Source organism: Olea europaea, chromosome 3 (assembly GCF_002742605.1).
Source record: "Olea europaea var. sylvestris chromosome 3, O_europaea_v1, whole genome shotgun sequence".
Taxonomy (NCBI): Eukaryota; Viridiplantae; Streptophyta; class Magnoliopsida; order Lamiales; family Oleaceae; genus Olea; species Olea europaea.
This window is the reverse complement of record NC_036239.1, coordinates 10848086-10898967: the sequence shown is the minus strand read 5'-3', so window position 1 is coordinate 10898967 and position 50882 is coordinate 10848086. Positions and strand designations below refer to the sequence as shown.

The 50882-nt window shown below is 32.0% G+C and overlaps 6 protein-coding genes across 9 annotated transcripts in view; 3 read left to right on the top strand and 3 right to left on the bottom strand.

Moving 5' to 3' along the window:
* The window catches only part of LOC111385989, a 2465-nt gene extending 1075 nt beyond the window's left edge, over positions 1–1390 (top strand). Inside the window, exon 2 of one of the 2 annotated variants that reach the window (XM_023010424.1) lies at positions 338–1390. In XM_023010424.1, coding sequence (XP_022866192.1) covers positions 338–1018 — 681 coding nt within the window. In that variant the 3' untranslated portion in view covers positions 1019–1390. The remainder of the gene's footprint in view (positions 1–337) is intronic. The other variant, XM_023010415.1, reaches the window with a different exon arrangement.
* A 775-nt stretch (positions 1391–2165) lies between these two features.
* LOC111385980 (protein SDE2 homolog) lies at positions 2166–4645 on the bottom strand. Its single transcript, XM_023010404.1, has 3 exons — positions 3771–4645; positions 2680–3235; positions 2166–2558 (listed from the first exon to the last, which is right to left on the bottom strand). Exons 1-3 carry the CDS (start codon positions 4550–4552, stop codon positions 2412–2414), a joined length of 1485 nt encoding a protein of 494 aa, XP_022866172.1. The 5' UTR covers positions 4553–4645; the 3' UTR covers positions 2166–2411.
* A 24918-nt stretch (positions 4646–29563) lies between these two features.
* Positions 29564–30295, top strand: LOC111385972 (non-specific lipid-transfer protein A-like). The gene is made up of 2 exons (XM_023010397.1): positions 29564–29967; positions 30040–30295. The coding sequence occupies exons 1-2, from the start codon at positions 29624–29626 to the stop codon at positions 30059–30061; spliced, it is 366 nt and encodes a 121-aa protein (XP_022866165.1). The 5' UTR covers positions 29564–29623; the 3' UTR covers positions 30062–30295.
* Positions 30296–30508: 213 nt separating this feature from the next.
* Positions 30509–35211, bottom strand: LOC111385962. 2 transcript variants are annotated; one of them, XM_023010393.1, is made up of 8 exons: positions 34857–35211; positions 34566–34688; positions 34355–34460; positions 34005–34187; positions 32859–33030; positions 31990–32312; positions 31751–31840; positions 30509–30911 (listed from the first exon to the last, which is right to left on the bottom strand). In XM_023010393.1, the coding sequence occupies exons 1-8, from the start codon at positions 34899–34901 to the stop codon at positions 30790–30792; spliced, it is 1164 nt and encodes a 387-aa protein (XP_022866161.1). In that variant the 5' UTR covers positions 34902–35211; the 3' UTR covers positions 30509–30789. The 2 variants fall into 2 exon arrangements, with proteins under 2 accessions (XP_022866161.1, XP_022866157.1); XM_023010389.1 differs by having other exon boundaries at positions 34566–34727; positions 34857–35020.
* Positions 35212–37177: 1966 nt separating this feature from the next.
* LOC111385956 (non-specific lipid-transfer protein A-like) lies at positions 37178–37909 on the top strand. The gene is made up of 2 exons (XM_023010384.1): positions 37178–37581; positions 37654–37909. Exons 1-2 carry the CDS (start codon positions 37238–37240, stop codon positions 37673–37675), a joined length of 366 nt encoding a protein of 121 aa, XP_022866152.1. The 5' UTR covers positions 37178–37237; the 3' UTR covers positions 37676–37909.
* Positions 37910–38122: 213 nt separating this feature from the next.
* On the bottom strand, positions 38123–42915 carry LOC111385943. 2 transcript variants are annotated; one of them, XM_023010369.1, is made up of 8 exons: positions 42752–42915; positions 42461–42622; positions 42250–42355; positions 41900–42082; positions 40473–40644; positions 39604–39926; positions 39365–39454; positions 38123–38525 (listed from the first exon to the last, which is right to left on the bottom strand). In XM_023010369.1, exons 1-8 carry the CDS (start codon positions 42794–42796, stop codon positions 38404–38406), a joined length of 1203 nt encoding a protein of 400 aa, XP_022866137.1. In that variant the 5' UTR covers positions 42797–42915; the 3' UTR covers positions 38123–38403. The 2 variants fall into 2 exon arrangements, with proteins under 2 accessions (XP_022866137.1, XP_022866143.1); XM_023010375.1 differs by having other exon boundaries at positions 42461–42583.
* Between the last annotated feature and the right edge of the window lie 7967 nt (positions 42916–50882).

The following is a 50882-nucleotide window of genomic DNA, read 5'->3' as shown; positions in this document are numbered from 1 at the left end:
TGGGCTCGCCATGTTCGTGACGCGCAACAAATGCCTTATTCCTATTCCTCGAGAAATGTTAGGAATATATAATTTTTGGTACATAGGAGTGTCCACCCTCTCATATGGGTGGGACTAGCTTGAATAAAATATTCGAGTGGACCCCATGCAATGTGAGAGGGTGGATATCCTTCTGTATAAAAAATTATGTTCAAGAATCTTTATCCTATTCCCATTATGTATAGAAAAGAAATTGCAGATAGATGTTGGATCAATTTCTCTAAAGAAAATTTTAACAGCAAATGCCTTGTTTCTAATTCCTGTAATGTATGACTATTATTACTGCCCTCCCTTGCAGTGTAGAGAAAGCAAGAAAGAATGCAATTCCTGTGAAGAAACATGGAAGCTCGAAAGTAATGAATTCATATCAGCCTTAGCAGCAGGCTTGAATTCGAAACTAATTGTAGAAGTCACTTCCGAGGCCTCTTCATCGACAGTCGCCTTAGCAGCAGCTGCTCGACAAACCAGAGGAAAGCTCCTGTGCATTCTTCCTGATCCAAGAACTCTAGACAAATCTCTAAAGGTGATTCAAGACTTGGGCCTAAATGAAATGGTCGAATTTAGAACCGGAGATCCTATCGAGGTATTGCCAAATTATGAGAACATTGATTTCTCCCTGGTAGACTGTAACACTGATAAATACGGAAGATTGGTCGAAAAGCTAGATGTGAACTGCAAAAGGTCAATTGTGGTGGCGAATAACTTGGTCGAGGGGAGAAAAGGGGCGGAAGGTCTTTTGAAAGGAGTCGAAACTATGTTTAAAGTGCAGTCTACAAAGCGTCCTATTGGTAAAGGTATGGAGATCACAATGATCGGGAAGAGCAATGAGTTCGGTAAAAGAGAACGAAGCAGACGAAGCCGTAGTCAAGCAGAGCGAAAGGGACAATTCGTGAAGAAGACAAATAAGAGCAAATGGGTTTTTGCAATTGATGAGAAGAATGGAGAGGAACATATTTATAGGATGCCTAAATCTCTGTAAGCAAGGATGAAAAGACTCTGGAAAAAGATGTGATTTCCACATTTTCCCCTTCCTGCCTAGCAGCACAAAAAAGGGTCCATGAGAACATCAAGTTGACAATCAATCCAACATCTTATATAAGCTTGAGGAGTTGGGATCGGAACTTGTGAAAACATGTTGGTTTTGCTTGTGTAAAAAATTGTGTGACAAAGGAAGAAATTGGCGTGTATATTCATGTATTTACTTATTTTTTGAAGTGTTAGAAAATTTGTCTAGGGAAAATGTGTTTACGTTGTCGCTCTCTTCGAACTACATTCTAAAATACAATGAAATTCAACCCCGGTTGTTTATGTGGTTTCATCTTTAATGACTGAACCAGAAATGATAGAAGTAATTTATTTTAAGAAAATTCAACTTCAATTTTACTATGTTGACTTACACTATGTAGAATCAATGAAATCCTTATTATTGTATTTTCACGTTAGTTAAATTTATTGTACGTTGTAAAATCCAAATTTTATTTTAATTTGATTTTAACAATGAAATATACAATAAATTTGAATTTTCCAAATGATAAAAATAGCTTAATATCCTACCAAAATATGTTAAAATTATGTTTTAACTATTGTATAATTGAGTAATTATTTCTCGTGGAATCGATAATCCGAAATCGTTTGTCCACTTGATTACTTTTATGCGACTCCTTCATTTACGTTATGTGTTTTTTGATGAACAATAGGCCAACATCATTTTTATAAGTTTAGTAACCAAAATTCAACCACCTAAATTTTCAATCGGAGATGTTTTCAAAGTTTAGTGAACAATTAAAAACGTTTTAAATTTTTAGTGGCCATAATTCTATTACCTCAATCTTTAGTGAGCAATCGAAAATGTTTTTCAAAATTTAGTGAATAACTAAAGACGCAACAATTTGTTAATGGTGTAACAAGAAGATACCACATATACATTCCGTTAGTCATGTCATTAATTTCGTTAAAAGTTTGTAACGGATGTTATGCGAGTGAATAACATACAACATTTGAATAAATTTATTGGCCAAAACTCAACATTTTAAATTTCAATGAGACACAAGTTCAGTAAGCATTGGAACAATATCACATCACCAATGACAAGAAAAGTGAAACGAAGAATGAAACTAACAATCAAGTAGAAACGAGAAATAACTTAATCTAAAACATAATACTTGATATTTGAATGCATAACATTTGTCCAAAACTAGATTAATAGCAAACAGCGTTTCAGTATTTCAAGTGGCAGTTTGATCAACTGGCAAGACGAGGAAGTTCATTATTACACTACACAGAACTTGACTATTACATAGAGAACGGCTTCATATCAAGCTCAAACACAGTTCAATTAACTCCAAACTGGAACTACGTGCATACAAGGTTTATCATTTCTTTGCGAACAGCTTCTTTGGAAGCATCTCCAAAGGCGTAGTTTTGAGCAGAAAAAGCCTTCCAGCACGTTCTTGCAAAGTACCACCACATTTCAATCCACGTGCTTGAAGCTCCAATTTTAACCTCTCCAAGCCAAGAACCTGTAATATATTGTAGTTACGTAATGAGTGGTCGCATGCCCACAACTATGAAGAGCATTTCTTAAAATGAAATTAACTCACTAAAAAAGGTAGAACAGGAAATAGAAAAGTTGCAACATACCTCCAACTCTGCTGCTGAATTAAATCCATTAAAGTTCAGTGGCTCATCCGAATCTTTTACACTTCTAGAAACTGATTCTTTGTGAACTGGTTCAGAATCAGTCCTCTTGCTCCCTTCTTTAGCAGCAGCTCCTTCTTCCTCAGAGCTGGAGACACCTGGAAGCTGACAGGCTAGTTCTTCCACTTTGAGGGAGTGAGATTCTTGAGACACTTCTTTTTCAACAGCATTTAGATCTGCACTTTCCTCAAGAATCTCAACTTCAGGTTCATTCTTATGTTCCCCATCGCTGTTATTTGTAAAAACATCCAGACCTCTACCAGATTTCGCGGACTCTTCCACAGCTGTATCCTCTTCCTCAGAGCCAATGCCAGAAGAACCTTTATCAACATCAGGTTTCCCTCCAGTAATTGAATCTGAACTTCTCTCTGCTTCCTTACTGGAATCTGAATGATTTCCATTATCTATAACAATGGATTTCTCATTCTCCTCTTCTTCGCTGTCATAATCATCATCCATGTCCTCACTGTCACTGTCCTCCAATGTCTTCTTTCCCAGCCTAATAAATACCATGTAGAAAAGTTCCTTAGTTTATGGAACTTCAAAAAAATAAAAAATAAAAACCAAAGCTTTTATATTCCTGATTCACTGTGATATTGTCATCACATATTTTCTAAGTCACAATCGGCTATAACTTTACCTAGTAAGACAACCTAGATGTATAAATTAGAATACCCGTTTGGGAGATATTCTTTAAACAAACAAAATTGCAAAAGACAAGCTTCCATGTACAATAACCATTCGTAGCACATTCTTTAAAGATACAAAAGAACAACATTTCCCACAGTTTTCCAAGAAAGCAATGAGCTCCTTACTATTGTTTCATATTTCAACACTCACCAAGATATCATGGATTTATCATACCCACATCTCCCAACCCAACTAAATATTAGTTGACATGATATATAGACTCTGAATATTCTCCCTTATTCTAAGCATCTTGGAATATAAATTTACTATTTAGATATCATATAGTTATACACTGTGTCAGAATTCTAACATAAAATTACAAGAAAGAAAGCAAAACGCCATACCATATCTTCAACCGCTTGGAATCTAATTCACTTGCCTCCACCGCGTTCTTTCTCTTCAGGCTCACCAACCCTTTAATTGACTCCCTGACGGATCTCTCAACTTCCTCCATACACTTAGCCGAATCCTCCCTATACTTTGCCACATACTTCTCCGAGCTCTCTCCCTTGCTATTTTTACCCTTTTTCTCCACCTCTTTGACCTTCTTCTTTATATAATCCTCAGCCATTTTCTCCAGCTTCCTCTCCTCTGCCTCCGCCCTCCACTCTTCCAGCTTCTTCTCCGCATTCACATGTCTCAGTCTCCGCCCACTCATATCCCTGCAAGCATCAAAATTGTTCGTCTTCTTCTGTCCTGCCTTTGTCGCCGCTCCTCTAAGCAATGAACCAAATCCTCCTTTCCCACCCCTGAGCCGCAACAACAAATGCACCACAACCGGAAAATTCCGAGACCCATCCAAAGACTTTTCAGTCAAAACCGTATCATGGGACCCACTAAAATTTCGATATTGAGGCAATTGGGAATTGGAATCAAAATCTAGGGTTTTAGGGAATTGGGTATTCTTGAAAGAACCCAAATTGAGATTTAGGGTTTGATGGCCATGGAGGACGCGAGAGTTTTGGGATAGGAGAAGTTGAAGATAGGAGGGAATAGAGGTAATCCTCTGAATCTGGTGCTTCAGGGTTGGGATGGAGATTGAAGGGGTATCGAAATTTAAGAATTTGTGCTTACCATCAACAAATTTGACAAGAACTTGATGGATTTCAGATTCAACCACCGCCATTCGCTTGATATATATGGCCTTGATCGTCTTTTTGATCAAAGGTATTAGTCTTTCCTGCGTAATGTGTAATAGCGAGCGCGCGAGGGAGAATGTTCTATCGTTTTGTATGTATATATCGACAGAAGAAACGAACGAATGGGCCGGATGTCCTGATCTAAAAGAAACCCAATTTTGGACCGGTCCAATAATCAATAACTAGACCTTGTTGGGTTCAACGACAAAATAGAGTGAAAAAAATTTAAGATTAAGTTCCCATTCTCATTTTTTTAAAATATATTTTTAAAAAATATTTTGACATCATTTCAATCACATATTTTTCAATGAAATAATATTACACAAATTTAAAAAAATTTCTAATTTTTTAACCATATATTTCCCATCAATACACTATTCAAAAATTCATTCTTATAAAAAAAATGGAGCCCAAACAAGAGCTAAGAGGTTAAGTATCATTTATTTCAAAATTAAGAAAAAATGTTTCAAATTTCAAAAGTAAGATATTCATTAAAATTAATTTATGATTTAATTAATTAATTATATATTTTATTAATTAAATATATTAAAGTCACAGATCTATACAATTTGATCACAAATTAACTATTTAGTTAGTCACATATTATTTTTCGATCATAAATCAAAATTTTTATATGTTACAATTATTTTTCACAATTCAAAAATTTTATAGGTCACAAATAAAGAAGTATAAGTCACAATCTATTTATCGATTTCAAATCACAAATATTATAAATCACAAGTTATTATACAATCACAAATTATCAAATTATCGGTCACAAATTAAAAACTTTTAGGTCACTATTATTTTTTGGTCAAATTTATCTTTTTCATTAGTCACATATTATTTATTGGTCATAAATTGACTAATTTATTGATCATCATCAACAAAATAATTTATGATCACTACAACACTAACAACCACCACCGTCGTTGCCAAAACTACCACCACCTCAAACAAGTCAACACATTGAATAAAAAAACCACCATGTCATTAGGCTAGATACACCATTACCCCAACAAACCCATCGCCACCAACATCTCACCATTATCACCGCGACCACTAACAAGACCACCACCGCCGCCTATATCAACAAAAACCACCACTGTCCATATCAACAAAATCACTACCACTGCCACCGCAACCTCTAGATCCAACAATGCAATCATCCACATTCGATCCAACAACACTTACCTCCACCGCTAGATCCACCACAACCATGAGATCTACCACCATCACCAGCAACTACCACCACAAAACTCACCTCCACCGCCAGATCCACCATCACCATTAAATCCATCGCCATCGTCAACAACCACCACCCCCAATTTCAAGTCGTGCACTGCAACAGTCATAAGGCTGCTCCGTGTATTTGGTGAAGAGGGATAGCAACGGCCAGGTGATGGAGGAAAGAGAGCATAAGCAAGTGTAGGCTGCATCTCGTGGTAGTGGTGCAAGGCTGCGCCACTAACAGAGAGGAAAGAGAGGAGCCGTCACAAACTACTGATGACTCCATCGACAAGTACAGAATAAGAGAGAGATAGAAACATGAGGGGAGAGGTGATGGGGCTGAGTTACGATGGACGGCAACTACAAAGGAAAGGTAAGGAGTTCGTGATTGTTGGAGGCGATGGGTTAGTATAGAGAGGGAGAATAGAGGGAGGTGATGAGTGACATAGAGAGAGAGTGTGTGTGAACAAATGTAAATAGAGATAAGAGAGTGAGAAATAATTATAGGTTGTGATGCATGTGTTAAGTATATATATTTAGTAAAAATAATTATTTTATAAAAATATTAATTAAAATAAAACATCTAATTTTTGAATTGTGAAACTTCCTACCTGATTTTAGAATATCGATATTCAAATATAAGGTGGGGTGTAATTTCCACATAATTTATTCTATTTGACAAGGGTAAGTTGTGACAATTTCATTTATAGCACTTATTTGGTTTTAGATAAAAATTAAGTTTTTAATATTAGATAATAGCTGATGAAATAAGTAGTTGAAATATTGAGAAAAGTTATAGATTCCATGAGATGTATAGTTAAAATTTATTATTGACTTTAATTTAAATTTTAACAAAAAAATGCATGAGAAAGAGACGAAACCAACATAAAGAAAGAGGCTACTATAGCTAGCAATGAGTCTAAATTATTCTTGAACATACGAAGATAAATCTTCCTTTATTTATTTAGCGTTTGTTTGAGGGGTAATTGGCACAAAAACTTCCATATCTTTCAAGTTTATTGTGGAAAAACATTTCATTTTTTGGCATTTTCGCGCTTACCTTCTAGCTTTCTTTGCGTTGAACGTCATTTTCATCTATTATAACAATTTTACCCTCCTCTACAAATAAAAAAAAATTAAAAAAAGAGAAATTACAAATTGCAACCATGCAACTACTTTCGTACCAGCTTCAGCACAACCTACGGTGCTTATTGCTATCGCAGAACACTCGGCTCTAACATAACTCACCCTAGTATGGCCTAGTTCAATTGCACCTCAAAGGAAAGCCTCTCATGCCGGTACAATAACATTATTTGTTCATCCCCAAACCTTTTCAAGATCACTGCTCTATATATATAATAGTTCCGAATTCAAATTCTAAGTTCTTTGGTGTCGTTTTGGCCTTTTTCGGTTCAACGGTTTGGGTCTTTCACTATTCATCCAGATTCAATGAATCTTTGAGTAAGACTATTCATTGATTGTCAAAAGTAGATTTGAGCTCCTCTGGGTTTCTGGTTCATTTGTTTTGCTATATTCCAGCTCCATCTTTGGAGTTTTTTATTTGACCAACAGTTTAATTTTCTTTGTTGGAGATTCATAAGTTCAAATCTGTTGAGATTTCTTTGGTTTAGTTTGGCCATAACATAATAGGTTCCTGTTTTTCCCTTGCAATTTCGTCCAGGTTCAAGGCTGATTTTAGGTGTTGTCTTTAATTTGAACTCAGCTTGGTGGTCTTGGCATTCCTCCATTAAAGTTTGTTCTTTGTTTGGTGATTTTGTTCATTGTTGGTGATTTTCATATTGCTGGTTTTGCAGAAAGTTAAACAAGTCTGTAACTCATTTGTAATTTTTTTTTTTAAATTTGAGACCATGATTACAATTATTTCTATATTTTTTCTTTTCTTTTCTTTTTGTTTTATTTGTTTAATAGGGTAAAATTGTCAAAATGAATGAAAATGACGTTCAGCGCAAAGAAAACTAGAAAGTAAAGGCGAAAATACTATAAAATGAAAAATATGGATGTTTTCTATAATAAACTTGAAAGGTAGGAACATTTTGTGTCAATTACCCTTTGTTTGAGCCTCATTTTTTGGGGTTAATAAATTTTGATATAATGATTTTTTTGAAAATTGTGTAGTTGAGAAGTATGGAAAAAAAATTTTATTTATGTAAACGTATGGTTGAAAATACATTCAAAAAAAAAAAGAGTTTTTAAATAGCAAAAATATGAACAATTTGATCTGTAGTATTATGGAGCCACGCCAGGTTGATACTAATGACAGAATTCTAAAACTTCATTCAAACAAAATCAAAGACATCTCATGTCATATAAAATATCTAACTAGAAATAAGTGGAAATTGATTACCATAACAATTTTCAAAAGGTAAAAAAGTAAAATAATACCCAAGACAGGACAGGCGAAGACAGTGAATGACCAAATTTTGACTCATACTTATAATTGATAGTTCATTATACAAATCACATTATTTTACAACAATCTAAAGTCGTGAGAGTGGTTTGTGTAATAATAATTCATGGATTATTATTTACTTGTTTGCTAAGTTTACTTGAATTTTATTTGTTAATATCACAAATATTTTAAATCGTAGACACACAAGTTACAATTCTGAAAACGCTATGAATAATCATTTTGTTATCTAAAGTGCGCACTGCTAATGTAATATTATGATTATTGTATTCGAAACTTCAATATTCATTCAATCTCTTATATTATTATTTGAAATATTTATTGTTAGAGAATTAGTATAGTTAAGCTTTAAATATTCGACTTAATTTGAAATTTTCCGATTTAATACTATTAGTATCATCACGAGATGCTATTCTATATCTATTTTTTCCATCAAAGTTTTCCGATTTAATACTATTAGTATCATCACGAGATGCTATTCTATATCTATTTTTTCCATCAAAGTTTTCCGATTTAATACTATTAGTATCATCACGAGATGCTATTCTATATCTATTTTTTCCATCAAAGTTTTCCGATTTAATACTATTAGTATCATCACGAGATGCTATTCTATATCTATTTTTTCCATCAAAGTTTTCCGATTTAATACTATTAGTATCATCACGAGATGCTATTCTATATCTATTTTTTCCATCAAAGTTTTCCGATTTAATACTATTAGTATCATCACGAGATGCTATTCTATATCTATTTTTTCCATCAAAGTTTTCCGATTTAATACTATTAGTATCATCACGAGATGCTATTCTATATCTATTTTTTCCATCAAAGTTTTCCGATTTAATACTATTAGTATCATCACGAGATGCTATTCTATATCTATTTTTTCCATCAAAGTTTTCCGATTTAATACTATTAGTATCATCACGAGATGCTATTCTATATCTATTTTTTCCATCAAAGTTTTCCGATTTAATACTATTAGTATCATCACGAGATGCTATTCTATATCTATTTTTTCCATCAAAGTTTTCCGATTTAATACTATTAGTATCATCACGAGATGCTATTCTTACACTATATATATATATATATATATTTATTTATTTATTCTTGCTTCTCCTTTCAAAAAGATATCTGAAGAACGACCTGATGAATCTCAAATTGTTGTTAAAGATATCAAAAATATTTAAGTTCAAAATAACTACACCAATGTAGGTTTTCAATCTGTCTGTTCTCAACTTAATAGAATTGAAATAAATTTTGAAATTGAGACATCATCTTTAGGTTGTAGTAGTTTATCACTATAGACACTGTTCAAATAGGAGAACCTGATTTGATTCCGGAATATCTACTGAATAGACGTTGGTTAGCCCGTTGTTAGCCGGGAAATGCGTGTTAGGATGGTCCGTTTGTAGGCTTGGTAAGAATCGGTCCATCTCATTTAGCTATTTTTACAGTGGTAAATTATTATAATTTCATTGAATTTAATTATATCCTCTTTTTCAAATTGGTTTTAGAGGTCTAGAAATAGATCTGAAAATATTTCAAATGTTTTTTAAAATGAAGAAGAAATTAATCAAACATCTGCATCGAATGATTTCAAAAGTCATGAACTTCAAATTGTTCAAATTGAACAAAGATTGCATAACTGGACAATTCCAAAAGTAGAAAAGAATTCTATCTATGAAATTGAAAAGTTTGATTTTACTCAAAATTATGTTATTAAAACTTTTGAACAAACATTATCTATCAAAAATTAAAATGCCCACATCAATTTATTTTCAAAAGAATCAATTGAATCACACAGGAAGAAATTTAAATATCTTAATGTTGAATTAGTTCAAATTGCTATCAAACCTTTGTTTAGACTTAGGTCAGACATTCCAATTCTCTTAACTCTTCGAGATAAGAGACTTCTCAAATTCAAAAATTCATTATTATCCATTCTAGAGTCTAATCTAGAAAGTGATCCAATTTATTCAAATTGTTATCCCAATTTTTCAGTTAATCTCAATGATGGAATTACTCTTAATGCTCTAAATCTTCATATTCAAACAAAAAATCTCGATTTTGATGATCGTTCAAATGTTGTTGCTATAATATATAAGATATACTACAAACTCATGAATACTTAGCTCAATATTGGTGATTTACCTTCATCTCCTAAAGATGAAAATCTTTTGATTGAACGTAATCCTGTTCATTCAAATACCATGATTCTCGAGATAATTTTTTGGAATCTTTAAACTCGTAGACTAGAATGAAATTTTGAAAATGTTCAAAATCCTATTCCTTCTCCTGTTCAAATAATTCCTAATCAAATTCTTACTTTTCCCGATGGAAACGTCAAAATGATTTTTAAAGGATCTTCCTCTAGGTTTCAAATATCTTATTCTTCTAGATCTGAAGATAAACCTAAAACTGCCTTTCAATCTGCTAGATTTTCAACATCTTCTCTTACAGGTGTTGATTTTACTCCAAATATTCTGAAACCTCAATATACTAAAAAAAGAAGCAGAAAAAGAAGAATCAAAACAACTTGAATCTCCAATTTTTTCTGACATGTTTTCTTCTCAAAATGAAAGACTTGATCATCAAACAAATGTTATTTCTTCTAGATTTAATAGAAGAAATGAATTCAAAACTGATCAAACTCCTGATATTAAAACTTTTCAAAAAATATTCCGTCAAAATTTTTCAAAAGAAGAACGATAATCTTATTGGGAAGATTTTTATGAAATCCCTGAAGATTTAAGTTTTTATAAATTGGTGTATTTCAAAGTTTTTAACAAAAAACCTATTTTTTCAAAGAAAGAAAAAATTCTTCAAAATCTAAGAAAGAAAAAACTATTCAAACAACAAATATTCCACAAAAGACTTGGAAAACTCTTTCTCGAAAGAATATTCAATCTTCTTATCCTCTTTTGTAATAGATAGTAGTTCCACATAGAAGTATTGAAATTCTTGCTTCTCCTTCAAATATATATCTGAAGAACGACATGATGAATCTCAAGTTGTTGTTAAAGTTATCAAAAATATTCAAGCTCAAAATAAATATACCAATGTAGTTCTTCAATCTGTCTGCTCCCAGCTTAATAGAATTTGAATAAATTTTGAAATTGAGACATCATCTTTCTCAAAATGTATTAAACCAATAAAGCCAATTTTAATAAACAGGCATGAGGCTAAACCAAAAAATGGTCTCAAAATTGAGATTAATGTTCTAAAGGAACTTATAACTCAGTTATCAAAAATATCATTTTCCTCTACTTCAAATAACATCAATACTATTGGCGATATTGAATCTCAATTTATTAATGATGAAATTCCTCAAATCAATAAACTTCAAGGAAAAAAATTTCAATTTTCAAAAATTCCTCCTTACTATAAAAAAAAACTCCTCCAGATTTACTTTTTGAACAAAAGGCTAAAATGCCTACAACATTCTTTGAAAGCGGTATAACTATTTGGAATATTGATGGTTTGACCGAATATCAAATTTTTGAAATTCTTGAAAGCATGGGTGCTTGTTATAATGCCTATATTCAAGAAGGACTTTTTGCAATTGAAGCTGCAAACAATAATATTGAAGGTTTTGCTGGTCAATTAAATAATAGTGGTTCAATTATATTTCTGAACAAGAAAAATTTCAAATTGCTCAATTTCTCAAACTTGATGGTTCAAATGATAGTTTTAATACAAAAATTTATTGTATTATCAAACATTTTGTTGAATCTCCAACAGTCGTTTTAGAAAAAATTTCAAGTATTTTATTAACTTTAAGTTATTCAAGTTTACAAGATTTTCGTTGATTTAAAGACATGTTTTTAACGCGTGTATTTTTGCGAAAAAATTGTAATCAAGCTAATTGAAAAGAAATATTTTTATCTGGACTTCCAAAATTATTTCCTGAAAGAGTCAAAAATTCTATCAAAAAGGAATTTCCAATAATATTCCATATGATGTTTTTTCGTGTAGAAAATTGATTTGTTTCATTAATAGATAAGGATTAGCACTCTGTAATGAACTCAAATTTAAATCCAAATTGCAAACAGAAAGATTAGATAGTTGAAAAGAACTTGGATCATTCTGTAAACAATATGGATTTGAAAAAATTATTCCTCCATAAAAAATAAAAACCAAAAATTTTTCAAAAAGAAAAGTTTATTCAAAAGAAAAGTATTTTCAAAAACCTTCTTATTCAAAAACTTATTCTAAAAAGAAATTTCAAAAGAAAAGATTTTCAAGAAAAAATAATGTTACTTGATGGAAATGTCAACAATCTGGGCATTATTCTAATAAGTGTCCTCTTAAAGGCAAAATTAATAATTTTCAAATTGATGAAGATATTAAGCTTCAACTTTACAATCTTATTGATTCAAATTCCAGTTCTGATAATGAGTCTAATTCAGAGTTAGAACATGTTTATCAATATCAAGAAGATCCAGATGCTGAATCCAGTTCAAATTCTCAATCATCTTCAAGTCAAAGTAAAGAACTTTGTGACTGTAAAACTATAAATGTTCTTACAAAACAAGAAGAACTTATTAAAGAGATTGTTGATCAAATTGATGATCCACAAATCAAAAATAAGTTTAATTTCTTTCTTCCTTCAAAATCAAAAGCTGAACCTTTCAATAAACAAAATGTTTTAAATCATTTTGAAACTTTAAAATCTCTCAATTCTAATTTAAAATCAGAAGTCAATTCTATGAAATCTTAAATTTCTGTTTTTGAACGTCAAATAAAAGATATTAGAATGTAAGTTTCTCTTCTCAAAACTCAAGAAAAGAAACAAAAGTCAAACACTCTTTCTTATTCATCCTCTTTCAGTTCTTCTGGTGAAGAATTCAATCCTCTTATTCTTTCAAATATTCAATCTACAGAAGAAATGATTAATATTATTAATCGTGTTCAACTTAAAAAATGGTACTGTAATATGACTAGTGTAGTCAACAAAAAATTCAAATTTATATCTAGAGTCCTTATTGATTTTGAAGCTGATGAAAAATTGTATTCGTGAAGGATTGATACCTACAAAATATTTTGAAAAAACTACTGAGCCTCTTTATGGTGCTAGTGATAAGAAACTTAATGTTCAATATAAATTTTTAAAAGCTCATGTTTGTAATTCAAATATTTGTTTCAAAAATATTTTTTATCTTGTAAAAGATTTGGATCAAGAAGTAATTCTTTGTACTCATTTTATTGTTCAAATTTATCATTTTTAAGCTACTTCAAAAGGTCTAACTACAAAGATTTTTTTTCAAGAAATTTGTCTCAAATTTACAAACCCTCCTTCTTATGATGATGTTAATTCTTTAAAATAGGCATCAATTTCAAAATTAGTCGATAATATCAATTTCAAGAAAAATCATATTCGATTTCTCAAAGAAGAAATTAAATTTCAAAGAATTGAAAAATAATTATAAAATCCTTCAATTTAAGAAAAAATTTCAAATCTTCAAAACAAATGGTTATACTATTCCAAATGCTTTTTGGGATCATAAGAAACATGTGCTTTCTCTTCCATATAATTCTAATTTTCAAGAATCAAATATTTCTACAAAATCTCATCTTATTCAAATAAACAAAGAATTGTTAGACTTTTGTATCAAGAAAATCAATGATTTACTTGACAAAGGTTTAATTCGTCCAAACAAATTTTCTTGGAGTTGCTCAGCTTTCTATGTCAATAATTCGACTGAAATTGAACGAGGTGCTTCGCGTCTTATTATCAATTATAAGCCTCTCAATACTACTCTTCAATGGATTCGATATCCACTTCCTCAAAAGAAAGTCTTTTAAATAGATTATTCAAAACCGTTATCTTCTCAAAATTTGATATGAAGTTAGGTTTCTGGCAAATTCAAATTAACGAAAAAGATAAGCACAAAGCTGCATTTAATGTTCCTTTTGGTCAATATGAATGGAATGTTATGCCATTTGGTTTCAAAAATGCTCATTCTAAATTTCAAAAAATCATGAATGATGTTTTCAATCCATTTTCAAAATTTATTATTGTTTACATTGATGATGTTTTTATATTTTTTGAAAGTATAGAACAGATGTTTTTATATTTTTTGAAAGTAAAGAACAACATTTCAAAGACATCAATACTTTTAAGCATGTTATCAAGAAAAAATGGTTTAGCAATTTCTGCTAAAAAGATTGTTTTATGTCTCAAAATGGTTCAATTATTCCGATTTAGAGAAGTCTAGATTTTATTGAAAAATTTTCTGATGAAATCTTAGACAAATCTTCTCTTCAAAAATTCGTTGGTTTTTTTAATTATGTTGGAGACTTTATCAAAGATAAGGTTGATTTGTGTTTCTTTTTTCAAAAGACTACAAAAGAAGGGACCCACGGAGTCACGAGTGCACATTAGCTATCCAAAAAGTCAAAAAAGCTAACAAAAATATTCCATACTTATCAATTCTTGACCCTATTGTTTCAATTATTGAAAAAAAAAACTAGTCCTTAAAAGAATTTTTCAATTTTTCAAAACTTCACGTATTTCAAAATAAAAATTTTCTTTATGACAAGATATTTTGTCTTATTTTTGTCTCAAAACACTATTTATTCAAAGAGAATCAAACTATTTTGCATAACTTATCTATTGAAAAATATATTATGGAAAGAAAGATGAATACAAAAAATTAATCAAATATTGTTTCGGAATCTTCTTTAAAACCATTTGAAGACAAAAATCTCTCAAGATACAGACATTTCTCAATCAAAGAATCAAATTATTTGAATAAAAGTAAGTTTTCTTAATCAGATTCTTATTTAGGAACTGAACCAAAATTCTATGAGTTTAAAACTCATACAAAACTTTTCAAATTTCAAAAAGATAATTTTGATGATATTCTTACTACTTATTCTGAAAAAAGTAATAAGAGTATTATAAAATGTCTCAAACTTACTACTGGAATTTTTGACAATAGTAATAAATTAATCAAAAAAATTCAGAAAAATACTCAAAAAGATGACAGACTTATTCTTCAACATCCTTCAAAAGAATTTTCTTTTCAGCATATATTCCTATTAAAAAGGAATAGAAGAAAGTCTTACAACTTTCTGTTGATATTTATCAAAATATTATCAATAGAGATCCTACTTGTGCTCAAACATTCAAAAATATTATTTTCAGAATATATGATAACTTTTATTTCAATGGTTTTGAAATTTGTGAAAGTTATCATAATTTTCATTTCACCCTCAAAGGTAGTTCAATCATTAATGTCATTAATGAAGAAATTTGTCAAATGATTGAATGAAGATTTTTTTCCTCAATATTTATTGATTCAAAAATAGATATTTCTCTTTTTAATAACAGTCTTAAAAGAGTTATTAATCATCTCTTTGAATTCAAAGTCAAAATTCTTAATATTGAATTCTCAACCATTCTTCTTGAATGGATTGCTGAAGAAGAAAAATTCAATGATACTCTTTTTACTAAAGAGTATTTTTCAGCCAAACAAATCATTACTATCTGGAGTATTTTGTCAAGTAATCTTTTAATGTCAGATTTAAATATCTCTTCAAAAGTTTATGGTCCTGAAGAAAAAGAGATCATATTCAAGAATCATGTAAGGGAAATTATTAAAAAATCAGATCAAAATATATTCTTGCTGCAAAGAAAGAGCTCGAAGCAAATATTGATTGTTCAAGATTGCAACTAATGTTTTATGATGAATATTATGTTATTTTTACTAATGAAAAAAAATGGACTCAAACTCAAGTTTCTCTAATTCAAAAAATATTTGATAATAAAATATCAATGTCTCAACAATGCTTTGATAATTTAATCTATCAAAGTGAGGAACCTATTCAAGGACCCGACTTCAATTATGATGATGATGATGAATTATTCAGCTTCAATAATATGTTTGAAGGATAAAATTTCTTTCATCTTCAAAAGGTTCAAAAAGTGATATTCAATCAAGGAGGCAAATTCGTCCACCAAAAGGACAAAATAAAAAATGAAGACTAAAGTTGAGGTTAACTTTTCAAAATGGGAGACAAAGAAAAGCTAATTGAAGACTTCATCATAATTGAAGTTGAGTCCTTCAATGAGTTCTCATTTTGATAGATTAAGTTATCAAAGCATTGTTGAGACGTTGATATTTCATTATCAAATATTTTTTGAATTAGAGAAACTTGAGTTTGAGTCCATTTTTCTTCATTAGTAAAAATAACATAATGTTCATCATAAAACATTAGTTGCAATCTTGAACAATCAATATTTGCTCCGAGCTTTTTCTTTGCAGCAAGAATATATTTTGATCTGATTTTTGTAAGAATTTCTCTTACATGATTCTTGAATACGATCTCTTTTTCTTCAGGACCATAAACTTTTGAAGAGATATTTAAATCTGACATTAAAAGATTACTTGACAAAGTACTCCAGATAGTAATGATTTGTTTGGCTGGTAAATACTCTTCAGTAAAAAGAGTATTATTGTATTTTTCTTCTTCAGCAATCCATTCAGGAAGAATTGTTGAGAATTCAATTTTGAGAATTTTGACTTTGAATTCAAATAGATGATTAATAACTCTTTTGAGAGAGCTATTAAAGAGGAAAATATCTATTTTTGAATCAATATATATTGAGGAAATAAATCTTCATTCAATCATTTAACGAATTTTTTCATTAATGACATTAATGATTGAACTACCTTTGAGGGTAAAATGAAGATTATGATAACTTTCACATGTTTCAAAATCATTGAAATAAAAGTAATCAAATATTTTGAAAATAATATTTTTGAATGTTTGAGCACAAGTAGGATTTCTATTGATAACATTTTGATAAATATCAACAGGAAGTTGTAAGACTTTCTTCATAAAATTTCTTCTATTCCTTTTTAATAGGAATATATGCTGAAAAGAAAATTCTTTTGAAGGATGTTGAAGAATAAGTCTTTCATTTTTCTGAGTATTTTCTGAAATTTTTTGATTAATTTATTACTATTGTAAAAAATTTCTGTAGTAATTTTGAGACATTTTATAATACCCTTATTACTTCTTTCAAAATAAGTAGTAAGAATATTTTCGAGATTATCTTTTTAAAATTTGAAAAGTCTTGTATGAGTTTTGAACTCATAGAATTTTGATTCAGTTCCTAAATATGAATCTGATTGAGAAAATTTACCTTTATTCAAAGAATTTGATTCTTTAATTGAGAAATGTCTGTATCTTGAGAGAGTTTTGTCTTCAAAGGATTTTGAAGAAGATCCTGAAACAATATTTGAATAATCTTTTGTATTCATCTTTCTTTTCCTAATATTCTTTTCAGAAGATAAGTTACGCAAAATAGTTTGATTCTCTTTGAATAAATAGTGTTTTGAGATAAAGATAAGACAAAATATCTTGTCATAAAGAAAATTTTTATTTTGAAATATGTGAAGTTTTGAAAAATTGAAAGATTCTTTTGAGGACCAGTTTTTGTCAATAATTGAAGCAGTAGGGTCAAGAATTGATAAGCATTGACAGTTTTTTTGACTTTTTGGATAGCTAATGTGCACTTGTGACCCCATGGGTCCGGGTTCTCTTGTAATCTTTTGAAAAGAGGAGCACAAATTAACCTTATCTTTTTGATAAAGTCGCCAACATAATTGACGCAACCAAGAAATCTTTGAAAAGAAGATTTGTCTAAGATTTCATCAGAAAAATTTTCAGTAAAATTTAGACTTTTCTGAATTGGAATAACTGAACCATTTTGATTATTATGACCTAAAAATCTTATCTTTGTTGGATATAAAATAATCTTTTTAGCAGAAACTGGTAAACCATTTTTCTTAATTACATGCATGAATAAATTGATGTGTCTGAAATGTTGTTCTATACTTTCAAAAACTATAAGAATATCATCGATGTAAACAATAATGAAATTTGAAAATGGATTGAAAATATCATTCATGATTCTTTTAAAATTCAGAATGAGCATTTTTTTGGACCAAATAGCATAACATTCCATTTGTATTGACGAAAAGGAACATTAAATGCAGTTTTGTACTTATCTTCTTCTTTAATTTGAATCTGCCAGAAACCTGACTTCATATCAAATTTTGAGAAGATAACAGTTTTGAATAATCTATTTAAAAGATCTTTCTTTTGAGGAAGTGGATATCGAATTCATTGCAGAGTAGTATTGAGAGGCTTATAATTGAAAATAAGATGCGGAGCACCTCGTTCAATTTCAACCGAATTATTGACATAGAAAGCTGAGCAACTCCAAGAAGATTTGCTGGGACGAATTAAACATTTGTCAAGTAAATTATTGATTTCCTTAACACAAAATTCTAACAATTCTTTGTTCATTTGAATAAGACGAGATGTTTTAAGAATATTTGATTCATGAAAATCAGAATTGTATGGAAGATAAACCACATGTTTCTTACGATCCCAAAAAGCATTTGGAATAGTAGATCGAATTTCTTTTTTCCATTCATTTTTTAAGATTTGAAATTTTTTCTTGAATTGAAGGATTTCATAATTCTTCAATTCTTTGAAATTTAATTTCTTCTTTGAGAAACATAATATGATTTTTCTTGAAATTGATATTATTAACTATTTTTTAAATTGATGCGTCTTGATCAAAACTCTTTGTAGTTAAACATTTAGAAATAGTTTGAAAATGATAAATTTGAACAATAAAAGGAGTATCAAGAATTACTTCCAAACCCAAATATTTTACAAGATAAAAAATATTTTTGAAATAAATATTTGAATTACAAACATGAACTTTTGAAAGTTTATATTGAATATTGTGTTTCTTATCACCAGCACCATAAAGATGTTCATTAGTTTTTTCAAAATATTTTGTAGGTATCAATCCTTCACGTATACAATTTTGATCAGCTCCAGAATCAATAAGGACTCTAGATGTAAATTTGAATTCTTTGTTGACTACAATAGTGATATTGCAGTATCATTTTTGAAGTTGAGCACGATTAATAACATTAATCATTTCTTCTTCAGATTGAATATTTGAAGGAATAAGAGGATTGAATTATTCACCAAAAGAACTGGAAGATGATGAATAAGAACGAGTTTTTGAGTTTTGTTTCTTGTCTTGAGTTTTGAGAAGAGAATCTTTCATTCTAACATCTTTTATTTGATGTTCAAGAATAGAAATTTGAGATTTCATGACTTCTGATTTTAAATCAGAGCTGGAAGATTTTGATGTTTCAAAACGATTTAAAACATTTTGCATATTGAAAGGTTCAGCTTTTGATTTTGAAGGAAGAATGGAATTAAACTTAGTTTTGAGTTGTGGATCATCAATTTAATCAACAATCTATTTAATAACTTCTTCTGGTTTAGTAAGAACATTTATAATTTTACAACCACAAAATTCTTTACTGTGACTTGTAGAGGATTGAGAATTTGAACTAGATTCAGCATCTGAATCTTCTTGATGTTGATAAACATGTTCTAACTCTGAGTTAGACTCATTATTAGAACTGAAATTTGAATCAATAAGATTGAGAAGTTGAAGCTTAATGTCTTCATCAATTTGAAGATTATTAATCCGTCTTTGAGAGGACACTTATCAGAATAATGCCCAAATTTTTTACATTTCCAGCAAGTAACATTACTTTTTCTTGAAAATCTTTTCTTTTGAAATTTTTTTTAGAATAATTTTTAGAATAAGAAGGTCTTTGAAAATACTTTTCTTTTGAATAAATTTTTCTTTTTGAAAAAATTTTGATTTTTGTTTTTTATGGAGGAATAACTTTCTCAAATCCATATTGTTTACAGAATGATCCAAGTTCTTTTCGACTATCTAATCTTTCTGTTTGCAATTTGGATTTAAGTTAGAGTTCATTACAGAGTGCTAATCTTTCTCTGTTAATGAAACAAATCAATTCTCCATATGAAAGAATATCATATGGAATATTATTGGAATATTTCTTTTTGTTAGAATTTTTGACTCTTTAAGAAAATAATTTTGGAAGTCTAGATAAAAATATTTCTTTTGAATAAGCTTGTTTACAATCTTTTTTGTAAAAATACACGTGTTAAAAATATGTCTTTATACTAGCGAAAATCTAGTAAACTTGAACAACTTAAAGTTAATAAAATACATGAAATTTTTTCTAAAATGTCTGTTGGAGATTTAACAAAATGTTTGATAATACAATAAATTATTGTATTAAAACTATCATTTGAACCATCAGTTTTGAGAGCTTCGATAATTTGAATTTATTCTTGTTCAGAAATATAATTGAATCACAAATTATTTAATTGACCAGCAAAACTTTGAATAATATTGTTTGTAGCTTCAATTGTAGAAAGTCCTTCTTGAATATAGGCATTATAACAAGCACCCATACTATCAAGAATTTCAAAATTTTGATATTTGGTTAAACTATCAATATTTCAAATAGTTATACCGCTTCCAGAGAATGTTGTAGGCATTTTAGCATTTTGTTCGAAAAGTAAATCTGGAAGAGTATTTTTTGGATAATAAGGAGGAATTTTTGAAAATTTTACTTTTTTTCTTGAAGTGTATTGATTTGAAAAATTTCATCATTAATAAATTGAGATTTAATATCGTCAATAATATTGATGTTATTTGAAGTAGAGGAAGATGATATTTTTGATAACTGAGTTGCAAGTTCCTTTAGAACATTAATCTCAGTTTTGAGAGCATTTTTTGGTTTAGCCTCATGCTTGTTTATTAAAACTGGCTCTATTGGCTTGATACCTTTTGAGGAAGATGATATCTCAGTTTCAGAATTTATTTTAATTCTGTTAAGCCGAGAACAGACAGGTTGAAGAACTACATTGGTGTGATTATTTTGAGCTTAAATATTTTTGATATCTTTAACAACAACTTGAGATTCATCAGGTCGTTTTTCAAATATCTTTTTGAAAGGAGAAGCAAGAATTTTAGTACTTCCATGTAGAACCACTATCTCTTGCAAATGAGGATAAGAAGATTGAATATTCTCTCCAAAAGGAATTTTCCAAGTCTTTTGTGGAATATTTGTTGTTTGAATAATTTTTTCTTTCTTAGATCTTGAAGAAATCTTTTCTTTCTTTGAAAAAATAAGTTTTTTGTTAAAAACTTTGAAATATGCCCATTCATAAAAACTTAAATTTTTAGGGAATTCATAAAATTCTTTCCAATGAGATTATCGTTCTTCTTTTGAAAAACTTTGATGAAATATTTTTCGAAAAGTTTTAACATCAGGAGTTAGATCAGTTTTGAATTCATTTCTTCTATTAATTCTAGAAAAAATAACATTTGTTAGATGATCAAGTCTTTCAGTTTGAGAAGAAAACATATCAGAAAAAGTTGGAGATTCAGGTTGTTCTTATTCTTCTTCTTTTTCTGCTTCTTTTTCAGTATATTGAGGTTACGGAATATTTGGAATAAAATCAACACCGGTAAGAGAAGATGTTGAAAATATAGCAGATTGAAAGGAAGTTCTGGGTTTATCTTCATATCTAGAAGAATAAGATCTTCGAAACCTAGAGGAAGATCATTTAAAAATCATTTTGACGTTTCCATCAGGAAAAGTAAGAATTTGATTAGGAATTTTTTGAACAGGAGCAAGAATAGGATTTTGAAAATTTTCAAAATTTCATTCTAGTCCACGAGTTTGAAGATTTCAAGGAATCTTCTTGGGAATCATGGTGTTTGAATGAAAATGATTACATTTAACCAAAAGACTTTCATCTTTAGGAGATGAACGTAAATCACCAATATTGAGTTGAGTATTTACGAGCTTGTAATATATCATGTATATTACAGCAAAAGCATTTGAACGATCATCGAAATCGAGATGTTTTGTTTGAATATGAAGATTTAGAGCATTTAGAATAGCTCCATCATTGAGATTAATTAAAAATTGGGATAACAATTTGAATAAATTAGACAACTTTCTAGATTAGACTCTAGAACGGATAATAATGAATTTTCGAATTTGAGAAGTCTCTTATCTTGAAGAGTTAAGAGAATTGGAATGTCTAACCCAAGTCTAAACAAATGTTTGACAGCAATTTGAACTAATCCAACATGAAGATATTTAAAATTCTTCCTGTGGGATTCAATTGATTCTTTTGAAAATAAATTGATGTATGCATTTTGAGTTTTGATAGATAATGTTTGTTCAAAAGTTTTGATAACATAATTTTGAGTAAAATCAAACTTTTCAATTTCATAGATAGAATTCTTTTCTACCTTTGGAGTTGTCCAGTTATGCAATATTTATTCAATTTGAGCAAGTTGAAGTTCATAACTGTTGAAATCATTTGATGCATATAATGTAGATGTTTGATCAATTTCTTCTTCATTTTGAAAAATATTTGAAATATTTTCAGATCTATTTCTAGACCTCTGAAATCAATTTGAAAAAGAGGACATAATTAAATTCAATAAAATTATAACATTGTAAAAATAGTTAAATAAGATAGACTGATTCTTACCAAACTACAAATAGGACCACCCTAACACGCCTTCCCCGGCTAACAATGGGCTGCCCAACGTCTATTCAGCAGACATCTTGGAATCAAATCAGGTTATCCTATTTGGACAGTGCCTATAGCGATAAACTACTACAACCTCACCTCACTCTCTTATGGCTCTAATACCAAAATGGGCCCAGGTGGAGAAAAGTAGAAGTAAAAATAGATCCAAATTTTGAAAATGAAGATAATTTTATTGATATATGAAAATTGAAATACAAATTTTGAAATAAACTTTGAATTAAACGATTGAAAGATAAAGATAGTAAAAGAATACAAAGATTTCCCAAACTATCAGAGTTGATTTATCGGGAGATAAATCATTCTCAAGATAGTTTGAGAAATCCTTGTATTTTTTTTACCATCTTTATCTTTCAAACGTGTAAATCAAAGTTCATTTCAATATTTGTAATTCAATTTTCATATATCAATAAAATTATCTTCATTTTCAAACATTTGAATCTATTTCCACTTCTATATATATATATATATAGAAGAAGATAATGAAGGTATAGAATCTACCTCATGGTATATCCCAGAACAAATTGAATTCCATTGTCATAATTGAATTTTAAGTGTTATTTTCGATAGACTTTATGATATTTATCAAAAATATCACGAGTGCTAAATAGCTTTGGAAAACTTTAGAGGAAGAATATGGAATTGATGATGCTAGAGTCGATAGATTTAACGCGTTAACCTTTAACAAATATGTTATGGTGGATGAAAAATCTATGATGAACAAATCCATCAATTTCAAGATTTACTACGACATAGAGAAGGAAAAGGGGTCAAGTTTAAGTAAGGACTATAAGGTTTCATGCCTTATAGATAAACTTCCACCTTCTTGGTCAAACTTTGCTAAAAGTCTTAGACATAAACAAGGGATTTTAACATTGAACCAAATATTCAATTCTTTGAGAATAAAAAAAATATCATAAAAATCGTATCGACAAAGTTGATGAATCGCATGCTAATATGAACTTGGTAGAAAATTCAAAACCCTACTAACTCCTCAAAGCAATTTAAGTCTCGAGGTAATAAGTTTAAGAAAACTTTCACTGTCATAAAAAAATTCCCAATCTAAGAATAACTACACTAAGGATAACAAAGGCTAAGAGAAGAAGTAGCAAGGGCCATGTTATGTATGTGGAAGAACCAACCATCTTTCTCGAGATTGCTACTACAAAAGGACTAAGAAGTACAACCATAAGGACAAATTCTAAAAGGATCAAGCAAACATGTTGAGGGAAGTTGGACATTCCATTAGGTGTGAATCATCAACATCTTTAGTCAATGGTGGTTAGATTCTGGAGCAAATGTTCATGTCTGTTTTGATAAGAGTTTGTTTAAATCTTATTAGATTTCAAGCGGAGGAAGTGTAACTTTGGGAAATGACTCGATTGCTTTTGTATTGGGAATTGGAAGTGTCGAGATTAAAATGATCTCCAGGAAAAGTTTAATTTTAGCTCAAGTTCACCATGTTCTAGAAATTAGAAGAAATTTAGTTAGTGGATCACTTTTAGTTCAAGAAGGTTTTAAACTTGTAATGAAGTCAAATAATGTTGTTATAACAAAAAACAATGTTTTTGTTGGGAAAGATTATATTAGTAATGGATTGTTTAAATCGAATATTATTGAAAATCCTTATCATGATTCTTCCATAGTTTTTAGTATTGAAGTTAGTTATTTGTGGCATGAAAGATTGGGTCACATTAGCAATATGAAGATCAAGAAACTTATGGATCTAATCTTGATTCTAAAATCTCACGTTGCTAATGATAAGTGTGTAGTATGTGTACAAGCCAAACAAACTAAGAAACCTCTCAAATATGTTAGAAGGGATACAAACCTCTTAAAATTGATTCATAGTGATGTTTGTGATTCTAATAAATCGCCAACACGAGCTAGTAATAAATATTTTGCAATACTTATATATGACTATTATAAGTATTGCTATATTTATTTATTGAAAATGAAGGATGAAGTCTATGATAAGTTCAAAATCTATGAAGCGAAGGTCAAAAATCAATTAGAACGTAAGATAAAAATTTTGATGTCTGATAGAGGAGAAGAATATATTGGGAATAATTTTAAGGATTACTGTGAGGATAATGGTATAATACACGAAGTGGCACCTCTTTATTCATCACAATTCAGTGGTATTGCATAAAAGAAGAATAGAGCTTTAATGGATATGGTAAATGCTATACACATAAGTTCTGGAACACTTGAAAACTTATGGGGTGAAGTTATCCTAATTTCTTGTTACATATTGAATCGAGTAACTGTTAAGGACAATATTAAAACTCCATACGAGCTATGAAAAAAGAGATCTCCAAGGTTAGATTTTTTAAAAGTATGGGGGTGTTTGACAAAGGTAATTATACCTGATCCTATAAGAAAGAAAATAGGACCAAAAACTATGGATGTTGTTTTCATAGAATATACTCAAAATAGTAGTACAAAGAGGTTCTTGATTATAAATTCTGAAGTGACATTAAAAATAATACTATCATTGAAACTAGAGATGCTACTTATTTTGAAAATGTTTTCCCTTTTGAGATTGCAATTTCAAATGAACCCTCAACTTTTAAGAAAGTGTTTTTTAAATATTATTCCATCTAGTTCATCTTTACATGAACTTAGGAGAGTAAAAGGACTAGGAAAGAGAAATCATTTGGAGAAGAATTCTTTACATATCCAGTTGAAGGTGAACCTGAAACATATAAAGATAATATGATCTCTAGTGATGGATCTTATTGGAAAGAAGCTATTAATGATGAGTACGAGTCAATTATACAATATAATACTTGAATTTTATGTGATTTACCTCAAGGTAATAAAGCAATAGGATGTAAGTAGGTATTTAAAAGGAAATTGAAACCTGATGGAAGTATAGATAAATATAAAGTTAGGTTAGTAGCTAAAAGATTTACCCAAAAGGAGTTGATTATTTTGATACATATTCGCATCTTGCTAGAACAACTACTATTAGGACATTGTTAGCATTAAACAGTATTCATAAATTGATCATTCATGAAATGGACGCTAAGAATGCATTTTTGGATAGTAATTTGACTGAAGAGATATATATGGAACAACCAGAAGAATTTAAAGTCAAAGGAGAAGAACATAAATCATATAAATTAATGAAATATATAGACTAAAGTAAGCTCCTAAACAGTATCATAAGAAGTTCAATAGAGTTATACTAAATTATAGATTTAAAATTAATACACATGATAAGTATGTATATTGCAAAGAAGATAACAACGAGAATTTGATACTTTATTTATATGTAGATGACATATTAATACTTGGGACAAATTTATGATTTGTCAATGATGTGAAGCTTATATAATTTTGGGAATAAAGTTAAGGAAAACATCTGAAGAAATTTCACTAAATCAATCTAATGCTATTAAAAAGATGTTGGAAAAATTTGAGCATTATGACAATAAACTAGTTTCCACTCCATATGATTCAAATGTACACTTGAAGAAGAATTTAGATAAACCAACTTTGCGATTTGAATATTCTCAAATTATTAGATCTTTATTGTACATAGCAAATAGGACAAGACCTGATATAGCCTTTGCTATTAGGAGACTTAATAGATATACTAGCAATCCAAGTAAAGAACATTGGAATACTCTAGAGAGAGTGCTTAAATATCTCCGAAATACATTAGATTATTCTATAAACTATAGAAGTTTTCTAAATGTTATTGAAAGATATAGCGATGCAAACTGAATAGCTAATAATGCAGATATTAAGTCTATGACTGGATAAATATATACATGCTAGGTGGTGCTACCATATCTTGGGTTTCAAAGTGATAAACTCTAATCTCCAGGAGTACTTTAGAGTCAGAGTTAATAGCATTGGATACAACATGTACTAATGCCGAGTGGTTTACAGATTTATTATTAGATATACCATTAATAAGTAAGTAAATTCTAGCTATTTCAATACATTGTGACTGTAGAGCAGTAATAAAGCTTGTAAATCAAACTCAATCAAATAAAAAGATTAATAGACACATTCAAGCATGACTTAAGTCAGTTAAAACCTTACTTAAGAGAAATGTCATTTCTCTCAATTTCGTGAGATCTAAAAAGAATTTATCGGAAACTTAACCAAAAATTTACCCAAAAAGAGTGTTAATGAATCATGGAGGTGGATGGGTTTAAACCCGTAAGGGAGCTACCTTCCAAAGTAACCCAACCTTTGTGATTGGAGATCCCATGAAGAAGGTTCAATGTGGTAGGAACAACCTGCACTGGCTGACTCGTGATAGCACTATATAATTTGTACTCATCCTTATGGCGATAGTGTTATGATTGTGACGTTAGAAAGTGTTTAACCCTAAATGAGTACTGATGGGAAAATTCTCGCTAGGTGTGGGTCATATGCACCTTTGGAGGACTCACCTATATAAGAGTTATGAGGTCGTGATTATGCGATTGGACTATTCCCTAGTGACTCTTACTAGAATCAAGACGAGCACATGACCATTAACAGCGTTACCCGTTATGAACTGAGTTTAAATCGATACTGTCTGTAGAACAACTAAAGTTTGGTCGAAGGGATCTAATTCAAGGCATAGTCCATTATGGCTTACTCAAATGAAAATTGTTATCATTAAGTAAGGTTCAAATTCAAAAGACATCTCCACTTATTACACAGTATAATATTGCCACAATATAAATATGTATATAATTATTTTGAAAGTTTTAAAACTTGTGGGGAATTGTTGAGAATAAAATTTAAAACTTTCAAATTAACATTTAAATTTCAAGTTTTTAGTTTTCATTTTTTAGTTTTTGTTTCTAATTTTTAGATTCTATACAAAAAACTAATCTCATTATTATATTTGTAACGTATGTTGAATTTGATTAATTTTTAACAGAAGAGAGTCAAATTTTTCTACTATAAAAGGAGGTGGATTTTTCATTGTTTTACACACAACAAATTAAACACTTGAAAATACTTTCTAGTCTTTTCATATTACTCTCTAATCATTTTATATTCTTTTCTTCTATAAATTTTGGCAATTGATAAGAGTTTGTTCTTTCTTTTCCTGTGATCGTGCCTAGAGAAGGAGAATCTGCTGCGAGTTATGAGAGTTTTATCTTGGAGTCATACAGTGCCAAAAATACCCGCACGAGGGGGGCCACACAACTTTAGAACAACGTTTATTGCAACTTTCTTAAGCCAAGCTTTTCTAACTCTATTCTCCTTTTTTTTTATTTGACTCATGCTTATAATTGATGGTTCATTACACAAATCACGTTATTTTACAACATAATTTGCACATTTAGAGTTTGCAGTGCAAATTTCAAGTTTACAATTGAAACTTCGAGTTCTAGTGCAAGTTTTGAGTTTGCATTGCAAATTTCGAGTTTGAAATACATAGCACGACCTGGTAGTAATTACAAAATAGGTTCATATTAAATATTGTCCAAATGCACTACTAAATCATTGTTTCGAGATGTTTTACGTATTGTGCCACATTTAATAAGCACGTTACTTCTCAATACATTTCATAGTCTTCTTTCAAGGATGCTAAAATTGTACAAAAGTCAAACCATAATTGATTAACCACAAAAAATAAGAATAAATCACAAAGAATAGCATAACCTAGTTAAGATCAACACCACTCATAAATGTAAAAGAATGTGGTGTTTTAAATGCATTTAAAGTATTTTCATAATCATCGAAAAACTATAGCATCTAAAAAAAAACCCTTCCACTGAGCAATAAACTACTTAATAAATATTTTTGATTTCATAGAAAATTCAGAATTTAATTGAATGAAAAATAACTTTCATATTTTTATAAATGTATTTTTATCATCAAATAAAAAATATTTTTAACTAAATGAAAACTAATTTACTTTATATACTGAAAAATCAAGAATATTGCAGGGATCAATATGCATTTGGAGTCCCCACACGCTCACGTACCGTAGGAACATAAAACTAATTTACTTTATATACTGAAAAATCAAGAATATTGCAGGGATCAATATGCATTTGGAGTACCCACACGCTCACGTACGCTGGGAACACATTTTGATTTTTTTTCCTTTTTTTTTTCTTTTAAATAAAAGAGGCGCGTGTAATACAACTACAAGTGTACTAAGCCTTAAAGGGGACGTTTCATACAATTTTTCTTTTTATTCCCCTAATTTTAATATTTTGAGTTCATTTTTGTTGTCAGAATTCAAAAATACTATAGCTTCAAAGACCCTTTGTGGGATGACTGTATGCCAAAATTGGTGTTTCTTGCCTTATCAATACAAATTTTGTTGTATTTTCTTGAGAGAATTTTATCCTTCCGCTTTCATGTCCAAGGAATTAAGGGAGTTTTATTTGGCTATAGTTGGTGGGAACTTCTCCCTTTAACCCATTTCATGCTACAATGATCGGGTTAACCATGCCCGTTTCCAACACGACATATTAAGCCTCTGTTTGACAACCATTATTTGAAAAAAATTAGAGTTTTGAACAGTGATTTTTAGGAGATTGTGTGATTAAAAGGGAGAAAAAAGTTTTGAGTTTACGTGCAGAATATTTTATTATATAAATGTGTAGTTGAAAATAAGTGTGTAAAAAAAGATTTAAAAATAATGATTATCAAACAAGGGCTAAATGCCGTGGCATTTTGCAATTTCATTTTCAGGTGGTAAAGAAACCCCAAATGGCAATGAAATTTCAGTTGAAGCATCCACCCAAAAGAACAAGGCTCATGACAATTGCATGGTCTGTCCACTTGGGGATTTTAAGCAAACAAGCAACTGATAGCAAGCCTATATACATCTCCTCTGCCCAAGCAAAAACAGTGTTACTTACAACTGAAAATCCTTTGAACATTTGCTCTTAACTTTCTTGAAAGAGCAAAAATGGCTCTACTACTCGAAATTCTATCCATCTTTGTACTGTTAGTGTTAAGGCCAGCCACGGCCGCTGCACCTTCATGCTCGACTGTCACTGCGAAACTGACCTCGTGCGTATCATACATTGACGACCAATCTGCACAACCAACAAGTGACTGCTGTGCAGGAGTGAAGAGTATTCTTGCACAAGCAACGTCAAAACCAGATAAAATAGCTACCTGCAACTGCATAAAATCGGCCTTAGCCATTGTGGGAAACAAGGTTGATACCGGACGAGTTTCTAGCCTTCCTAAGCAATGTGGGATGTCTGTTAATCTTCCTCCAATTGATAAAAACTATGACTGTTCCAAGTAAGTTTACTGCTCTTGATCTCTTCGTTCCTCAACTCGCCATAAATCTGACTTCTGGTTTTTTGTATGCAGGATTTCTTGGTATTTCCCGTGAGTGTTTGCGGAATAATTTTATGCTCTAATCCGAATAAAATTGAGAACCTAATTATGGAATAATGACAGCTATGTTTGGATAATTAAATCATCAGCAAAGTTTATAATGCACTGAGATGTTCTGCACGTCCAGTTTTTTCAAGATTTGTGTCACAATATTGTAAAATAAAAAGTATGGTATTAAAAGTTGGACAGTCATTTCAGCGAATAATATGACTTGATCGATCGACTAGTACACATTTTGAAAATCGTAACTTTTGGAAACTTCGGGAATAGTTTAGAGATGTCGAAAAGTAAGAATGAGAAAAACTATACTCCGTTAACAAACTTGAAAAACCGAAAAATAAACACGAGAAATATCAGAATGAAAATACAAGTAGTTCAATAATTTTTTTTCCATACCTACTCTAACATAATGGAAATATATAATCTATTCCAACATCTAGCATATTGTAATTACTAATGAGGGTGAGCTTCATATTACGATGACAAAACTGAGCATTATTCTCAACAAATTTAGGTCGGTTATGTGAATCCTTACATAAATGAACGCCATTAATGTGCAAATCATTGTAATGGTAAAAAACACGATATCATGATCAGCATTCATTGCAGAAATTAGGATTACAAAATATGAAAACTAAATAACAGGACTGCTCTATTAAGACAGATCTCTATACCAGATGAAAGCTTTAAACCTAACTTTGCCTGTGTGTAGGCTTGACATGCCTAATAGAGATTATTGTCAGATTTCATGGAGGTGAAAGTATCTCTCCCCTTAAGCTGGGACTTCTCTTCATCCAATGGCGGAGATGACTGCCCAGGAACAGAATCAATGAAGAACTCCTCCACTGAAACGAAGTCACGTGAATGTGTGAAAAAAGGGTAGAAAAAATTCCATAGCAAGCAGCAAATAAGGACCAAAACTGTCATTCCATCGTGTAGAAAACTAGAAATAAATGAACTAATTTTCAACCTAAACATAGCCAAAATTTTATAAACATCAAAAACTTGATTCATGCAGGATACCAAGAATTTGGAGAGAGAATTGAGAAGACTGAAATATTTTTATTCAACTAGGCCCCTCCTCAGCAAACTTGGTGGTCTTATTATATAATGGAACCAAAATCCCAGTGGTGGAAGAAAATCTCAAAATCGACTTAGGCCATTTATGATGTGACCTTTGATATGTCTATTCTACATATTTCTCCGTATTTTTGTTTATCAACTACTATTGGCTCCAATGGTTGGCATAAAATACACTTAAGAAACTTATCGAACTTTCATTGAAATGGAAGCCTTTACCAATTCTTCAAGTCAAGTGCTTTAACATTTGTCGAAGTAATCATCATTTTTGAGTAGGAATTAGCTTCATGATATTGCATAAATGAACATAACATGGAAACTTGCGACACAAAGATTGCTGTATAAGACTCGGAGAACTTTACCTCAATTCACAGCCATGTAGTGAAGGAATATAGAATTGGGAACAGTATCATGGCAAACAAACAAGGCCTTTTTCTAGAATTAATTAGCTATATAAGTCAAAGGAGGTCTGAGTCCTCAAGAATAGAAGACCATTAAATTCTACTAAAAAAGCAGCATCAGATTAGCACTTTTATCTCCCTAAATCTCATCAATGTCAATAGAAGTGAAGTGTACTTAAGGAAATGGCTGTTTCCCTTTTTACCTATATCCTTTCGGTCTGGAGAATCAAGAAGAATATCTGAATCTGAATGCAAAAAGGGAGAACCAGAAGAGTTTCCAAGAGCTCCTAGTTCTGGAAATATTTTCATAGCAACAAGCACCATTAATTACAGTTGTTTAAAGGGGGTAAGGAAAAAAAAACATAGCAGCATGAAGGAAAGAGACTTTCTTGCATTAAATTGTTATATCAAAGCATATAACAACTGATTAGGAGAGGATTACCTCCCAAGCTTGATAGGTCTGCTGTTAGGTCCGAAAGGCTGAAATTCCAAGATATTTGAGCCCATGAACTGAGCGAATCTCTAGAATTCTCATTTCCATTATCTGCAGGAAGCTGCAGTCCTACTGAACTAGCTACATCAGACGTAAATGCCATATCAAATGCTGATGTTTCTATTCCCATGCTCGATATCTCCGAAGCAATGAATGGGAAATGGCCACTCGAAGCCACTGATGTTGGGCTTACCGGCATATCTGATATGGATAGCATTGCATTGTTTGTTGTCATAGCAGGAGCATCAGTTCCGTTTGTGTCAATCACCATACTTCAGAGCAAAAAAAGAACTATGATTGTCAGCAGAAAATATACCAATTTATAATAGTTTCATCATAGAAATTTCATATATCTCCAGAAGTTTATAACTAACTTGATTTCTTTTCTGATACACTGAACTTCAACGAAAAAATGTAATTGTTTTCAGGCTTCAACGCATGTTAATATCCTTAAGAGAGATTGAAAATATATTTTTAAAGTTGTTTTACGCAAAGATATCACTGTGACAACATATCAAAGAACTGGTCAATAGAAGGAGCAACAATTTAGCACCTCAATTATTGATCAAGTGAAGAAATACGCTCCAGAAGTTAAATGGTAAAGATACTTTGGCAGGACCAATTGCAATAATAGTTCTCGTGCAGGTTTATGTATAGCAAGATAAAAACATATATGAAGCGAGAAGATTCGATAAGCATAGAAGAGATTTAGGAACTACATGAAGGAAGAGAAATTCATGGATATCCAAATTCTTTTCAAATGTCAGACAAGAGGGGAAAAACAGAGAGCTGATCCTAGTAGAGAAGAGAGTTCTCACTCATTTCCAGAATTCATCCGCATTGGATGAAAATTGCCTGTGCCAGGAGCAGGAACTCCATTTACTACGTGACAGATATTTGTGGAATAACCCATATAATCAAGAAGAGATTGCCCTGTAGCTGGAACTGGAGGCTGGTGCAAAATGGGATATCCCATAGGTAAGTTGTTGACTGCAATGCAAACAAGTGGCATTGAATAACGATAATAAAATAATACGGAAAAAAGCAATTTAATACACACAAAATAGCTGTGATTCAACCCTTTCAGTGGCCTACTCATCTACATCCTACTCCAAGAATAGAGAAAGCATTAAGATCTAGAGGGAGGGGGGCTCGAAGAGGGGAAGACACATGGAGATAACACTGCATTTTCCAGAGCAACTTAATTGCCAAAATCAAAAAGGCCGGTTCCAGTAGACAAAGGCCGGCCATAAACACCATGATCTCGACAGCAAAAGCCTTCCTTCATGACAATTAATGATCAAGTAAAGGACACAAAAAGAACAATAGAATCTGATAGTAAAAACAAGCTTAATAAAAAAATTCAAATGGATATTTAAAATAATTGTCATGAATCTTTTTTGTTGAACCATGGAAGACCTGTTTATTTTTCCATTTTAGTAGAGCGATTGTGTCCTGGTGATTAAATGATTGCAATATTTTCTGAGATAAAACTTACATAAAATGTATTTCTACCAAATCAGCAATGACTTAGCAGTACAAGAACAGCGAAACACACACACGAAAATTTTCAATTCTAGTCAGAAATTGTCGTATCTTCTAAGATACTGTGGCATCAGGAATGAGAATTTCACCATACTGTTGGCAGACAACAGATATATTATTTATTTTTAAGGGAAAAAATTATGGAAGGGCACAGTTTAGGAGACAGATGTGCATCCATTGAACCTAAGTTAACAATGAAGAACTAAAACATGAAGAGTATTTTCAATTTTTATTTATTTTTTTATTTTTTGCACCAACAGATTTCTTTAACTCTCTCACGTTGCATAAGCACTGTAGATCTGGCGCAATTATCACTTCTAATGGATACAAGAACAATTTAGAATCTCATCATTGAGTTTTCAAATTAAAATATAGAATATAGTATTTTACTCAAATAAACGACAGAAATTAAGATTTACCTGGCATTGGATGAATTCCATTCTGCATAGGAGCCAAAGGAACCCTTGTAGGCATTGGATACTTCATTAGATGATACTGATGCTCAAGCAAGTGATTGAATAAGAGAATTTGTTTCTTCAATTTAAGCCTTATGTAGTAGCCCCGGAAAAAGACAGCATTTTCTTCTTCTAATTTCTGCCAAACTATATTGATAAAGAAAATGAAGAAGAGAAATGAATATAGAAGATTCGGCAATGTAATTAAATCAGATTTTAAGCCTCAGAGAAGCATATATCAAAAGAGCAACTAATCATAGTACCCAGATGCCAATGCATAGGAAGTTTCTTTTGATAACCTGAAAAATACCTACCTAATGTTGTGAACCCGGCATCTATCCTGGCACTATTCAGTAAGGTCTTTACCACCTCATCTCTATTCATGTATAACAGTAGGCATCGTTCGATCAAATTCTGGACCTGTAGCAGATTATGAATACATTTTGATATAGAGATCGCAGGCAAAAATTCTTCATGGAATTCTCAAAAAGAATGAGAAAAGACCAAAAGAGAAAATTGCCCTACAAGTTCAATATCCTCTCGCGAAACTTTTCTGTTATCAATGGTTGATGCTGAAACTGAACCTGAATCTGGCACAGGAGTCTCTTCGGCATTCTTTGGTTGTTCATTTATGGACTCATGTGAAGCCTGATTAGCAGGATTAATTTCGGATGTATTATGTGGATCCTAAAAAGGTTCTTTATTTAGTCATGAGCTGACTAAGAAAGTGCTACTCAGAGCAAATGTTGGAGCAGAACAAAGCAAAATCATAAACATAAAATATCTTTCATAGATAACAATAGAAGCTAGATCAACCTGTGTCTTCTTCATTTTAGCTAAGTGCAATCTGGCTGTGGACATCCATGAGGCTCTTGTATCTTACTATCCTTTGTTCAAAACTGCCTCAACCTCCTAGATAAATAATCTGTGAATAAACTGAAGCACTTCTCCCTGCCTGGAAAGTAGAATTTTCTGTTATATATTCTTCACCATCTTGAACCAAATTCCAAACAAGACTAAAATGAAACAACTGAAAAATACTGGTCTTGATGGGATTGAAGTGATCAAAAAAACAAATGTGGTCTTCATCTTCGCAACATAATGGTTCAATTATTGCTTATTTGGTAAGGAGGGTTGGACAGTAAAAGAAATATTGAACCGAAAAAAAATAATAAAAATAAATCTCGTGTTGTGATGTCTAGCACTGCCAAACAGATATCTCAACAGACTAATGCAATGAGTTTAAGATGCTTTGTGCGAACTTCAAATTTTTATGGTATTGCAATAACAATCTCAAGTTACAATAACTTATTGTCTGGCAAGACAAAGGTTTCATGTGGTTTATTACGTCCACTTGATGCTGCATATTTCCATTAAGAAAAAGAAGGTTACAATGGTAATATTGTGCTTCTCAGTGTGTGTCTCAAATTTCACCGCTCATCTCTCAAAGTGAACCAATGAATATGGTGACCACTAGTATGTGTTTTCACTGACATGATCACACTTACTATGTTATCTTAACAAACATTACTTCAGCATAAACCATCAGAAATGTGAGAAATTTACATTCACCTAGATGTTCAATTAATTGTGCAACCACAAGATGAGTATAAAAAGTGACTTGAGATTCCATATTATAGACATAAATTTATTGATTCAGGAAAAATGGGCTGATAAATCTCCATTCTCAGATAGAATACAGACAAACATTTCTTTTTTTATGCATCCATGAGCCAAATATTTCGCCGTTCATTTCCTTCAATGCTGGTGAATCAAACTGCTATAACTAAAAAGGAACTTATAGAGTGATAGGACAAGAATAACAACAAAGATCCCAATACCAAAATTTCAACACACGAAATTTTTAAGACCCGTTCGTATAATTCAAACTGTCGAGTGATAAAAAAAATCGGTGTTCACATTAGAGAATGTATTTGGCACATTACAAACGAAGTTTATTCAATAAAAAATCAAGCAAGCAAAATTATATTAATGGAAACATGTACACAAAAACATGTATCTACTATTAGACACCAGAAAGTCCATAACTTTTCTTCTCTTTTAATCTTTGCATCCACTAGCCCAATTTTATTGTTGCATCTCTTCCTTCAAATTCAACATCAATTAATAATCCTTCCACTGAGCAATAAACTACTTAATAAATATTTTTGATTTCATAGAAAATTCAGAATTTAATTGAAGGAAAAATAACTTTCATATTTTTATAAATGTATTTTAATCATCAAATAAAAAATATTTTTAACTATATGAAAACTAATTTACTTTATATACTGAAAAATCAAGAATATTGCAGGGATCAATATGCATTTGGAGTACCCACACGCTCACGTACGCTGGGAACACATTTTGATTTTTTTTCCTTTTTTTTTTCTTTTAAATAAAAGAGGCGCGTGTAATACAACTACAAGTGTACTAAGTCTCAAAGGTGACGTTTCATACAATTTTTCTTTTTATTCCCCTAATTTTAATATTTTGAGTTCATTTTTGTTGTCAGAATTCAAAAATACTATAGCTTCAAAGACCCTTTGTGGGATGACTGTATGCCAAAATTGGTGTTTCTTGCCTTTTCAATACAAATTTTGTTGTATTTTCTTGAGAGAATTTTATCCTTCCGCTTTCATGTCCAAGGAATTAAGGGAGTTTTATTTGGCTATAGTTGGTGGGAACTTCTCCCTTTAACCCATTTCATGCTACAATGATCGGGTCAACCATGCCTGCTTCCAACACGACAATTTAAGCTCTTGTTTGACAACCATTATTTGAAAAAAATTAGAGTTTTGAACAGTGATTTTTAGGAGATTGTGTGATTAAAAGGGAGAAAAAAGTTTTGAGTTTACGTGCAGAATATTTTATTATATAAATGTGTAGTTGAAAATAAGTGTGTAAAAAAAGATTTAAAAATAATGATTATCAAACAAGGGCTAAATGCCGTGGCATTTTGCAATTTCATTTTCAGGTGGTAAAGAAACCCCAAATGGCAATGAAATTTCAGTTGAAGCATCCACCCAAAAGAACAAGGCTCATGACAATTGCATGGTCTGTCCACTTGGGGATTTTAAGCAAACAAGCAACTGATAGCAAGCCTATATACATCTCCTCTGCCCAAGCAAAAACAGTGTTACTTACAACTGAAAATCCTTTGAACATTTGCTCTTAACTTTCTTGAAAGAGCAAAAATGGCTCTACTACTCGAAATTCTATCCATCTTTGTACTGTTAGTGTTAAGGCCAGCCACGGCCGCTGCACCTTCATGCTCGACTGTCACTGCGAAACTGACCTCGTGCGTATCATACATTGACGACCAATCTGCACAACCAACAAGTGACTGCTGTGCAGGAGTGAAGAGTATTCTTGCACAAGCAACGTCAAAACCAGATAAAATAGCTACCTGCAACTGCATAAAATCGGCCTTAGCCATTGTGGGAAACAAGGTTGATACCGGACGAGTTTCTAGCCTTCCTAAGCAATGTGGGATGTCTGTTAATCTTCCTCCAATTGATAAAAACTATGACTGTTCCAAGTAAGTTTACTGCTCTTGATCTCTTCGTTCCTCAACTCGCCATAAATCTGACTTCTGGTTTTTTGTATGCAGGATTTCTTGGTATTTCCCGTGAGTGTTTGCGGAATAATTTTATGCTCTAATCCGAATAAAATTGAGAACCTAATTATGGAATAATGACAGCTATGTTTGGATAATTAAATCATCAGCAAAGTTTATAATGCACTGAGATGTTCTGCACGTCCAGTTTTTTCAAGATTTGTGTCACAATATTGTAAAATAAAAAGTATGGTATTAAAAGTTGGACAGTCATTTCAGCGAATAATATGACTTGATCGATCGACTAGTACACATTTTGAAAATCGTAACTTTTGGAAACTTCGGGAATAGTTTAGAGATGTCGAAAAGTAAGAATGAGAAAAACTATACTCCGTTAACAAACTTGAAAAACCGAAAAATAAACACGAGAAATATCAGAATGAAAATACAAGTAGTTCAATAATTTTTTTTCCATACCTACTCTAACATAATGGAAATATATAATCTATTCCAACATCTAGCATATTGTAATTACTAATGAGGGTGAGCTTCATATTACGATGACAAAACTGAGCATTATTCTCAACAAATTTAGGTCGGTTATGTGAATCCTTACATAAATGAACGCCATTAATGTGCAAATCATTGTAATGGTAAAAAACACGATATCATGATCAGCATTCATTGCAGAAATTAGGATTACAAAATATGAAAACTAAATAACAGGACTGCTCTATTAAGACAGATCTCTATACCAGATGAAAGCTTTAAACCTAACTTTGCCTGTGTGTAGGCTTGACATGCCTAATAGAGATTATTGTCAGATTTCATGGAGGTGAAAGTATCTCTCCCCTTAAGCTGGGACTTCTCTTCATCCAATGGCGGAGATGACTGCCCAGGAACAGAATCAATGAAGAACTCCTCCACTGAAACGAAGTCACGTGAATGTGTGAAAAAAGGGTAGAAAAAATTCCATAGCAAGCAGCAAATAAGGACCAAAACTGTCATTCCATCGTGTAGAAAACTAGAAATAAATGAACTAATTTTCAACCTAAACATAGCCAAAATTTTATAAACATCAAAAACTTGATTCATGCAGGATACCAAGAATTTGGAGAGAGAATTGAGAAGACTGAAATATTTTTATTCAACTAGGCCCCTCCTCAGCAAACTTGGTGGTCTTATTATATAATGGAACCAAAATCCCAGTGGTGGAAGAAAATCTCAAAATCGACTTAGGCCATTTATGATGTGACCTTTGATATGTCTATTCTACATATTTCTCCGTATTTTTGTTTATCAACTACTATTGGCTCCAATGGTTGGCATAAAATACACTTAAGAAACTTATCGAACTTTCATTGAAATGGAAGCCTTTACCAATTCTTCAAGTCAAGTGCTTTAACATTTGTCGAAGTAATCATCATTTTTGAGTAGGAATTAGCTTCATGATATTGCATAAATGAACATAACATGGAAACTTGCGACACAAAGATTGCTGTATAAGACTCGGAGAACTTTACCTCAATTCACAGCCATGTAGTGAAGGAATATAGAATTGGGAACAGTATCATGGCAAACAAACAAGGCCTTTTTCTAGAATTAATTAGCTATATAAGTCAAAGGAGGTCTGAGTCCTCAAGAATAGAAGACCATTAAATTCTACTAAAAAAGCAGCATCAGATTAGCACTTTTATCTCCCTAAATCTCATCAATGTCAATAGAAGTGAAGTGTACTTAAGGAAATGGCTGTTCCCCTTTTTACCTATATCCTTTCGGTCTGGAGAATCAAGAAGAATATCTGAATCTGAATGCAAAAAGGGAGAACCAGAAGAGTTTCCAAGAGCTCCTAGTTCTGGAAATATTTTCATAGCAACAAGCACCATTAATTACAGTTGTTTAAAGGGGGTAAGGAAAAAAAAACATAGCAGCATGAAGGAAAGAGACTTTCTTGCATTAAATTGTTATATCAAAGCATATAACAACTGATTAGGAGAGGATTACCTCCCAAGCTTGATAGGTCTGCTGTTAGGTCCGAAAGGCTGAAATTCCAAGATATTTGAGCCCATGAACTGAGCGAATCTCTAGAATTCTCATTTCCATTATCTGCAGGAAGCTGCAGTCCTACTGAACTAGCTACATCAGACGTAAATGCCATATCAAATGCTGATGTTTCTATTCCCATGCTCGATATCTCCGAAGCAATGAATGGGAAATGGCCACTCGAAGCCACTGATGTTGGGCTTACCGGCATATCTGATATGGATAGCATTGCATTGTTTGTTGTCATAGCAGGAGCATCAGTTCCGTTTGTGTCAATCACCATACTTCAGAGCAAAAAAAGAACTATGATTGTCAGCAGAAAATATACCAATTTATAATAGTTTCATCATAGAAATTTCATATATCTCCAGAAGTTTATAACTAACTTGATTTCTTTTCTGATACACTGAACTTCAACGAAAAAATGTAATTGTTTTCAGGCTTCAACGCATGTTAATATCCTTAAGAGAGATTGAAAATATATTTTTAAAGTTGTTTTACGCAAAGATATCACTGTGACAACATATCAAAGAACTGGTCAATAGAAGGAGCAACAATTTAGCACCTCAATTATTGATCAAGTGAAGAAATACGCTCCAGAAGTTAAATGGTAAAGATACTTTGGCAGGACCAATTGCAATAATAGTTCTCGTGCAGGTTTATGTATAGCAAGATAAAAACATATATGAAGCGAGAAGATTCGATAAGCATAGAAGAGATTTAGGAACTACATGAAGGAAGAGAAATTCATGGATATCCAAATTCTTTTCAAATGTCAGACAAGAGGGGAAAAACAGAGAGCTGATCCTAGTAGAGAAGAGAGTTCTCACTCATTTCCAGAATTCATCCGCATTGGATGAAAATTGCCTGTGCCAGGTGCAGGAACTCCATTTACTACGTGACAGATATTTGTGGAATAACCCATAGAATCAAGAAGAGATTGCCCTGTAGCTGGAACTGGAGGCTGGTGCAAAATGGGATATCCCATAGGTAAGTTGTTGACTGCAATGCAAACAAGTGGCATTGAATAACGATAATAAAATAATACGGAAAAAAGCAATTTAATACACACAAAATAGCTGTGATTCAACCCTTTCAGTGGCCTACTCATCTACATCCTACTCCAAGAATAGAGAAAGCATTAAGATCTAGAGGGAGGGGGGCTCGAAGAGGGGAAGACACATGGAGATAACACTGCATTTTCCAGTAATCAAGAAGAGATTGCCCTGTAGCTGGAACTGGAGGCTGGTGCAAAATGGGATATCCCATAGGTAAGTTGTTGACTGCAATGCAAACAAGTGGCATTGAATAACGATAATAAAATAATACGGAAAAAAGCAATTTAATACACACAAAATAGCTGTGATTCAACCCTTTCAGTGGCCTACTCATCTACATCCTACTCCAAGAATAGAGAAAGCATTAAGATCTAGAGGGAGGGGGGCTCGAAGAGGGGAAGACACATGGAGATAACACTGCATTTTCCAGAGCAACTTAATTGCCAAAATCAAAAAGGCCGGTTCCAGTAGACAAAGGCCGGCCATAAACACCATGATCTCGACAGCAAAAGCCTTCCTTCATGACAATTAATGATCAAGTAAAGGACACAAAAAGAACAATAGAATCTGATAGTAAAAACAAGCTTAATAAAAAAATTCAAATGGATATTTAAAATAATTGTCATGAATCTTTTTTGTTGAACCATGGAAGACCTGTTTATTTTTCCATTTTAGTAGAGCGATTGTGTCCTGGTGATTAAATGATTGCAATATTTTCTGAGATAAAACTTACATAAAATGTATTTCTACCAAATCAGCAATGACTTAGCAGTACAAGAACAGCGAAACACACACACGAAAATTTTCAATTCTAGTCAGAAATTGTCGTATCTTCTAAGATACTGTGGCATCAGGAATGAGAATTTCACCATACTGTTGGCAGACAACAGATATATTATTTATTTTTAAGGGAAAAAATTATGGAAGGGAACAGTTTAGGAGACAGATGTGCATCCATTGAACCTAAGTTAACAATGAAGAACTAAAACATGAAGAGTATTTTCAATTTTTATTTATTTTTTTATTTTTTGCACCAACAGATTTCTTTAACTCTCTCACGTTGCATAAGCACTGTAGATCTGGCGCAATTATCACTTCTAATGGATACAAGAACAATTTAGAATCTCATCATTGAGTTTTCAAATTAAAATATAGAATATAGTATTTTACTCAAATAAACGACAGAAATTAAGATTTACCTGGCATTGGATGAATTCCATTCTGCATAGGAGCCAAAGGAACCCTTGTAGGCATTGGATACTTCATTAGATGATACTGATGCTCAAGCAAGTGATTGAATAAGAGAATTTGTTTCTTCAATTTAAGCCTTATGTAGTAGCCCCGGAAAAAGACAGCATTTTCTTCTTCTAATTTCTGCCAAACTATATTGATAAAGAAAATGAAGAAGAGAAATGAATATAGAAGATTCGGCAATGTAATTAAATCAGATTTTAAGCCTCAGAGAAGCATATATCAAAAGAGCAACTAATCATAGTACCCAGATGCCAATGCATAGGAAGTTTCTTTTGATAACCTGAAAAATACCTACCTAATGTTGTGAACCCGGCATCTATCCTGGCACTATTCAGTAAGGTCTTTACCACCTCATCTCTATTCATGTATAACAGTAGGCATCGTTCGATCAAATTCTGGACCTGTAGCAGATTATGAATACATTTTGATATAGAGATCGCAGGCAAAAATTCTTCATGGAATTCTCAAAAAGAATGAGAAAAGACCAAAAGAGAAAATTGCCCTACAAGTTCAATATCCTCTCGCGAAACTTTTCTGTTATCAATGGTTGATGCTGAAACTGAACCTGAATCTGGCACAGGAGTCTCTTCGGCATTCTTTGGTTGTTCATTTATGGACTCATGTGAAGCCTGATTAGCAGGATTAATTTCGGATGTATTATGTGGATCCTAAAAAGGTTCTTTATTTAGTCATGAGCTGACTAAGAAAGTGCTACTCAGAGCAAATGTTGGAGCAGAACAAAGCAAAATCATAAACATAAAATATCTTTCATAGATAACAATAGAAGCTAGATCAACCTGTGTCTTCTTCATTTTAGCTAAATGCAATCTGGCTGTGGACATCCATGAGGCTCTTGTATCTTACTATCCTTTGTTCAAAACTGCCTCAACCTCCTAGATAAATAATCTGTGAATAAACTGAAGCACTTCTCCCTGCCTGGAAAGTAGAATTTTCTGTTATATATTCTTCACCATCTTGAACCAAATTCCAAACAAGACTAAAATGAAACAACTGAAAAATACTGGTCTTGATGGGATTGAAGTGATCAAAAAAACAAATGTGGTCTTCATCTTCGCAACATAATGGTTCAATTATTGCTTATTTGGTAAGGAGGGTTGGACAGTAAAAGAAATATTGAACCGAAAAAAAATAATAAAAATAAATCTCGTGTTGTGATGTCTAGCACTGCCAAACAGATATCTCAACAGACTAATGCAATGAGTTTAAGATGCTTNGGGCTAAATAACATTCATATCAAGTCACAATTATCTCCATCACATTTTATTTGTACCGAAAGTTCTTAAGTTTTGTTGATTTTCGTATTTATGCTCCCAAATTCTTACGCAGCATTCTCATCCTTAACTTTCAATTAATTAGCATATCTTTACTTAAATCGATCATGTTATATGTACAACTGAAGTTGACAACCACATACATGGGAGGGAATCTGCGATAAATAAAAAAAATCGTGGGCTCCTATCCTGTAAGGAGGTTGTCAACTTTGGTTGTACAACTAGCAAAATTCATACTTTACTAGTCTCTATCAAAATATTATATTAGTGTACTGTGAAATGAGTGGCAAATCTTTTGTCGAACTTAGATATACAGCTTATTAAAAAATATGATGGAAAATAAGTACTTTTATGCTCTCGTAATGAATTTTTGGCCAAAAATCATCATTAGAAACAAGATATAGTAATTCATAGAATGCTGAGGATAAGAATGTGTTAAAAAAATTATAGATACAAGTATAAAAAGGAGCAAAAGTTAAAGACTTTCATTGCAATTAAAATGTAGTATTATTAACAATATATAAATATATATATATATATATGTGGTGGGAAGATGACAACCATTTTTTGAATCAATCCCAGATCTTACTGTCACTAGCAAATATTGATGTTGCCATTATAAATACATACAATTACATACAAACTAGTACGTGACTCTCAACGTCAATATATATATAAGAAAGAATAATGTTTTTTAATAGCATTTTAGGTCCAAATTTAGAATAGATGATCAATTGTAATTTTTCTCCTTATATATAATAGATTCCTTTACTGCACGGACGGGTATTCAGCCAAAAACAAAAAAGACAAAAAAAAAAGGGGGCGGGGGGGGGGGGGGGGTTTAAAAGGAAGGGGGGGGGGGGGGGGGGGGGGGGGGGATTTAAAATTTAAAATTTTTATTGATTATATTATTCACTTCTTCCAAATTGTAATGTACCAAAGATTTCCTTAGGAAAAACTCCGAAAGCAAAAAAGGGAAATTGATAAAGTGTGAGTAGGTAGGGTTGTCAATGGGCTTCGGCTCGGTCCTTGAAAGCAGGAGCTCGGCTCGGGCTCATCACGAGCAGAACTCATGCTCGTTTTGAAACAAGCCGAGCCGAGCCGAGCTCCGCTCGTCCAAAATTGGGAGAGCTCGGCTCGTGGGCAGCTCGTGGGCCGAGCCGAGCCCGACTCGTCAGCAGACGTCGTTTTTCCTTCTTTTTTTTTTTTTTAAACAAATCTTCTTTTTTTTTTTTTTGAAACAAATAGGTAAATTGGAAAATAAAAAAGTAATTTTAATTTTTAAATTGTGAATTATATATAAAAAATTAGGTAAAAAATTTAAATCCTCTTTCTTTATCCGGGCTTGAGATCGGCTACTTAAATTTAAAGTAAGCGGAGTTAAAAATTGTGTTGTTTATTTGTTCGTGTTCAATTTTTTAAAGAAAATTAAAAACAGTATTAAAAATTATTTTTTCAAGCAACGCTGCTCGTCCTTTTGCATATAATTTTCGAAGAAAATCCGTTTTAAAAATTGAAAGGGTAATCGAATGCCCTTTCAATTGTTAGAAGTCTTCACTTCGAAAATTATATAGAAGTCTTAAAATTATATATAATTTTCGAAGTGAAAGACTTCTGACAATTTAAAGGGCAATCGTTCGATTACCCTTTCAATTTTTAGAAGGAATTTACTTCAAAAATTATATGCAAAGATACGTACAGCATTGTTCGAGAAAAGAATTTAAAATATAGATATATAGTAGTAATAGTACCAAGTACTAACAAAAATTTAACTAAATTGGTGGAAATGAATTTTTTTTTTTTTAACTAAAAGAGATAGAAAAAAATAAAAATAAAATCTTTTTTTTCTTTTAAAAATAGATAAAATATAAACTCTCATTCTTTATCCGGATTTGGGACCGACTACTTAAATTTTCTGTAAGTGAAATTAAAAATTGTACACGGACAATTTTTTGTAGCGTCTATAATTTTTTAAAGAAAATTAAAAGTAACGATAAGAAAGGAAAAGTTTCATCAATATAATTAAATCAAATATCACTTACTTGACGATATGCAATTTCGACATATTTATCTTGTAGTCGAAAATGAGCGTCCGGTTAATCATTAACGCACATTAACGCTTCTAAAATATATTCTTTCAGTCGGCTCCTGACCTCGTTCAAAACTTTTTTATTTGCACTAAAAGCAGATTTCGAAGCAACAGTGCTAACTGGAGGTGTCAGCAGATCTTTTGCAATCGCAGATATAACTGGCCAGTGTCGTTCATACCTTCGCCAGAATTCAATTACTTCGTCTGAACTTTTTTTAATTATTTTATCTGTTGGCATATTTTGGTTGAAATAATCAATTAATTAAGCAGGTAATGCATTATGGCTTGAGCCCGTAAATGTTTGATGAGAATGAGATACAGATGGTGACAACATGGCAGTGGCAGTGGTAGTAGATGAACATATTGCAAATGAATCAAATCTATACGAATTAATGCCTTGAAATAAATTAAATATTTCCGCATCATCTTCTTCAATTTCAGTGGAATGAGTAGGTGCAAATGGTACCCGACTAATATTGGTACACATTCGGTTTACATATAATTTATACATTTCACATAATATTTGCTCTAAATTTCTATATGTGATAGGTGTATCAAATGTTAAAGCGTTTGAAATTTGATCAATTGTAGATTTAGTTCCCGATAAATTATATCGGGAGTCCATCACACATGCTAAAGGAAATAATATAGGTAAATCTTTCCAACATTTTCTAAATTTTAATTCCATAGCAATTATAATTTCACTAAAATTATGATCATTTCTATATTTATGAAATGTTTCTGCAATTATATAAAGACGTTCAAACACCATACAGATAGTGGGATAGTAAACGCCCGATAAAATTTTAGTGGTTTCATAAAAAGATGTCAAAAAATTTTTAACTTTCAAAGCTAAATGTCAATCACATTCAGTCAACATATCCTCATCGTCACTTCTAATATGTCTATTATTATAAAAGTCAGTTATTAAATGTTCAAAACCTTCACATGACTTTAATAACAAGTAAGTAGAGTTCTACCTATGACCTACGTCGCCAACAAATGTTTTAGCATTTTGAACTCCTATTTCAACAAAATAATCCTCAAATGCTTATTTTCTACTTGGGGAGATTGTGATATATATTAGTGCGTTCCTAATATTTTGAAGTTCATCCTTTATATATTTTAAACCATCTTGGACAATTAAATTCAAAATATGACATACACAACGAATATGAAACAAATATCCACCAAAATCAAGTTGTAGTACCCTATGCAATTTTTCAGCAACTACTTTATTCACACTAGCATTATCGAAAGTAAATGAACGAATTTTACCTTCACAATGATATTCTCTAACAATACTAATAATAGCATTAAATATATTATTAGCGTTGTGAGGAAACTCAATAATTCTAAAAGCAATAATTTTTTTATACATGTGCCAAAGTGGGTTTATATAATGTGCAGTTGCAGCTATATATGTTTTTTTATTAATCCCTTCCCATACATCCAAAGTTAAAGATATAACACCCCCATATTTTTGCAAATCCATAATTAATTGTTGTTTTGTTGAAGTAAAATATTGTATTGTATCGGAACGAAGAGTGTTTCGACTTACCCCAACGTACTTTGGCTGCAGATATTCTTTCACATACGAGACATAGTGTTGGTTGTCAATTAATGCCAAAGGCAACTCAGTACCAGCAACAAGCTTCACCATTCCGATTCGAGCTTTCTCCTCCGAATACACCCATGTGGATAGGGGTGCAGTAGAACCACCGGCGTCTGGACTGCCAAATTGCAATTGTGTTTGACAGCCATGAATAAGTCTGTGTTTGGCCGCACATACTTTGTAATGACGGTTGAGATTGGTGGTACCAATTCCTCTTTGTCATGCCAATCTTTGTTGGCAAGTTTTACATACTACTTTGGATTTTTGGACTCCATTGATGATTTTTCCCATTGAAATCAACTTAAAGTGATCCCAACATTTTGCTTGTTTTTTCACCTTTCGCTTTCCCCTCGCATCAGGAATGTTTAATTCAACATTTTCTTTCTGATCGTGTTCCGCTTCGGGAACGTCAACATCATCCAAATTAATTGGATAATTTGGATTGCCGCTTACATGATGATGAAGATCAAAATCTGGAATATCTTTAGGTAGGGGTACATCATTTAGACCTTCAAATTGATTCTGAAATTGACTTTGCGGTGTCATAGGTGATTTGTTTCCTCCCACACCGAACAAGTTTTCGACAAGTGTGCGTGGATCCATTTGTTTAATTGTAATAAGTAATAACTAGTAGAAGAATAATTGTAGTGAGAAATGAAAATTGGATGAAATTTCAATAAACATAGTGAGAACTGAGAAATGAGAATTGGATATTGTATAAATTGTATATAAAAATTGCACAATTATCAACACAATACAAGAGAGTTGAGAGAAAGATAATTGAGAGTTGAGAGTGAATTGTAGAAAACTGTGGCTAAATGCCACTATTTATAAAAGAAGAAAAGAAAAAAAAATTTAAGGACCAAAACAGTCACTGAAAAAATTTAATTCAGGGACTGAAACGGTTACTGACAAAAGTCAGTGATTGTTACATAAAGTGACCGAAACGGACACTTTTTTTTTAAAAAAAGTGACTGTTTCGGTCACTTTCAAAAACGAGCCCACGAGCTTGGGCTTGTGGGCTCATTTGTAACGAGCGAGCGGCTCGTTTTTTGTGTGAGCCGAGCGAGCTCGGGTCGTCCACCGAACCGACCCGCTCGGCTCGTGTTTTTACGAGCCCGAGCAGCCCATAAGCTCCGTTTTCGCTAGCCGATGAGCCGCTCGGCCTATTTGCCTCCCCTATGAGTAGGTGACACTTGTGCTTGGATTGTTTTCTAGTACATATCAGAATTACTCTTTACGGAATTGCTAAAGGCAACTCACAATAGGGGATGGAGCGAGGGGATTTTTTGACCTTTTTTTATCTTCACATGGGGCTCACACATGTGAGATTTCTAATGTCATTCTATGATTCCATTTTTTGTACAAATCGAATAAGCCATTAATAAAACTCAAATTCACTTTTACCTTGACATCCCACCGAGTTGACCCACTATGACAGTCAGCCTGTCTTCCACGTGTCATATTTACAGTGGAAGTGCGTGGCTGACATCTGACTAATAATCATTGAATATTCTATTGTGGAAATTAGAGGAACTAATACATTTAGAGATCTCATTTCATAAATCATCAGTTAGATTTACTATTTCAAAAATCAGATATTGTGTTAATTAATTAATATATTTTAAATATTACCCCTTTTTTAGTCCCATTTTGAAAAGAGAATATATTTTTAAATGGTGAATTTTTGGAGAATGTATAGTAAGAAAGTAAGAAAAAGTTTCGATTTACATGTAGAATTATTTAATTGGAGAATGTGGTTAAAAATAAATTTTGAAAAAGATGAATTCTTGAAAAAAATGGGGCTCAAACAAAAGCTTAATAATTATAGTACAAAATTAAATATACATATTCATCCTGCAAAATCCTAAATTTATCTTGATTCATTCTTTTCCTTTTCCTTTCTCTATATATATATCTCACTTCCACCGCCGTCTTCTAATCTCTCTTTTCGTCGCACCATAGCAATTATTGTCTCTCTCTTCGTCGCTCTATCGTTAATTGTTGATAGTGCCTATGGTGGATCTCCTGTCTCTTTCTTCACTGTACCATCGCGATCTCTGATCTCTCTCTTCGCCGTACCATCTCTTGTCATTCTCTTTGCCACCGCTATGTCTTTTTTCCTACAAGCAAAACCAATGCCACTTTCTCCGTTCAACATAATGCCCTTTCAAATCGGTGTGTTAAGGTAAGGCTGGGCGGTGGGGTGCTCTATTTCATCTATTTTTTTGTGTTGATTATTGTGGTGGTCAGTGATTGTTGATAGTGTCGACGGTGGACTTGGGGACTTTTTTGGTGAGGGTTGTGTTTGTGGTGTGATAGAGATGGGGGCTATTGGTTGTACAGTGGTAGATGTGCGTTGCAGTGGTAGTGTGATGAGCTACTGTGATACTGTGGGTACAATGGGGTGATTGGTGTGGTGCTATGTGTGGTAGTGGTATGTTGCTATATGCGATGGAAGTGTGCGGTGCGGTGGTGGAAACAAGAGAGCTCTGGTGGGTACGACGGTGGTGTATTGTAGGTGCGTGCAGTACGTGGTGTGGTACTGTGTGCGGTGGTGCTGGTGGCATAGTGGTGGATCTAGTGTGACGATGTGGTGGTGTTTTCTATGATGTGTTATTTTATTTGAGGTGGTGGTTTTGCTGTCAGAAGGTGGTGATGGTTCTGATGAAGACGGTGGTGGTGGTGCTACTGGAGACAATGGTGAGATGGTGGTCACAAGTGTTGTGAAGGTCCCAAATTATTTGGTTGATTGTAACCATTGAATTGATTAATCTGTAACTAATAAACAATATGTGACCAATGAAAAAGATAAACTGTGACAAAAAATAATATGTGACATAAAAAATTGTTAATTTGTGATTCATAATTTGATAACTTGTGACCGTATAATAAATTGTGACTTATAATATTTGCGATTTGTGAACAATTAATAAATTGTAAGTTATAAATTTTTTATTTGTAACCGATGAGCTAATTGTGACCTATAATTTTTTTTTAACTATAAACGTAAAATAATTTGAATGTATATAAATTCTGATTTGTGACCGAAAAATAATATATAACTAATTAAATCGTTAATTTGTAATCAAATTGTATAGATTTGTGACATTTATATATTTAATTTAATAAAATATTAAATCATAAATAAATTTTAATAAATATCCGATTTTTAAGATTTGAAATCTTCGTTCTTAGTTTTGAAATGGATGGTACTTAACCTTTTAGTTTTGAATTTTCCCTTATTTTATATCATACCTGACAACTCTAGGCTCTAGCCACCCTAATCTGAGCGGCATTTTCGGATCTTCACAACAATCCTCCACCACTGCAGCTGCGAGTCGATGTGCCAACCGTCGTGCTCGCAACGGTGATGATATTAGCAGCTATCAATCCTTTCAGTTGATGGGGCGATCGTCGCGATCGTTGCAAAGTTTTGTTTCTCTTTTTTCTAATTTTACGGTGGCTAGAATTGTTGGTAGGGGTGGTGGTTGTGGTGTGGTGAGACATTGCAGGCGATGGTAGGTTTAGAGATTTTGTGGTAGTGTTGATGGTTGTGTTATGTTGGTTAATGGTGTTTGGGTGCTATAATGGTGGTTTTGCAGTCGTTGCTATGGTTACTGTGTTGGTGGTGTATGGTGCGATGGTGGTGGGAGTGGTGGTGTACGGTGTGGCGGTGGTAATGGAGGTGTGCAATTCATATTTTTTTAAAAAAATTTTTTGCTGCATTGATGGTGGTGCAGTTAGGGATGTCAATTGAGCTCATCGGCTTGAGCCACCTGTGACTCGGCTCGAAAAAAGCTTGAACCGACGCTATTTGAGGCTCGAGGCGAGCCCAATTGTCAGGTTCCGAGCAAAGCTCAAGTTGGCCCCTGTGGCTTGTCGGCTCGAGCTCGAGCCTTTAAAAAAAAAGGGGGGGGGGGAAACAAAGC

What these genes read in the sequence shown, in the direction of transcription:
- LOC111385980 (XM_023010404.1), bottom strand. Translation starts at nt 4,552, where the DNA reads ATGGCGGTGGTTGAATCTGAAATCCATCAAGTTCTTGTCAAATTTGTT. An exon ending in TCCAAGCGGTTGAAGATATG is followed by an intron (nt 3,236 to 3,770) that starts GTATGGCGTTTT and finishes GGTATTTATTAG; the next exon opens with GCTGGGAAAGAAGACATTGG. An exon ending in ATTCAGCAGCAGAGTTGGAG is followed by an intron (nt 2,559 to 2,679) that starts GTATGTTGCAAC and finishes AATATATTACAG; the next exon opens with GTTCTTGGCTTGGAGAGGTT.
- LOC111385972 (XM_023010397.1), top strand. Translation starts at nt 29,624, where the DNA reads ATGGCTCTACTACTCGAAATTCTATCCATCTTTGTACTGTTAGTGTTA. An exon ending in AAAAACTATGACTGTTCCAA is followed by an intron (nt 29,968 to 30,039) that starts GTAAGTTTACTG and finishes TTTTGTATGCAG; the next exon opens with GATTTCTTGGTATTTCCCGT.
- LOC111385962 (XM_023010389.1), bottom strand. Translation starts at nt 34,901, where the DNA reads ATGTCCACAGCCAGATTGCACTTAGCTAAAATGAAGAAGACACAG. An exon ending in TGCCGGGTTCACAACATTAG is followed by an intron (nt 34,188 to 34,354) that starts GTAGGTATTTTT and finishes TTATCAATATAG; the next exon opens with TTTGGCAGAAATTAGAAGAA. An exon ending in CGGATGAATTCTGGAAATGA is followed by an intron (nt 32,313 to 32,858) that starts GTGAGAACTCTC and finishes TTTGCTCTGAAG; the next exon opens with TATGGTGATTGACACAAACG.
- LOC111385956 (XM_023010384.1), top strand. Translation starts at nt 37,238, where the DNA reads ATGGCTCTACTACTCGAAATTCTATCCATCTTTGTACTGTTAGTGTTA. An exon ending in AAAAACTATGACTGTTCCAA is followed by an intron (nt 37,582 to 37,653) that starts GTAAGTTTACTG and finishes TTTTGTATGCAG; the next exon opens with GATTTCTTGGTATTTCCCGT.
- LOC111385943 (XM_023010369.1), bottom strand. Translation starts at nt 42,796, where the DNA reads ATGTCCACAGCCAGATTGCATTTAGCTAAAATGAAGAAGACACAG. An exon ending in CGCGAGAGGATATTGAACTT is followed by an intron (nt 42,356 to 42,460) that starts GTAGGGCAATTT and finishes AATCTGCTACAG; the next exon opens with GTCCAGAATTTGATCGAACG. An exon ending in CGGATGAATTCTGGAAATGA is followed by an intron (nt 39,927 to 40,472) that starts GTGAGAACTCTC and finishes TTTGCTCTGAAG; the next exon opens with TATGGTGATTGACACAAACG.